This window comes from Eulemur rufifrons, chromosome 1 (genome assembly GCF_041146395.1).
Source record: "Eulemur rufifrons isolate Redbay chromosome 1, OSU_ERuf_1, whole genome shotgun sequence".
Taxonomy (NCBI): Eukaryota; Metazoa; Chordata; class Mammalia; order Primates; family Lemuridae; genus Eulemur; species Eulemur rufifrons.
In genome coordinates this window covers 63,926,026-63,998,114 of record NC_090983.1, presented here as the reverse complement: position 1 = coordinate 63,998,114, position 72,089 = coordinate 63,926,026, and the positions used below count along the sequence as shown (strand labels likewise).

Sequence of the window (72,089 nt, the reverse complement as noted above, 5' to 3'; positions counted from 1 at the left end):
CACACAACATTTGTGTGCCTAACCATCGATTTATGCTAGGCTTTTAATGTTATGCAAGACTTTTTCCTTCCTTTACTCACCACTGAGTGATTGTGCTGATTCAACATTTTATAGACGCATCAATTTTCCTTTAGAAGCTGTGCCGAGAGTGTGTGACTCCCTGGGCCAGTTTCTTATTGAAATCAGATGATGCAGAAAGTAGCTCACATTTCAGTGATAGGCTGCCCCCTAGTGAAAATTCTCAACTACACATTCAATCTGTAAGTTTATTGTTGCAAATACCACAGAGCTTTCTTGACACAAAGGAGAAATGTCCTTCAGTTGCAGAGGATGTGATAGAATAGTGTCATTTAATCCCCAGCCTATTTTCTGCCCATTTTAGTGTTCTGTAAAATTTTTTTGATAAAGATTTCTCTGTTGTTAAAATACTGTCCTGCACTGCATTATATATGACCTTTTGGTCACTGATGGACCACATATACCACATTAGTCCCATAAGATTCTAATGGAGCTGAAAAATTCCTATCACCTAGTGATGTCAGAGCCCCCGTAAGGTCAAAACACAATGCATTACTCACTTGTTTGTGTTGATGCTGGTGTAAACAAACCTACTATGCGGTCAGTCGCATAAACGTATATACAGTACAGAGCCCGGCATGGTGGCATGCACGTGAAGTCCCAGCTACTAGGGACGCTAAGGCAGGAGGATCACTTGAGCCCGGGAGTTCAAGGCTGCAGGGAGCTGTGTTCAGGCCACTGCCTTCCAACCTGGGCAACAGAGTGAAACCCTATCTCTAGAACAAAACAATACAGTACATAATGCTTGATATGACTATGTTACTGGTTTACATATTTACTATACTATATTTTAATTGTTATTTTAGAGCATACTCCTGTAAAACAACCTCAAGCAGGTCCCTCAGGAGGTATTCCAGAAGGCGGCATTGTTATCACAGGAGATGACAGCTCCATGCCTGTTTTTCCCCCCGAAGACCTTCAACTGGGGACAAGATGTGGAAGACAGTGATATTGATGATCTCTGTGTAGGCCTAGGCAAATGTGTGGATTTGTGTCTTGGTTCATAACAAAAAAGTTTAAAAAGTAAAAAAATAAAAAATTTTAAAATAGAAAAATTCTCATGGACTAAAGATAAAGAAAAAATATTTTTGTACAGCTGTACAAAAATGGGTTTGTGTTTTAAGCTAAGCATTATTACAAAGAGTCAAAAAGTCAAAAAAAATCAAAAAGTTTATAAAGTAAGAGTTACAGTAAGCTAAGGTTAATTTATTATTGAAGAAAGAAAAATATTTTCTTATAAATTTAGTATAGCCTACATATTCTGTACAGTGTTTATAAAGTTCACAGTAGTGTGCAGTAATGTCCTAAGCCTTCACATTCACTCACCACTCACTCACTGACTCACCCAGAGCAACTTCCAGTCCTGCAAGTTACATTCGTGGTTAAGAGCCCTATACAGGGGCACCATTTTTAATCTTTCATAGCATATTTTTACTGCACATTTTCTATGTTTAGATACACAAATACTTATCATCGTGTTACTATTGCCTGCAGTATTCAGCACAGTAACATGTTGTACAGGGATGTAGCCCAGGAGCAATAGGCTATACCATACCACTTAGGTGTGTCATAGCTGTACCATCTAGGTTTGTGTAAGTACACTCTATGATGTTCACATAGAGTGCGAACTAAATCCCCTAAGGACACAACTCTCAGAATGCATCTTGGTTGTTAAGCAATGCATGACTGTATACACACAAAATCACACAAAATGTATTCTTTCCGAAGCCAATAGAAATATCTTCATGGAACTAAGTGAAAGATTCTGATGACCAGTGCCCTTCCCTAGTGAGCTGTGTGTGTCTTTCCATTTCCACTTACTTTATTTTATTTCCATTTATTTTATGTATTTCATGGTATTTTTTCTTATCTAGGATAACTGCACAAAGTGAATTATTTTGCCATATCAGCATTCTAAATACTTCAGTGTTCAATGCCTCCTAGTTTTTCTTAAGAGGGAGGGTCTCATTCTGTTACCCAAGCTGGAGTGCAGTAGCATGATCATAGCTCACTGTAAGCTCAGCTCATTGGCTCAAGCAATCCTCCCTGAGTAGCTAGGACTACAGGCACATGCCAACATACCCGACTAATTTTTTAATTTTTTGTAGGACAGGGTCTCACTATATTGCCCAGGGTTGTCTTGAACTCCTGGCCTCAAGCAATTCTCCTGCCTCCGCCTCCCAAAGTTCTGGTATTACTGGCCAATGCCTCTATTTTCAGTTGAATATTTGTCCTCACATAGGTCTATAAGATAACTTATATGAAACATTTTTCATGTAAAGGAGGACTTAGAAATAGTCATTGCTACTATTATTATAGTAGACAAAACTTATTTTGAATGTTAAATAAGAATATAGTCAGCGTTTGGTATCTAGGTTACTTCTACATTGTTGTACAGAAGTGAGATGGTTTTCATGACAGAGTAAAACATAGTCTTTCCATTAAAAGTTAATATTTAGAAACTTGAAAACAGTGGAAAATTTGTCCATCTTTGTTATTTTATTTCTCCATCCCACATCCTTCTCATCCATCTAACATCAGTAGAAGGGATAGAATATTGTCTGAATTAGCCTTTTCAAAACTTATAGGATTTAAGGGTGAAAAACCAATGACAGTGAACAGTTGTTATAACATCCGAGTGCTTGGAAACTCGTTCCTCTTTGCTTCTCTATTCAATTTTGCACAGATGCCATCCAAGAATAGGATCAAAGAGCACTCTATACTTTGTTTTGGTGGTTCTTCCATGGATTTTAAGCTCTCTGGAGTCAAAAGTTCTCTTAGTGTCTCCTACTCAGGTACACTAATGAATACCTTTCATTCTGTAAGTAGCTAAGGGCTCCTTTGTGTGAAACTCACAATGCTGTGAGATAGGCATTAGTATATTCACTTTACAGAGAATGAGACTTGGCTCAGAGAAGTCTTGTCACTTTCCCAAGGATACACAGCTCATTAATGGCCATGAGAATTCAAACCTTGGCCAACTGAGGCCAAGTCCCATGCTCTTTCTCATCAAGGTTGCTCTATATCTTGCCCTTGGCTTATTTAGTAGATTGTACAGATAAAGGCTGTGTTGTCCCCATTTCAAGAGAGAATATTACATCAAGAAAGAATAAAAAGCCAGGAAGTACATATAAAGGTCAGTATTTCACCACTAAGTATAACTGTTGACTTGGATGTTGTATATTAAGGAAAGCTACTTTTACTGATCCTTGGGAAGATGAATGAGAGCTGTCCCTAAGGAAGTGAGAAGGGGTGGCAATGCCTCCCTTCAGCGATTCTCGCCAAGGTTGGATCCTCCTTCCCAGCCATGAATAAGATATGAAGGTAAAATTTTTCTACTTACACAGAGACATTGTTATCATGGAAAAAGAAGGAGGATTCAGATAGACACAGAATTATCAAAAACAACAAATAAACAAACTGCTCTATGTGGGATTACTGTATCATGGGAGTTTAAGAAAGTTACTTGAATGACAACATCCATAAATTGTGATTCAGCATTCGGCTTGGAATTTCATAGCTGAGGGAGTATCAGTAATATTTTTACCTTTAGTTATCAAGGTGGGTGAGCTTTTGTCGGGGGCAGGGGGTTGTTTGTTTGTTTTTTGGGTTGTATTGGTTTTGTTTTGTTTTTTGGTCCATTATCTACACTCTTAGGATGAATAACAATAAAGAGTCCTGGCCTCTGGAAGTTTTGATTACACATTACTAGAATGTGTAATCTGCCTTTTTAAAAACCATGGCAAGGGGATCTGTAATTATTTTTCTGTTTTGAAAAATCTGAATTCACTTATAAAAAGCAGCAGTTTACAGCCAATTAGGTAATGTTCAGCAAATATTTGTTTGTTCTCCATGGGAGGAATATATTTCCCTTCCCCCTTCCCCCTTGTTGTTTAAGCTTGGCCATGTGGTTTCCTGTGGTCAATGTAAGGTGGGTGGAAGTAAAAGTGTCCCAGCTCCACGCCTAAGCCTTAAGACAAATCATGTGTCTCTGCTCACCCCTCTTGTACTCTTGCCTTTGCCTCAAATAGCTATTGGTCCAATAAGACGTGTTATGGCAGTCCTGTATTCAAACCACAGTTTTGAGCCAAGCTCAACCAAACACAGATTAGCAAAACTCTAGCCGACCAGCAGACAAAGAGAAATAAATGCTTATTGTTGCATGTCACTTAGTTTTGGGGTGGTTTTTTATGTAGCCTTATTTTGGCAAGAGTTGACTAATACAAGCCTAGTAACACCGAATAAAATTTACATCCTAGTGAATTCTACATTGTGTAAACAATACATTTACCTCTCAAGTACCAGGGAATCATATAACTATTCAGCTTGGTCACCAAGACCACAGCGAAGAATAGGAGGAAAGCAAAGCTGGTCTTACGGAAAGAGACTCTCAGTGGTCTGTGTACCGACACCTGCATACGTTATTCAGGGGAGAGACTCTCACTGAGAGTGCGTCTACTATTACTCTAACAGGCTTTGTTATCTAATTTTCCAGCCACTTTACAGTAGGCAGGAAGAAATTGCTAGAAGCAAACTTGCTGTAAAAGGGGAAAAAATAACTGCATCAGTGAAGAAAGAGACAGAAAAGCCACAAAAAAAGGCAACACAAGAATTCAAAATCATAGGAATGTAGGATAAATTAATAGGAAAACAATTTCCCTAAATGTATCAGTTTCCCAATTAATAGCAAATAGAATAAGGAAGTTAATGATCAATTGCCAAAAATTACTTCAAGAATTGCTTAAAACCGTAGTTCTTAATGTTTGGGGATCCTGGTCCATTTTTAAAAAACTTGTAAAAATTATGGATTCTCTCTTCAGAAAAATGCATGTGAGAAAAACCCCACAAAATCTTCCATATAATTTTAGGCAGTTCAGAAACTCCCTAGAACTAATTTGTAAACCCTGGGTTATAAAGCATTATTTTAAAATAAAAAATAGTCTTAGTTTCAGGAGGCATATAATTTAATTATCTGAAATTTTTTATTTCCGTGAAATAGGCTTATTCCTGTGAAACATGATTCCAGATAAATGAGGTGTCCTGGAATTCATAAAGCTGTAAGAGGCCTTCCCCAATCACCACCCCATTACTGGCTAACCTGGCCCTGGAGAGAGTAATAACCTTTACATCTCAAAGACACCATGACACCCCTTGGTGGTACATTTCCACATCTCTCAACTTCGTTTTTATGAACTTCAAGTTTATGAGAGCTTAGTAATTAGATCATTCTTCTACACTCTTGTAATCTCAGCTTCCATGTCACTGGTTCATTGCTTGTGGGAAAAATGAAAGCCATTGGTGCCATTTTCTTCTTTTTGCTGATATATTAAGGGATTTTTTTTTTTTTTGCGATATCTGCTCCTTTAACTTTAATTCCCTCTGTGAAATATGAGGTACCTATCCTGCTTTTGCTTATACTGACCCCCTAATATATGAGTAGTTATTAAGGTTTTCATCTCAGATTCCTGAACATTTATTTCTATAACTCCTTATTCTCTCATCCAAAAAGAAAAAATAGAGTCCCAAACTGACAGTTATTCTTATATAATAGATATCACAACAGCCCAGTGTTCTACAGCTACACTTGGTAGACCTTAGGATCAAATTTACAGATTTTAAAGACCAGGATGAAAGTATGCAAATCATTCTTAATAAAATTATTGATATCATGGTGCTATTACCACCAATGATAACACCTTATTAATGTTACATTTTCAAAACACATTTATACTTTAAAAGAAATTATGAGCAATTATGACACTTTCCAAAAAGGGAAGAGAAATAACATTTGTTATATGTCTACTGTGTACCTGGTATTGAATTTGATTCCCTAAAATGATTATTTCATTAAATCCTCATAGCATCTTATGAGATAAAAATTATTATTCTCATTTTAGAGATGATGTATCTGAAATGAAGTGACTTGCCCAAGGTCACACTTCATAAGTGACTGTGTAAAAACTTAAGCTGAAGTCTGTGTCATTCCCATTATATCTTCTTCTTTTTTTTTTTTTTTTTGAGAATAGAAATGACAGGGAGATTTTTGATAGCCTTTTAGAAAAAATTAAAAGGACAGTTTTTGAAAAGGGATTAGAATTGTCCAAAAGGTGCTATTATATCAGTGTGTGAATATAATCGGAAGCAGATTTGGGCTCAAATATTAGAATGTTGAGGAGTATCTCGGAGACAGGAAACACCCAGCAAGTTATGAAATCGATGAAAACAAACCCGCTCACGCACAAAGCTGGGGTCTGAGCGAGGCTAGGACTGCCATATGATGAATGAGTACCTCCTCAGAGTCCGTGCACCCCAGCAGCAACAGAAGGGGTGACAGAGATTGCACCATGCCGCTGGGCAGAAGAGCCGAGGCAGTCGTATAGATTCCTAGTGCCCCCGTAAAGACATGAGGAACAAATCAGTGCTTGTCTCCAAGGCCAAGTGTTTGAACACAGCTAAGAGAGGGCTGGAAGGACTACAGGAGCCGCACAGTTAGAATGAAGAGAGCTCTGTGTGTGTGTGTCTAGGCCAGCAGTAATCAGTGTGGTTCATAGACTCCCAGGGGTAACAGAGACCCTTTCGGGGCATCCACAAGGTTAAGACTATTCTCATATTAATACTAAGATGTTGTTTGCCCTTTTCATGATGCTGATATATGCACCAATGATACAAAAGCAATAGTGGGTTAAACTGCTGGTGCCTTAGTATGAGTCAAGTGGCAACAAATTGTACTAGTCGTCGTATCCTTTATCACCCGACACGTTAAAAACAATGCCTGTTTGACTTAAGAATGACTTTGATGATACAGTACAAATTAAAATTTTATTAAATCTCTTGAGCGTATTTTCAATATTCCATGTGATGAAATGGATAGTATACATAAAGCACATCTGCTGCACTTCAAATGCAACGGTTGCATCAAGGAATAGCAGGCATGCAACTGAGTTGTAAGCTGAATGAGCTGCCTTTTTCACAGACATCATTTTTATGCCCATAAGAGACTAAAAGACAGATTATGGTTATTAGACTTGAGTATTGGCAGACTTGATATTTTTAAGTATTTTCTCAAAAATGAGCCAAGTGGGCCTAGCACATCAAAGAGAACAAGTGACAGAATTTGTTGCTGATAACTCAATTCTTGCTTTCAAGTAACAATTAGGATTTTGAAAACTTACATCCACCACTGTGAACTTGACAGCTTTCAAGAACTTAAAGACTTTTCTCATGAAATAGATGATGATAGAAATGAATGTGAGTTTTGATGTTATATAATGAAATGTGTCAACACTTAGAAGATCTGCTTAACTGAGTGAACCAATTTTCCAAATGACCAATGCATGTTGTTATGAAATCATGCATGAGTAAAATATCCATCCAAAGTAAAAGATACACCAGTGGATTTTCACATAACAGAATATGAAATGTTTATTGCTATGGTTTTAGATTCACATTGCGACTAACCTTTAAGTTAACTTGTCAAGTTTTGGTATAATATTAAAGAAGAATCTGAACAGCATCTGAAAAAGCTGCTAAATATTCCTCTCTTTTCCAACCACATAACTGTATCAGGCCAGATTGTTTTTATATGCTTCAACCAAAACAGCATATCACAACAGATTGAAGGCAGAAAGAGATATGAGAATCCAGCTGTTTTCTATGAAGCCAGATAGTAAAGAGAGTTCAGAAATGTTTCGTAAAAAGCTACTCTTAACATTAATTTTTCATTTTGCAAAATATAGTCATTTTTGTAAACAATATTTATGCTAAAATACAGTTTTTAATTTTTGAATAAAGTAATAAATATTTCAAAATTCTCTGTTTTTATTTCTGACATGGTAAGTGTTGATAAACATAACATACAAAAACAGATTATTAGGGTCTCAATAATGTTTAAGAATGTAAACAGCTCCTGAGACCAAAAAGTTTAAGAACTGCTGGTCTAGGCTAATCTGAGATAAATAGGAACTTGAGCCTCAAAGTGGGTACCAACATGAAAGGGAGATATACCCAGAAATCAGACAGGACTGTGTGTCACAGTGGGTGCCAACACATGGCATTTCTCCATCACCAGACACTTCCCAGAAGCCTGATGTTGCACAAGCATGTCAGCCTTCAAGTCTACCCCCCGAGAGATGCATTTGGCTGAAATGGCTGAGTTTAAAACCTGAAATGACTGAGAAACGTGGACTTGACTAGATTCATTTTTTGGCCACTAGATAGAATGGGGACATAAGAAAGACATTTCTGCTTTATTATTGAGAAACAAAGTTATTAATATATTGTTAGCAGGCCTCACTGGATAGCTTTGAAACATCTTTCCCACTAGATTCACCAGCAGCCCCCGAGCAGAAGGCAAATGACTGCTGGGTAGGAGTGAAGTAGGGGCTGCCTGGGGGAAACGTAACACCTCAAGTACTCAAAGTCCTTTCCCAAATCTTCACAATTCTATCTATTCTCTTACTTGATGTCACCAAAACCCTACCAAAAAGATGAGACAGGTATGATTATTCCCATAGAAAGAGAGAGTGAGCACAAGACCCAGGAGGCACAAACGTGCCAGAGATAGCCAAGGCAGCAGATCCACTAAAGTCCCCATTAATTAAACAGAGAATGTGTGATCAGCTGGGGAGTGCAAAGCCTGTGAAATAATTAAATTCCCTCTCACTTCAGCTGAACAAATGTTCACTCCATCCCTATCAAGAACAGAGAGAATATTAAGATAAACCAAGACAGTTTCCACCCTCTAGAGACTGTCAGTTCAGGTTGAATGGAGGGTATGCACGACTAAAAGTAGAATAATGTGCTATAGGAACACAGAACAAAGAGAAATTAATTTTGACATTAAGAGTCCCACATAAGCTCTCCGCAGTCAAGGCCAACTCACAGTTCTGAGTCAAATAGAAACATGCAATCACTGCTCCCTAAGCCTCCTCCGCAAGCCTCCTCCCCATGGTGAGGCTGCCCACTGAGTTGGTTGTAAGATTCACACCAGGTCTCATGGAACTTAGCAGAACACAGATCTCTCTACTCTGTGTCCCTGGGGGGCCCTCCACAGAACTTCACTGCAACCCATCATTCACAGCCTGCGATGACATCGGGGCCCAAAGTAATTGGTACAAGTGGTTATTTTTCTTTACATGCTCATGAGACTTGGCAGGGAGGCAATGTATTTTGCATGGGAAAATAACAGTTTGTTAGACCAAATTGCCCCAGCAGTACGTCTATTTTCTAGGAGGACTCCGGGCTTTGTGACCTTGGCTGCTGAGCGAAGTGCATTCTTTTCCTGGATGAGTTACTGTTTCCCAAGTCGATCTCTACACTCACCCAGGGTAACCAGCTGCTTTGTATTCTGAAAATATGCCTCCCAGCTGCTTGTCCCACCCAAAGATTGCTACTCTGCTGCTTTCCCAAATGCAATTAATATTAAAGCTGTGAGTGCCGTAGATGACTGATTGTATTACGCTTTATGTTTGGGTGCTGAACACAGTAAATAAATCACAAATTTTTCTTTCATTCACTAAGGCATAATTTGTTTTAGGAACTTTAGTTAGGCATATGAAAAAATATATTTATTTTGGAAAAGCTTTTATATTTTGTATGTGGATTCACCCCACCTACCCACTCATAGCGCTACCCCTTTCCTTTGTGGACGAAGGGGCACAAAACACACTTGTGTATTGGTAACATAGTGAAATAAAAAAACATATGTCATGGTTAATAGTATACCAAAAAAGCACTATGTACATTTGAAAAGAAAAGAAAAAAACTCCACGTACCCACATACCTTAGTATTTATCTTCAAATGAATATTGGATTCCCCAAAGGTGTGAACTCGGGTTTAGTAAAGGGAAAAAAAGAACTTCTGAAAATGGTGCCCTCTTTCTTCAGATGTGTAAGAATCTAAATGGTTTATTTATACAGAGTGCTATGTATTGATTACATTATATTGAACATTATGTAATGCCATAAAGCCATTAAAGACATTCTGATTTCTTTGGGTTCTGTGTGGTGCCAAAAATAACCTCTAATTTTGCAGATTGTGATGAAGCAATGCTATCAAAATTGAATTATCTAGTTGATCTATGATTGAATATTTTGTTCCAATCCAGAGAGAAGTAATCCAAAAACACTGTGTAATAAATGACAATTCTGTGAGTGATAACACCCTCATCCTATGGATGGACTATAAGAAAACTTTGGGGTCTTCGTCCTCTGGGCCGAGGTGCCACCACACTAACCCCTTCTCAGAGCACCAATGAGCAAAATGTCAGAGGTGCAGAACTCCCATGGGAGGATCTGGAAGTACTAATTCACTTAGGGAGAATGAGAGCTCTACGAAGGTGGACATCACATTTATATTGTTCATCACTTTATCTCTAATGCCTAACATAATTGATTGTAGGAGTTGCCCAATAATTATCATTGAGTGAATGAATGAAAGGAACAATTTAAGTGATAAGTCAACAAATCAGAGCAGATCATTGGCTCTGATGGTCCCAGAAAAGCAAGAGGTAAGGCAGGCAGGGTGCTGCTGAGCTCTGACCCACAGAGGCATGCTGGCAGTGAGCTGATGTTGGCTCTCATTGACGCTCAAGAGCCAAATATGTACATCTTTTCCCAATTCTGCTTTCAGTGTCTTTAACCTGGTAGCTTGAAATGGGCCATGGTGGGAGTATTTACACCATGGAAATTGGCAAACACCATAAATCAGGCTTTTTGTTTGTCTGAGAGCCAGTTTTTTGTTTGTTTGTTTTTGTTTTTAAGAGAGCCACACAACAAACATCGCTACCAAACTTGTGTTAGTTCCCATCAGAAAGTCCTCAAAACCCTGACCAAAACAAGGACAGGGGTGGGCCAGAAAGGATGAGGAAGGGGTTTTCCACCCTCCTTACGAGATAGTGAAAGAGTTTCTGATTTATAACTGAGAAAGTTAGATTAATCTGAGGAGGTACCAAATACCTTCAGGAATTCTGTTTTTCTCTTCTTTCTTGCCCATGGGAACTCATAATTTCAAATGTTGAATATGAACCCTAGATACCCTTCCAGCCTAAATTCAATGACTTGTTCATTAATTGACAAACATTTATTGAGTATGCACCATGCACTAGGGATAAAAAGCTATGCTAGATCAGTTGCAAAGTCCCCCCCTTCCCTATAGCTACATCCATTGTAATGTGACACTCTAGCTTCCCCATCAAAGGATAACATTTATTTTCCCACCCCTTGAATCTCAGCTAGTCTTACAATTTGCTCTGACCAAGAGAATGGAGAAAAAGTGAGTGAGCCACTCCTGTGTTTAGGTCTCCAAAGGCCCTGCTCTCTTAACTTCTGCTTCTGCCTTACAAATAAGCCCAGGTGGCCTGATGGAGGGTGAGAGACCACATGGAGCAGAGCCAAGTCATCTCAGCCAAAATAATCTCAGATCTTCCAACCCCAGTCGACCCCACAGCTAACTGCAGACACATGAGCGAGCCCATCTGAGGTCAGTGAGTCTCACCCAGATGAACAGAACTGAGTCTGGCCAACTGTGTAGATTCTTATGAAATCATCAATAGCTAATTAAAAATAAAAATGATTTACTGAGGTAAAATGAACTATCTTAAAGTGAACAATTCAGTGGCATTTAGTGCATTCACAATGTTGTGCAACCGTCACCTCTAGCTCCGAAATGTTTCCATTGTGCCCAAAGAAAACCCTGTACCCATGAAGCAATTTCTCCCCATTTCCCAATCCCCTCAGCCGCTGACAACCACCAATCTGTGCTCTGTCTCTAAAGGTCTATCTATTTTATTAATAGATATTTCATCTAAATGGAATCATAAAATACGTAACCTGTTGTATCTGGCTTCTTTCACTTAGCAAAATGTTTTTGAGGTTCATGCATATTGCAGCATATATCAGTACCTTATTCCTCTTTATGGCTTAGTAATAGTTCATTGTGTGTATACAAGTATATCTCATTTTATTGCACTTCACTTTATTTACACTTCACAGATACTGTATTTTTTTACAAACTGAAGGTTTGTGGCAACCCTATGTTGAGCAAGTCCATCAGCACTGTTTTTCCAACAACATGTGCTCACTTCATGCCTCTGTGGCACATTTTGGTAATTCTCTCAATATTTCAAACTTTTTCATGATTATTATATCTGTTATGGTGATCTGTGATCAGTAATCTTTGATGTTACTATTGTAATTGTTTTGGGGCACCAAAATTGCACCCATATATGACTGCAAACTTAATTGATACATGTATGTATTATGGTGGCTCCACCTCCATCTTTCCCTCTCTTCAAGCCTCCTCATTCTCTGAGACACAGAATATTGACATTGGGTCACTTAATAACCTTACAATGTCTTCTAAGTGTTCAAGTGGAAGGAAGAGTCCCCTGTCTCTCATTTTAAATCAAAAGCTAGAAATGACTACGTTTAGTGAGGAAGGCACCAATTAGCAAAGTTGTGAGTGCAAAAGAAATTAAAAGTGCTACTCCAGCGAACGCATGAATAATAAGAAAGCAAAACAGCTGTATTTCTTATAGGGATAGTTTTAGTGGAAGCTAGTGGAGGTCGGTTCATGATATTGAAGGAAAGAAAGCATTTCCATAACATGACAGTGCAAGGAGAAGTAGCAAGTGCTAATGTAGAAGCTGCAGTAAGTTCCCCAGAAGATCTAGCTAAGATCAAAGATGAAGGTGGCTACACTAAACAACAGATTTTCTATGTAGATTAGACAACCTTATATTGGAAGATGATGCCATCTAGGACTTTCATAGCTAGAGATAAGTCAATGCCTGACTTCAAATCTTCAAAGAACAGGCTAACTCTCTTGTTAGGAGCTAATGCAGCTGGTGACATTCATTTGAAGCCAATGTGCATTTCCCATTCCAAAAATCCTCGGACTCTTAAGAATTATGCAAAAACTACTCTGCCTGTGCTCTAGAAATGGAACAACAAAGCCTAGATAATAGCACATCTGCTTATAGCATGGTTACTGAATATTTTAAGCCCATTTTTGAGACTTATTGCTCAGAAAAAAAAAGATTTCTTTCAAAATATTACTGCTCATTGACAATGCACCTAGTTACCTAAGAGTTCTGATGGAGATGATCAAGGAAATTAATGTTGCTTTTATGCCTGCTAACACAACAGCCATTCTGCAGCTCATGGATCAAGGAGCAATTTAGAGTTTCAAGTCTTATTAAGAAATACATTTTGTAAGGCTATGTCTGCTCTAGATGGCAATTCCTCTGATGGATCTGGGCAAAGTAAATTGAAAACCTTCTAGAAAGGACTGACCACTCTACATGCCATTAAGAACATTTATGATTAATGAACAGAGGTCAAAATATCAACACTAACAGGAGTTTGGAAGAAGCTGACTCCAACCCTCATAGATGACTTTGAGGAGTTCAAGACTTCAGTAGAAGAAGTCACCGCAGATGTGATAGAAATAGAGAACTAGAGAACTAGAACCAGAAGTGTAGCCTAAAGATGTGACTGAATTGTTGCAATCTCATGATAAAACTTGAACAAATGAGGACTTGCTTCTTAAGGATGAGCAAAGAGGTTTCTTGAGATGGAGTCTACTCCTGGTGAAGATGCTGTGAATGTTGTTGAAATTACAACAAAGTGTTTAGAATATTGTTTAAACTTAGTTGATAAAGCAGCAGCAGGGTTTGAGAGCACTGACCCCAATTTTAAAACAAGTTGTATTGTGGGTAAAATGCTATCAAACAGCATCACATGCTACAGAGAAATCTTTCATGAAAGGAAGAGTCAATTGATACAGCAAACTTCATTGTTGCCTTGTTTTAAGAAATTGTCACAGTCACCCCAACCTTTAGCAACCACCACCCTGATCATTCCGCAGCCATCAACACTGGGGCAAGACCCTCCACCAAAAAAAAGGTTACAACTTGCTGAAGGCTCAAATTATTGTTAGCACTTTTTAGCAATAAAATATTTTTAGTTAAAGTATATACATTGTTTTTTTAGTCATAATGCTATTGCACACTTTATAGTACAGTTTAAACATAACTTTTATATGTACTGGGGAATGAAAAAAATTTGTGTAACTCACTTTCTTGTGGTATTTGTTTTCTTATGGTGGTCTAGAACTAAACCTGCAATATCTCCAAGGTATGCCTATCTGTCACCATTTGTTTATCCATTCATTCATTGATGGATATTTGGGCTCTTTCTACTTTTTGGTTTTTATGAATAATGCTGCTATCGTGTATATATGTACTTGTTTGAGTACCTGTTTTCAATTCCTTTGTGTATATATCTAGGAGTGAAATTGTGGCATCATATAATTCTATGTTTAAATTTTGAGGAAATATCAAACTGTTTTCCAAAGCAGCTGAATTGTTTTATTAATACATTCCCATGACCAATATATGAGAGTTCCAATTTCTCCACATCCTCACCAACACTTATTATTTCTTGTTTTTTTTATTATTATTATTATTATAGCCATCCTAGTGGGTATGAGGTGGTACTTCATTATGGTTTTGATTTGCATCTTACTAATGACTAATGACACTGAGAATCTTTTCATGCAACAATTAATGTTTTAAGTCACTAAATTTTGGACTCATTTATTATGTAGCATTATCTAACTGACAAAAAAGGTGAGCAAAATCAAATGGCCTGGTGGTACTCATGGTGCTAACAGTCTAGTCTGAATGAAAGACTATAACAATTGTACAAATACAAATGAAGTTAAAACTGTGGTCAGTGCTATGAAGGAGAGATCTTCAGTGCTCTGAAAACACATGAGAGACCTGAGATGCAATGTCAGGGAAGGCTCCCCTAAATAAGTGGCCGTGGAACTAAGACCTAAGGATGAGTAGGATGTAACCAGATTAAGAGGAGAGTGAAATGAGCATGTAAAAATGCCAATACTGGGAGGGAAGATGGCAAATAGAAGGATTGAATGAGGTCACAGAGTGTCCTAAAAAAGAGAAACCAAAAGATACAAGTACAAGATGAGGCAGGACATACATGTAAAAGCCAGACCATGTAAGGCCTTGAAGGTCAAGTTAAGAAATTATACCTCTACCCAAAAGCAATGAAATGTCATTAAAGGTTTTTAAGCAATGTGATGACACAAAACAAATTCATGTTTTGAAAAGATCACTCTAATTACAGGGTGGAAAACAGATTGGAGGGGGGAAAGAATATAAGTTGGGAAATCATTCAAGAGATTATTGTAGCAGGGGGAAAGCTTTGATTTGGTAGTAGTGACATAAATATAGACAGATGAGAAAATTCAAAAGTTCTCCATAAAATCAGCTGGTCTTCATGATGGATCAAATAAAAAGCAGAACAAGATATCAAAGATGACACTTGGGTTTCTGCCTTGAGTAAAGGATGCAGATGGCTTTAAACTTTACACTAAGAACAAGGGAATTCATTGAAGGATCGTAAGTAGGGCAGTGGAGTGATCAGATTTGCATTTCAGAAAAATCTGTGCAGTAGCAAGCAAAGCAAGCAGGTCAGAGGAGTTCAGACTCAAGGCAATTTGAACTCCTGGAGCTGTCCAGAGGACAGTGGTTAGAGCCTGAGTAATGGCCACACAGACAGGAAATTACTTGGTTCCCTTCATGAGATTATTGAAAAGCCCATCAGCCATCCACAATGACTGTGTCTTTTTTTCCAGTTTCCACCTAGATTTTAGGGAGAACCAGAGACACGAGTCAGGAATGGTTTCTCTTTGCTGGCAGCTGATTCTAAAGGAACAGAACAGATTTTAAATCCTTCAGATCCTTTGACCCTATGACTCAGTGTCTACCCAGAACAATTCAACCACACATACATATGCTCCATGTTACCAGTGTGAGGATTCTTGGTACATCACACCACAGTGTGTTTCTCTACACACATCTGAACTGTTATCTTCTAATTTATTCAGTTGGAGATAGAACTCAGAGCAACTGAGAGTCATCGCTTGTCACCCAGTACATCCCTGGGTTTAGAGCATCATCCCACACAATGCTGCTTAGATTATGGAGAAGGCTCACACAGGATGGTCTTAAATATGTACAGCATTTACAAAAGCACTTTCTTACACGTTAATTCACTGAACCCTCCAGCAACCCTGTGAGATAGGCAATGGCATCCCATTTTCTAGATAAAGCAACAGAAGCTCAGAGAGAGAAGTAAATTGCCCAAGGTTACAGGCTAGCAAGGGGCCTCCAGGCTAAAATCCTATTTCTTCCATGAAGCCTGTTTTTGAGTCATGATTGTGAGCAAAGACTCTGGAGCCAGATTTCCAAATTTAAAATCTCAGTTTGTCACCAATTAACTAAATACTTTAAGCAAGAGATAACTGTATTTCTCTTGTCTTCAGTTTCCTCACCTGTAAATAGAAATGTTTAAAATAATCTATTTCAGAGGGTTGTTCTGTGGATTAACTGAGTAAATACAAACAGAGAAGGTGACCTGATAATTTATTGTCCAAAACAATATACTTCTGAGAGTGAAGAAAGACACTAAAAATAAGTAAATACATATGATTTTTGAAATATTTATTTACCGACCAACAAAATTTTTCAGTTTACTGGTGGATCAATAAAATAGTTCTATTCAAAAACTACTTTAGAAATAAATTTCCCCCAAAATAAAATAATACATAGTATACATTAAAGCCTAAAAATGTTTTTAACTTTCTGAATATTAAAAAAACAATGTAAGTGGAATATTGGTTTTGGCAGATAATCCCATACCCCAGTCTCTTAGCCATATTTGTCCCCAGAGCTTTTCTTGCAGGCTGTGTCTCGCAGGCCTGGGCACATCTGGCTGGTGCACCAAGTGGCCAACAGGGACAGCACTGCGGAATGTTTCCCTGCCACCACCCAACCAGGAAGGAGTTAGCTGTCCCTAGCTGCTCCTTCCTAGGAGCACTTCAGCAGGGAACGTCCTCAATGGAGACTATGAAAACTTAAATGTTAACTTATATTGTATCTGGAAGAAGCTGGAAAAAAGAGATCGGTCATCCATGGTTTATTTTATCACAGGTTAGCCGAAGCAATGACAGACACTCATTCTGACTTATTTTACTGCAACTGTTAATACAATTGCTGCTAAAAAGTGAAAAATCCAGGGTAAATGCTAATTTACACAGGAAACACGAGGGCTTTTCCAGGCAAACTGAATATGTAGTCTATTCACCTTAAGAACAGAGCTCTAGAACAGGATCTGGACTAAGTAAGCACTAGGTAAGGACTAGCTATTTTTATTGGTTTAGACCCTGGTATTATTACCATGGTACCACTTTTGTGCATTTCTTATAAGCAATGCACTGGGCTTTATAAACATCATCTCATTTAATTTTGCCCCAATGCCCCACCAGCTGCATTCATTTACTCCTACCTGCATGGCCCTTAAAGGCCTTTGCATTGGTAATCCCTGAATCTAGTCTGGAGCCTGAATCACTACACTCTACTTTCTCTTCCTATTCTCTATTTGTGCAGTATTTTTTGTATAAAGCACAACCTATCGGATATAATCTGACATGCTATCTTATGTATCCCAGATGTTTCATGTGTGTTGGTCACCTCCACCCCAGGATGATAAATCCCTTGGGGGCATGGGCCAATGTATCAATCACAGTTCTCAGATGCAAGCAACAACCAACTTGGGGTGTTTAAAGCAGAAAAGAATTTATTAAGAGGTATTACATAATCCACAGGATCTCCAGGAGGGCTGGGGAACTAGGCTTAGAGACTGTGCAGCCCAGAACAAGGTCCCGGATCACGCCATGGTGCTGGTCAGTCCTGGGAAGACAAACTAGCAACATCACTGGACACAGCCCTCCCAACCAGTACCTCCCAAAACCCTGGACACTGGACACTGGACACTGCAAATAAAACTTGTCACAGCCACTTCAGAAACCTCTAGGTAGCTGCTGCTGTGACCGCCACCCTCCTTAGGATAAAATTCAAGTGGTCTGCGCTTCTGTGTTCCATCAGCTTCCACAAAAGGGCTGAGTGCGTCGGTTGGTAGAACCCAGTCACATGCCCGCGCTCTGGCTGCAAGGAAGGCAGGAAAGCAAGTATTTGCATTTTCAGCTTCTTTGTTGATGGGAAACTGTGCCTCATATGAATAAAATTACCACAAACCCAGGCAGGGTGTTCAAATACTGGGCAGTCAAAAATCATGACCAATGTCTAGCATGACTTGCATTTCTTTAGTATCCTGCTCAGAACCGAGCAGCATTGAATCCTGAAGACTTGAGCCCCACTGACACCACAAATTATCAAAGTGCTGCTGTGGAGAATAATTTAAAAAGCAGGACTTCAGACAACTGTGTAAAATGAGAATGTAGCTCTTAGGATCACAGAGCTCTTTCTATTCAAGTTCTCTTTGACAATACAGGGGTTCAAATTAGTCCATAAATTCACTGATAAACTGATTTTAAAAAGGAGATGACTATAGCTACTATAAATTGCTTTGGTCTCTTAACTTTAAGGCAATGTAGGATAAAATAATAAAAAAAGGGAAAAGATGTCTCTGTATCCATTAATTAAGTGGCAGCTGCCTAGTTGCCCACTTGACTCCTTAAAGTGAGGCTCTCAAGTAAGTGTCATAGCCAGAATTAGAATCTAGGTTTTCTGACTTCAAAACCTGTGCAATCCCTCTATAGTCACGAGACACTTAAGGGAAAGAAATGTTTCCCACCTTTTCTTGTGGCCTAGATGCCATATATGTCCTTATATCCCAAATATGGAGAAAGGCCATTTGATCCTGTCACTTGGTGTGGCAGTGAGGTGTGTGTTGGGAGGAGGATGATCAAGGGGACACAGAGTTCTAAGGGGCTGCCCTGGTATCTGCAGAGATGGATGTTTAGCTTTGCTGAGATGTGCCCAGGCCCACGGTCCGCAGAGAGGCCCTCAGGACATAGGTCGCCAGGGACGGTTGAGAAAAGGCCAAAGATCACCAATATCTGAATCAGGACACTGAGCCTCTGAAGGGAGAATTGAAAATTCAATCCAAAGTTGAGCCAGTTTGGCTGTCGCTCTGTCTGAGCAGGTGTGGCCTCAGGTGTCAGGTTCAGGATGTCCTCAGATGGCACCTAAGGACACAGTGCAGGGCAAGCTTGGCAGCAGCATGGAAAAGGGTGAGAACGCCACACACCTTGTTTATAGCCAAGAAATTAGGGCCCCAGGAGCCTAATTGGGCTTTGAAATTAGCACTTCGTAAAGGGGAGATTGATTCTTCCTTGGTTCTGTCTCCCCTGCTCTGGCAGCAGGCTCCATTTAGCAATTAGCCGTGTGGTCTGTGAGCTTTACAGTTCTGTCGCCACAGCCACGTCTTGCAGGCAGCCTGATCAGCATGACAATCAGCTTTTTTCACATTTTACAGAATAAATTAAAACATGAGAGATTTGCATTAGATAACAAGTTACTTTCCTAATGGGGAATTTGAACACTAAAATATTAGCATGATATGTCTCTGAACTCATTTAAAATTAAGGTTGATAATAACGTTTCATGTGCAATGAAATCAGATCATAGAACAAATAGAAACTCTCGTTTTTGGCTTAGATATTATTAATGTGTCACACTTTTATATGCATGCCACTGTGTGGGAGGTATTATTATACCCATTTTCCAAGTGAGGAAATAATGACTTTCTCAAATTTATACGTTTAGAATAGTCAAAATTCTACCGAGACCTGTCACATATCAAATTTCTTGATTTTTCCAATAGAACAATATTATCCAAAAAGAGCCATATTATCATTCCATCATAGGCCTCTGATTGCACAATTCCATTCTTAAATCCCCTTGTCTAGCACCATTTGACCTTTTATTCTTTGATAGTAAACTAGTTGCTTCAAGAAGGACTGCCTTTTTGAAAAATATTAGAGATCCTAAAATATCTTGGGAAATTGAAACACTTTAGAAAAACCAAAAAGGAAAGAACTGCCCAAATAAAATCTTTAGTCCTGTGGCCCGACAAGGGTGACAGGCCATGGGGAAGTCGGCTGAAAGCTGTGTCAGCCCCAGATCCTGGGTCAGTTTGGGGAGAGTGGGATAGAAATGAGGAGCTGAGCAGGGATACCAAAAGTCCTGACAGATTGATAGTAGTCCCCAATTCTACACACGAGTTTGAATGGTGACAAAGTCTCAAAAATCCTATCTTGTCAACAGAAATCTTGAGAGATGAGAAGCCAAGTTCACATAAGCTAGTACAGAGGTTCCCCAGTCTGCTGGTCCTACCGTGGCTCTCTTGAGCACTAGGATTTGAAATAGACAGGTCAGTTTGAGAAGGTTTCAAGCTCATGTTTGCAAAACATGATTTACTTATGTCACCTCAAAACAAAGGTAGTCTTCAGAAAGTGTGGTAACCTAGCATTTGAGATCTCTGTAAAAAGATTGGCCCCCACTGTCTGCTTACTCCCCTTCCCCCCACCCTGTCCCTGACTGGTCCAGAGATGGTTGGCAGATGGGGTTCTCTCCAGGCCAAATCTGTAGCCACATGCTGCTCCCCCCTGCCCTTTGCCTATGGCTCATATCATATAATTGATTGTAGTACTCTTTCCTCTTGAAGCCAGATGCATCCTCAGAATCCTTCTCAACACAGTTTCAGACAACAACTACCAGTCATTTTGAGTTGGCATTCAAAAGGAGATCTGTGTTGCCAAATTACCCTAGGGACTGTTGAATAGTGAACTTCCCTTGTCAGATGTTTTTTGTGCCCATTCTCCCAGAAACAGCCATTATTTAGAGAAACATCCAAAAGAAGATGAAAGAAGAGCTTTGCTCATTACTACCTTTAAAAAGGCCTGGAAATGAATACAGATATCAATCCTTTTTTTTTTTTTTTTTTTTTTGGTCTCCCCCGGGTAGAGTGCAGTGGCATCTTCATGGCTCATTGCAACCTCAAACTCTTGGGCTTAAGCGATCCTCCTGCCTCAGCCTCCCAAGTAGCTGGGACTACAGGTGTGCACCACAACGACCTGAGCTCAAGCGATCCTCCCACTTTGGTCTCCCAAAGCACTAGGATTATAGGTATGCCACTGCACTAGGCCAAAGTTATCAATATTTAAAGTGCATAGAATCACCTGGGAATTTGTTAAAATACAGATTTTTGTTTACTAGGTCTGAAATTTATTCCCTCTTAACTTTTCTGCCGTTAGTTTCTATCCCTTTGTGCTTCATTTTGACAAATTTAGGGAGTTGTTATTATAATGCAGTGGTTAAATGCAAGCACTCTCTTTGGATTCAAGACTAGTTGCATGAATTTTGGCAAATTACTTATCCTCTCTTTGCCTTAATTTCTTAATCAACAAAATGAGGATGAAAAGAGAACCTACTTTATTTAATTCTTACAAGGATTAAATGAGATTATACATATTAAATGCATAGAATAATGGCAAGTAGTAAGAACTCAATAGATACTAGATAATATTAATATTTCTTCAGCTCAATTTTATGATTCACTAATTCACTCTTCAGTTATACCTAGTTCATTATGCTGATGCTTGTTATTTCAACAACCTTAGTTTTCATTTCCATTATTTCTAATTGGTTCTCTTCCATAACAGCCCATTTTTTATTCATAACATCATATTTTTATATATCTATGTCTATCTACCTAGATCTTTATATATAGGTACTTCTCTTTCATATCTGAGGTTATTAAATATATTTACATTTTTATCATATAAAATTACCCCATTTTCTTTGCTTCCTCAGAAGTAAGTATTTTTGTATTTTTTTAAGTTGTGTTTTCCCTACCTACCTGGAGGTTTTTAGCTATGAACTTATTATGGTCAGGACATTTTTCAAGGCTCTCTGCTGAACTATGATTTCCACCTGCAGACTTTGAGCAGGGCATAGTGCCAGTACAGAGGCCTTGCTCCGGTAGCTGCGTAGAGAACTGCAGACGATGCTCTCCCTCTACCAGAGGGTGCAGTTCCAGACCCTGTTCTTGCAGCCAAAACACAACTCTAGCCCTTGGGTTTATACAGGTGTCACTGCTGTGACTCTGGGCCTTATGCTGGCTGTGCAGCTCCAACTTCACGTAGCTCCATTTACAGACTGGCAGGGCAGTTCCACTCATGGCTCTTCTCTGGCCTCATGAAGACCTACCTTCTTGGAGCCTTTTCTTATACCTTCCAGGTCCAGCCATTTTTTTCAACAGCTCTGGGCCCTGTATGGCACTTTTTCTTTCTGCATTATCGTCAGGCTCCTCCCATGAGCTTTATCTCTTCCCACCCTCACTTGTTCCATGTATTCCCCTTAACTCTACCCCCAACGCTACAATTACATTTAATGGGACATGATATTCTTCATCAGAGACACTTAGAGATAAATTTTTCTTCTCTTCCCTACCTCTATAGCCCCAAGTTGCAGAAGCTTTCAAACCTGTCATGCCACAGTCTTTTAGAAACACACACTCTCTCCAAACCTCCCATTTTCTCCACATTCTTCCAAGAGACACCAGTACCAGAAGCTATTTATTTGGGTCTTGGCAACACCAATCACTTGGCATGACAAGAAGTCTTGAATCCAGGAGAGAGGGGCACTAAAAGTGCCAGGAAGTGGAGGAGATTACCATATTCATACAGATCTCAGCTCTCTACACCCCTCCCTGGCTCTCTCTTTACGGTGCCTACAGAATTCCCCTACAAGATATAGCTTAGATACGTAGCACATCGGAACACATTAACTATCACGACAACCTCGGGGTAGACACTTTCTTCCTCTCTCATATGGTACGAACTGGACTTTTCTCCTTCCAGTCATGTATATATGAAAAAAGTTAGCTTGTGTATATACACACATACATGCACGTGCATACACACATTTCTCAAGATGAAAAATCTCATGTGGTAAGACTTGCTGCCTTCTTCCATGATTCAGTTCCCCCTTTTCCATATGCTCTCTGCCTACATAAATACCTTTAGCCTGTTCATTAATTCCCTGGTAAATATATTCAATTCTTCCCTCTGTTCCTTTTTTCCAACACTCCAGTTGCTTTTTAGAAGTTTTAGCTCTAACCTTATGCTCTCTGTCTCTCTAACCCTGCAGTGATTGTCACTATCTTTCTGTGTTTCTCTTTCCTCAAAGTCTTGTAAAATATAACATACTGCAAAGCAGTGGTGTTCCTGGGATTTAGCATTTGGGGTGGCAGATGGGGTGGTAACAAATCTGCTTGTGGGGGCTGGGTACATCCCCCAGCACTCACAGCCCACTGCATACATTTTGAATTAAAAATATGAAAGATGATGGAATTAAAAGCTTATTAATATTACGTTTAATCTATTTAGGAGAAGTCGAGAAGACAAACTCTGTAATAACACTTAATCTAACACAATTAACATATAGCTAAACATAATCCCTTTGATTAGCAAACATGTGTGAAAGATTTCACTTTTGTGGTCTCCCTACAACTTAGCCATTGGTGACGAAGGTACCGGCAAAGGGGTGGCTCTAGTACAGGAAATTGAGGTTGGCAGCCAAACATGTTTCGCTTAGACTCTCTTGAACTCTGGTTATCACACGTTCTTTTAACTCAGACTATATACACACTCATTGTTAAATAAGACCAGGACAGCTGTTACTTAATCTTGGTCTTATAATTATTCTTTTTGATGTTCCCATCTGGATCGTACACTCTCTTGAGGATAAGGACTGTGTGAATCTGATGTCAGTGTGCATAGAAGGAGGCAAGCGACTTTTGTTGATACAGCATCTTCTATCTATGAGCAACATACACTGTGCAGGTATTTCACTTTTATATTCTCTTGTAATCATCACAACAACCTATGTCCACAGATGTCAACCTGGAAGTTCATGAAGGTGAAGTAATTTTACTGAGTTCACAAAGCTAGTAAGAGAGCCTCCCAATGCTGAATGAATGCATGATGAGGAATGAATGAATGAATCAGTCAAGCCTGGACCCAAAGCACTTAAGTTCTATCAACTGAATTCTCTGATGGCAAAATAAGGGGTGGCCACTTAAATAGTGGATATGAAAAATAAGAATGTTCTGTAAAAAGCATGACAGTGAGCTTTAAATTAAGATTTTCAACACTTATATATGTAAAAAACTGACAATGATGACTCTCCTTACAACACTAGAAGCTATATCAGTTTTATTATCCCATCTGACAATTGATTGAATGGAAACAGAGAGAAAGGCCTGCATCAATGTCACGTGGGTTATCGTCAATCTAGAATTAGGACCAAGAGCCTTTGAAAGCTGCATCCTCTGCTCAGAAATCCATGATTTTTTAAGTGCTAATGTACAATTCTTCATCCCAAGCACTAAGGGAAACCGTGCACCAGGAGGAAACCCTTATTATCAATTAACCAGTATTGAAAACCTATTCAGGATAGACACTGCATGGGTGCTGTTGTGTTTTCTAGAGTCAAGAAAACAGACTTCAGCTCCAGCCTCTTTGTGAGGTAACTATAGAGAGAAGCTAGAGAGTTACATCAAGCACTGCAGATAGTATAGAATATCTGAATTACAATTCCAAATTGCACTAAATGCTTTCTGAAAGAGAAAAAACCTCGGATAAATGAATTTGAAAGACATATAAAATTGCAGTCATGAAAAGATAAATCTTTCATTAGCAACTCTTTCCATTTTGCCTGACCACTTCTAAGTGAGTTTTAGATCACTAAGGAGACACACACATACACACAATTTTCTATGGCTTATGAAAAAAAGAAAAAGCATTTCCATTATGTCCTGTCTCTTTTGAAGAATTCCCTGAGGAATTCTTCTAAAGTTGAGGCAAATCAGCATACACAAATACATCCATTACAATCTCCCTGGAAACTAGACTTGCTGGCCAATTCAGGCACCAAGCAGCAAAATGTTTTCTCCAGGTTTTCTTGAAAAGAAAAAAATATTGTGAAAAATTCAAAGGAAGGTATACGCTGAGTTTCAGGGTTTGATGCGCTAGACTCTAGGGGCCTGTGTTTCTACGCACCAAACAGATTGCTGTTTTATGCCAAGATTGCATGCTGGACCATCAAAATGAGATAAGCCAAAGAAAAATGACAGTAAAAATGGCTACCATGTATAGAGCACTTAGCAGGTGCAGGCACTACGCTAAGCACTGTGCTTACATTAGCTCATAGAATTCTCACAATCACTGAAGGAAGTAGGTATTAGTTTCTTCATTTTACAAAATACAAAATGGAGTCTCAGAGAAGTGAAGGTCACACAGCTAATAAATGATGAGACTTCGTAGAGCTGCCTGTCCTCTGAACACAATGGTACATACCCATAGGCACAATGGTGTTGTCAACAAGACCACCTTGCTTTTCCCTCCCCAGTTCAATGCCATAGCTAATGCCAAGGTTCAGATGGGATTTTTCCATTGAAAATGCTTAATTGGACCCACAGATTTTCAGCAATGACATAGAACTGCTAAAATAAAGGCACAGGAACTGTTCCCACGGATTATATGGCCATTTATTTACCTATTCGTCATGACTGTCTTCTGTTCAAATCTATACTGAAATGAAAAATCCACAACGAGAAAAGTGAATTATTTGTGCTCTACCTCTAGATGGACAAAAAGATGAAGAGGCATACTGACACACTCACGCACACACAAATGGAAAACACAGATTTGTTTTGACAACCTATTATACTACAAAAATATTTATGAATGTAAGCTGCAGTAAAGTGCATCCATCTTCCAAAAGCACGCACACCCCGCCAAAGGCTGCTTAGATTTGGGGAAGGTGAGAATACCCTCACCAAATTAACTGCCCTCGGACTGAAGGGGTGCGTAAGAGGGAAGCCTCCAGTTTTCTATTATCAGGATTTCTCATAATGTCGTTCTTTTCACAGCACACTCTTATTTTTCACATCCACTGTTAAGTGACCACCCTTTATTTTGCAATCAGAGAGTCGAGCTGGCAGAACTGAAGTGCCTTGGCAGCTGCAGAGATGAAACTCAACTGAACAAACAGATTCTTAAGTGATGCTTAGATGGAAGAACTTGGACATGGTTCAGATTTTTTTAAATTCATTTAAATGTGTGATTGAATCCTGCTCATTACCCTCTCGGCAGTATATTATATATTCAGCTCTTTATTGTATAATAATATTGAAAGTGGAAAATAAGAAAGGTACAATATTACCAACTCTTCTTATTATAGAAGAAGAGCAGCTTTGTTTATGTCATAAACAATAGTCAATAAATGCATATAACAAGTTAATTTTTCACAAGCAATCTATACCCAGAACTTGAAATATGCTATTTTGTTCTTTGGTCCAAATTTCTTGAGACAAATAAATCCTTCTGTACAGTAATCATACCAAAATCTTGGAGTAAACAGTGAATAAGAGCATGTAGGCCCAATTTTAGAATGTTGTTCAATCCAGACTGATGACAGATGTCTTAACTATGGCACCGCCCACCACCTCTCTGACCTCATTCCCAGACATTCTTCTCCCCTTGCTCATTCTCCTCCAGCCATTTGAACTCACTTATATTCCATGAATGTCCCAAGCATGCTCCCTCCTCAGAGTCATTGCATGTGCTATTTCCTCTGCCTAAAACACTCTTACCCCAGAGAGCCAGATGGCTTAAACCCGAGATCCTTTCAAATGTTACCTTACATCTTCACCCATCACTCTCTATCCTTCTAACCTGCTTAGTTTCCTCATATTTGCATAATCTGATAAATATTTGGTTGATTCTTGACTGTCTTCTCCCACTTGAAGGTAAGCTCCATGAGCAGAGGGACTTTGTTCACAGCAGTAACCCTGGCACAGAGCAAGTGCTTATGAATGAATAAATGAATGGATATCACCAGAGCCAGTTTGGGGCTGGGGGGGGACAGTGGGGTGGCTGTCTAAGATGTCAATCTATAAAAGGGGGCTCAAACATCACTGGAAAGGTAATGAGATGGAGAATATTTATTTCAGAACTCCACTCAAGAAAAGTGTTGCAAATGTTTAGAAGGAATACTTTGATAAACCACATGAGGCTGGGGGAGGATGAGCCCCCACCCCTGTGGAGGTGTTGGCTAAACTGCCGTTTAAGGAGGGCACATACAATTAGCTATAGGGATTTTCTTTCACGGAGTGGAGTTTGCAAGTTTGGATCGGAGCAGAATTACTTGGGTCTAACTAAGAGAGGCCAAAAACAGCCACCAGTGGCTCTCCTTTTTTCTCTTCCCTGTGTCCCTCTCAGCCTCTCCTCTACGTAAGTGTTGCATGACTAGTTAAATAATATCGATTTGAAGATATGTCATATCATCAACCTGTCCTGTGTACCAATATACCTCTCCTGTGTTCAAGAACCTACAATGCTTCTCAATTACTTTTTCTATCACATTTAAACTCCTCAAGTTGGCACTCAATCTCTGGAATCTGAGAATATGTTGTCTTACATGGCAAAAGAGACTTCGCAAATGAAAGGTTATGAACCTTAAAATAGGGACATTGGAGATTATTCTGGATTATCCAGCTGAGCCCAATGTAAGCACAATCACCCTTAAAAAAGTGGAAGAGAAAGACAGAAGAATCAGTGTGATACAGCAAAAGACTGAGGCACAGGAGTATTTGAAACATGAGAAGAATTCAAAAGCCATTGTTGGCTTTGAAGATGGAGGAAGGGGTCCATGAGCAAAGAACGCAGGTGGCCTCCAAAAAACAACCACCATCCAACAGCCTACAAGAAAAGAGAGACCTCAGTCCTATAACCACATGGAAGTCAATTCTGCCAACAACCTGAATGAGCCTATAAGCAGATTCTCCTCCAGAGTTCAGCTGCACCAATACTTTAACCTTAGTTTTATGAGTTCAAAGCAGAGAAAACAATTGAGCTTGCTGGATTTCTGACTTACAGAACTGTAAGAGAATAAATTTGTGTTGTTTTAAAATACTACATTTGTGATAATTTGTTATGGCATCAATAGATAACTAATACAAGACCTTTAGCAATCGGGATCCAACTTATGTATCTAAAACATCCCACTACTCTGACGGTGAATCACTGTACAGGCCAATCTGGTCCTTGCAGTCCATAAACAAGCTCATTTCTTACTAATCCCACACGGCCCCTCCACTCCAGCCATTTCTCCTGCCCCACTGATGCAAATCTGGTGCTCCAAGGCTGAGTCAGACCCAAGTTCTACCGTTCTCACTTTTTAACCTGGTTGCCCAACAGGACTTTCCACTTAGGGACTTCCAAGTGTCACAGTATGCTTCAAAAAAATTATATATTTTTGTCAAGCTTCTTTATAATTTTCTATCCTGACGAAATTTTATGCCCTTTATGAACTGAAAGCATGTCTCCTTTATGTCCGGCAAAGCACAAAACCATGAATCCACAGTAAACATGCCTTAGGAACTTGCTCACTTCACTTTAAAATGCCTACTTGGAGATTTTTACATGTATTTTCTAATTTTCTAAAATGACAGAATTTGCCATTTTTTTTTCAGCATACTTAATTTCAGCTTGTATCACAGATCAGCTGTGCAGAGTCCTAACAGATGTGATCCAGTGACAGAAAACACTTAATGTCATTTATATCCATCAAATGGGTATTCCTTGCAGGGACAGAGTTCTCACCTGGTGCCTACTTCTCCACTTCATCCTGTTTCTGAGGACTTCAGTGCTCACAACATCAAAGTCATAATTATACCATGTGGGGACAGCTCGCTAACCTTAGTGACAGCAGTATTGTGTCTCATTGCCTAAATAACATCTCCAACTTTCATTGCAGTAGATAGACTGGATAAACAATGACACCTGCAATCTTCTCAAGAATAAGCTCCTACTTTCCATCATAAAGAGAATTTGAAGTTTCCATCCTGACACTAAGAAGCTTTTATTTATTTTTTCAAGGTACAAAAATAATGACATTAAAACAATGACATAGATTTGAGGAGGGCTATTGAAAACTGACATATTATATAATCCCAACAGAGACCAAAAAGATCCCTTGCTTTACCCTTGGGCAACCAAGAACAGTTCAAGTCTATTTTATATCCCCAAAATAAAAAAGAGACTTGCTGGAAATAACAGCGCTCAGTGCTTACAACCCAAGCTAGTTTATACTCTCATTAAATCAGTCTAAATTCTCAAGGCTACAAAAATTCATTTGTTAGAGCAAAGAAAATAAAAAATCCACTTCAGGACAAAGTTATTCAAGATAAAAGGAAGGTGTATTTTTAGTGAGAGAACTGCCTGCTGTGAGATGATTTCTTACTAATGTGTTTAAAGATTTTGGACTTCTCAACTTGCCTGGCTTTCCAGTGGCTGAATCCACCACCACCTCCTCTCTTTTCACGCTTGCCTTCATTGCTGTTCATGTTCAGATCAACAAAGGAGACACCTTGAAACCAAATGACAGAGCGACTTGAGGCAAATGTAAAGATCTATTTCAGAGAATGAGAATCATGTGCTCGTAGGTATGACTTACATGCTTCCTGGGCTGACTGATGAAGAAAGTAGTTCTTTTCAATCAATTTTTCAAGCTGAGACTGAATGTCAGAAATTTTAGACCAGGAAAAGTCAAATTCACTTAATGGAACCTTGGATTGCTTCAAGGAAGGAAGGAAACCCAATTCTTCTGGGCACAAAATGAACAAGGCATATTCTCTTCCATTTAGGCCTCTGGCTATTCTGCCCACACAGTGAATATATTCCTAGGGTCCTCTGGAGGCTCATACTGAACAATCCAGCCCCCTTCAGGGATATCCAGCCCTCTCCCTGCCTGTCTAGACCCAACAATATCCCTGAATCTGCATTGGAGAACTGGAAGAATGTGGTTGTATGCTTACATTGTTTCTGCAAATGAATGGCCAATGTAGGCAAATCAGTATAGTTCAACACTCAGTGGTATTTCACAGACTTACAAGATGAAAAGAAGACCATCAGTTTTTCTTTCAGTTCTTCTTAAGGAATGTGAACAGCAGAAGGAATATGTTTTCAGAGGGACAAATAAGACCATCCACTGCTCTGCTTAAGACCATCCACTGTTGCGTTAGCTTCATCTTCATCAATACCAACATGCAATGGCTCCTTTTTCAGAGAAATTCTTGCCAGGTATTAAACTTTTTGAGTTTGTGTGGCAGAAAAGAGCATGGTCTATCTATGTGTTCGTAGAAGTTTAATAATTTGCTTTCATTTCTTTTCAAACCCAGCGTCCAAGATGTCATTAGCCTCATCAATAACCAGACACTGTAGGTTTTTATACATAAACCATGGGGTAGTCTGTCTATGGTCCAAAAAATGGCCTGGTGTGGCCACAATGGTGTTGGTCCCATTTGCAAGTTTCTGTGTTTCAGCAGATCTTTTACTGCCACAATGCTGTTGACCCCATTATCGATCCTTGTGTGTGAACGTGGTGAGTCATTAGCCCCTTAAGCACACCAAGAGTCTGCATGGCCAGTTCTCTAGTAAGTGAGAGAATAAGGACTCCTGTTCCATTCCTGGGTGTGTAGCTTTGGGATCTAAAATTGTGTCTGACATACAGTGGAGTCTCAACAAATAACTTTTGAAAGGAAAAGTTTTAAGTATAGTGATTGTGAACTCCTCAAGTCACTCTCAAGAAGTCAAGACATCGGTACAAATATTAAACATCAGTATAAGATGTATCACAGGCTGGGCTGGGTGTATTAGTTTCCTAGAGCTGCTGTACAAATGACCACAATGTGGTGGCTTGAAACAGAAATGTATTCTCTCACAATTCTGGAGGCCAGAAGGCCACGCTTTCTCCAAGGGCTCTAGGGTAGAATTCTTCCCATTACCTCCCCCCTACCTTCTGATGGCAGCTGGCAATCCTGGTGTTCCTTGGTTTGTAGCCACATATTCCAATCTCTTTCTCTGCCTTCACATTGCCTTCTGTGTGTCTGTCTTATAAAGATATGTATCATAGAATTTAGTGCCCACTCAGATAATTCCAGATAAACTCCTCCTCTCAGGATCCTTAATTTAATCACATCTTTTGCCATATAAAGTAATATTCCCTCTTTTACCATGTAGGGTAACATTCACAGGTTCCAGGGATTAGGATGTGGACATATGTTTTCAGGGCCACTATTTGATCCGCTATGGTAGGTGTAAGTTGGTGGGGTATCCAAGACAAGTCATGGGAACTCAGACGGAGGAGAGTCCACTAAGCTGGAGTGATGGCTGCATGGTCTCAACACTTTAAGTGTTCAGGTAATTTGTAGTTATCACCATGGCTCCTGTGAGGTAGCCCAGTGATGCCAATTCCCTTGAAGAAGAAAGCTAAGGAATGGAAAGGATGTGTGCATATTACCGAAAGGCTAGCAATGAGGACAAGATCAGGATTTAACTGTCTTCTCTTCAAGCCTTGACTTATTACCTATACTCTTTCATCACCCAAAACGAGTTTAAGAAAAATTAAATAATAGACACATCACAGAGCTTCCAACCATTATTTAAATGACTGGTTTTCAGTTTCTTCTTTCATTCCTACTGAAGTGCTCAAAGTGGATTTGCTAATGCAATACACCGGACAAAAGGAATGCAGTATAAAAGCTAGGGGCTTCCCATAGTTAACAAATATTGACTCAGCATCTGTCCTTAGCAAAATATTGTGAGGAATATGAAGATGAATTAGACATGCACTCATACTCAGGGAGCTACCATCTCATAGAACACATGAGATCAAGTAACAAGCACAAGGCAGCATGTCTCACAGTAGCTCAGATAGACTGCCCTGGGAGGTCAGAGCAAAGAGATCACTCCTGACTGCAGTCATCAGGAAAGTCTTCAGGGAGCAGATGTCATCTGAATGTTAGGTAGATAGCAAGGGATTCTGGGTCTCCTGGGATGAAAGTGGATGCTGCTGCTCCAATTCCTCCCACCCTCCAAAGGGGTTTTCAGAGAGGCTCATGGGAGATCTGCATGCACAATAAGACTCAGGTCATGCAACTCCCAACTGTCCAATCAAAGTGGTTCCATGTTGACATCTGAGCCACACGGAGGTCCCAGTCCGGGCACTATAAAACAAGACACAGACCATAACCGGGCCCTTTTGTACCCTTCCTTTTGCTCTCCCTTTGCTGTGACAGTGGGTCTGGTTGTCATCTGTGGCATACGTATCACACTCTGTAAACCTGTATCTTGCTCTTGCCCTATAATCCTATCTTTCTCTCCTCAATGAACCTCATTTTCATGCTTGCCTTACTTTGGTGTGTCTAGTCATTCTTCGACCATGAGCACGCCAAGAACCCACATTTCAGACTAAAACCTGACATGAACAGGGCATTGAAAAGAAAGCACTTGAATAAGTAGAATTGGAGGTGAAGAAGAGGGGGGAGTGGGCTAGGGCAACTTAAGCAGAAAGGAGAATATATTTTTTAAAACTGTGGAGGTAAAAGACTAGAAAGTGTGTTGGGAAACAATGAGACATTCAGGGTATATGCAGGAGAACAACCAGATAAAAATGCAAAGAAAAATTTTTATATGTGGTCCTTGACTGTCAAGCAAATGATATGGACTTTATTAAATAGGCATGTATCTGTCATTAAAGATATTTTGAATAAGGAAAAGACATAATCAGATATAATCAGAGTTGTTTGAGAAGATCACTTTGGCATGGTGTGAGGATGTATTAGAAGCCGGGGGAGGTTAGATGCTGGGAGATTAGTACAGACAGGAGTTAAATAAGAGTCTTGATTAGGGAGGCGGCCACGGGAAAGGCATGTGAAAGGAGCAGAAGTGAGAGCAATTTCAAAGAAAACTCAATAGGATATAATGACTTATTGGGTATATGGGATTGGAGATACAGGAGCCATCAGAGATGAGTTTGAAATTCAAATATGAAAATGCAAGATAGCAATGCCATTGACTGAATTTAGAAAGTCAGGAGGAGGAACAAGTTTAATAGCAAAAAGGATTAAATTAGTTTACAAACGTTAAGTTTCAAGAACCAGCAGGACGTAGAGATGCTAAGAAGAAAGGACGTGATTACAGTATAAATGCAAGAGTCATTCCCATGGAGAAAATAATCGAAATCATAGAAATTTATAACATGACAAAGGGGAGAGAGAACTCCTAAAGCTTAAGGATTGTCCATAATTAATGAATGGCAGAAGAGCAAAAGCTAGCCAAGAAAATCAAGATCAAGAAGAAATGATTTGACCGAAGAAGTAACAAGAATCCAAATGCTAAAGTGAACAGAATTTAAGGGAGAGGAGAATTTCAAGGAAAGGTCATCAATATCGTGTACTTCAAATTTTTTTTTTTTTTTTTTTGAGACAGAGTCTCACTCTGTTGCCCAGGCTAGAGTGAGTGCCGTGGCGTCAGCCTAGCTCACAGCAACCTCAAACTCCTGAGCTCAAAGGATCCTCCTGTCTCAGCCTCCCGAGTAGCTGGGACTACAGGCATGTGCCACCATGCCCGGCTAACTTTTTCTATATATATATTTTTTAGCTGTCCATATAATTTCTTTCTATTTTTAGTAGAGATGGGGTCTCGCTCTTGCTCAGGCTGGTCTCGAACTCCTGAGCTCAAACGATCCGCCCACCCCGGCCTCCCAGAGTGCTAGGATTACAGGCGTGAGCCACCGCGCCTGGCCTGTGTACTTCAAATTTTAAAACTGTGTTTTCAAGGGGGAGCCGATCGTGACCCTGAAAGGCACAGTGCTGAATGCTGTCATCCTGAATGTTGAAATCCTGAAAGATAAGCCCCACTAAAGTCTAAAATATAATTTTTGAAATAATTTTTTAAATTCTTTAAAAGATGTTTATTTGCATTTTTAAAAAGAGATTTATTTGGGAAACATACAAAAACATGACAGAACACTTCATAGGCCACTTTGCACAATAAAATAGGCAATAATAATAAACATATTTTTGCAAGCATAAACACTCTGGTGTAGTAACAACAGTCACACAGGAATAACAGTTAGGAGCAAACAAACCATATTCATAAAGAAATGGGTCAAAAAGGGAAATGTATAAACGCATATCACTATGATTGGTAATTGTATGCACCCAGCTTTGTAAACTGCAGTCATCTGAAATACCATCACTGACAACCATATTTCCTGGATAGAGCTTGAGCTTATCCTACGAAGTGAGGTATCACAAGAATGGAAGAATAGGCACCACACGTACTCGCCATCAAGCTGGCACTGACTGATCAACACTAAGGTGCTCGTAGTAATATTCTTTGGAGGTAGGGGGGTTACGGGTGGGTAAACTCACAACTAATGGATGCGGTGAGCTTTGTAGGGGGCGAAAGGGCACATCTCAAATCATGGCTGGGATGTGGCAAAGTCATAACATGTAACCAAAATGTTTGTACCCCCATAATTTCCTGAAATAAAAAAAATAAATAAATAAAAAACTTTGATGGGTCACCACTGCATATGCAGTTACCAGAGCCAGGATCTCAAACAGATTTTATCTTTCACAAATGCAGATGTCCAAGAAGGACATCCCTTCATTTGTTGAGGAAGTTTCAATGTTTTTACATATACACCTAATGCTTACACACAAAGTCAAGTTGTGATAATGTGCTTTTTGCAGAGTCAGATTTTCAAAAAATGCATAAAAGTAATTAGACTCTCTAAAAGTCTCTGCATAATTTACACCTCCAGTATTGGAAATGATGGCAAGATGAAATACATGGCATAGCGAATTGTAAAAAATAACACTGACAATTTAAAAGTGAAGAACTAAAAAAAGAAAAAAAACCCAAAAAACTAAAAAGAAAATTCACCATATGAAAAAGTGCATTACAGGGGTAGATTATGGGCAACTGCACAGAGATGGTCTGTAAGAGTTGCCCTAACATAATGCAACTACCCTGTGATTTTGCTTTTCAGGATTTTAGACATTAGGAATTTTGGACTTCAGGGATTTTGATCTTTAGGTAGTTCAACATTTCAGGATTATGGCATTCAGGATGTGTTTTTCAGGATTATGGTCCAAACCTTCACAAAGGCACAGACGTGGCATTTGTGTTTAGGAGGTTGGTGTTTTGTTTTGTTTTGTTTTGATGGGCAGAGGCCAAATTACAAGGGGATAAAGACTAAGTGGTAATGAATACGGAATGTAGATTAATTTTCAAGAAGTTTGAGGATAAAATATCAGAGGAGAAAGTAGGGTCAAAAGAAAGTTGACATGTTTAGGTATTTGTTGCTGTTTTCTTTTTAGAATAAATGGTTAAATTCCAATCAGCATTTATTTAGTGCCTATATTGTGCCATTGCACTAGTTGGCAAGATCCAGAGAAGATTAGAACTTGATCCTGACTCTCAAGCAGTAAACAATTTAATAGAGAAAACAGAAATGTAAATACATTGCTCCACACGTGGTAAAGACTGCTGTCAGGTAAACGAGGCCAAGGGAGCTCTGAGGGCGTGCACAGGCCTGGTGGCCTGGTCTGGGGGAAGGGAGGGGACAGGGCTGAAGGGCCTCCTGAATGATGCCTACTGCGCCTTAAAGGAGGACTGGAGGGGAGGCTGGCCTATTTACACAAAGGAGTCAGAGAGAGAAGTACTGCTTACGTTTTCCACAAAGACAAAGAATCTTACAGGAGGGAAAAACTGAAGTGGACGAGAAAGGGAGCAAATAATGGCAGCTTGGTTCTGAGTGAGGTGGGAGAGGATGAGCTGAGGTGGCCAGTAAAGGAATTAGCCCTTCCCAGGAGGAGACAAGAGGGAAGGAGACAAAAACTGATGAAGGAACAGGGCCCTGTTCAAGGAGCAAAGCGCGTGGCTGAGGGGACCAGGTGTTGTGCCTTGTTCCTTTTTATACAATGGAAGGTCGACCGTCTGCCAAGAGCAGAGTCAGGGCTGGGAAGGGCAGAGAAGTGGTGATTAATACATTAATAGTCTTTCATTCTTTTAAAGTAAAGACATGTCTTTAAATCAAAGGTGGTCTGGAGCTCAGTCTCTTCCTAAAGCGCCCAGTGTGAAGAAGCAGGAGGTGCAGGGCTTGGGCTCTGGCGACAAACTGCCTGTGTTGGTCTTGTTTTTTCCACATATTAAGGACGTAACACAAGTGGTTTTATGATGTAAATCGGCTCTGTGCCTGTGTCTGCTCATCCATAAATCAGACAAATAATAGCACCTAGCTCAGAGGTTTGCGGTGAGGAGTAGGAGAATCCAAACATGTCAAGTGCTAGAACAGTTCCTGGCACATAACAGGTACTCAAAAATGTTAGTCCTTATCATTGCTAGCCCAGTGCTATCCACTAGAATTTTCTGAGATGATAGACATACCACTGTGTTGTCTAATACAGCAGTCACTAGCCACACATGGCTACTGAGCGCTGGAACTGTGGCTAGAGTGACTGAACATTCAATTTTTATTCATTTAAACTTAAAAAGCCATATGCGGCTAAGCAGAAGACTGAGCAACCATTTTAAACGGGATTTTATTGGCACAAGAAAAGGCACTGAGTTCCCATCCCCCAAGGACCCTGGGCCTGAAATACTGTAGAATAGGCCAATTAAAGATGTATATGGTTGGAGCTCTTAGGACATTGCTTTGTTTTGTTGGTGTTGCTGATCAAAGACAGCATGGAGAAAAGATGTACTCACAATCCTTGTGCCTCCAGAGGAGGTTTCAGTTGCCAGTAGGATATTTATTAGATAAACAAGAGGCAAGTGGCATCTCCCCAAGAGAATAGAACACAGGTTCAACCAGCTTTCTGCGGAAGTGGGTCAGTTGAAAGCCATTAAGAAGGACGGCTGGAGGTCTCAGCAAAACAGAGAGCTGCCACACAGATGTTTTCTTGAGTCCTGTTAATGTCTGCTGACAATGGTGTAATTTCACATCAGAGCCACCAAAACAGCCGATATCACAGCCTGTGCAACAACGTGAGATTCAGATAGTCTACGGTAGTGATAAAATGCAAAGGGAGAGGGGAGAAAGGTTGTCCATGAATAATGCATTTCCGTTTGTGGAAGCAGGAGGAGAAGAAACAAATGGACCATTAATGGGCTTAATGCGATTAGGGTGCACGGTGGAAGGCGGCCCAGCACCGGTGCCTGCCAGCAAGGCCACCAGCAGGGGAGGCTGCCGCAAAGTGGAAGGGGAGGGCAGGAGTTGATGGCAGCATTAGTTTGGAGGTGCTGTTTTTCCTTTCCAGGATTTCAAAGCCTCTTCTTGAATGCAAGATTAGTTGTGTTATCTCTCTTTTCTAGCACAAAATAGCCTACTGGTGAAAACATCATATTTCTGAGAATTTATGAAAAGGTATTATCATATTTGAAAAGCTTAATAATTAAGATGACAGTGTGGGGAAAGGAAGGATAAAACAACCCAAACAAAAGGACAGGAAGTAATTAATTGAAGAAAAAGACATTCTTGAACATTGCCAAGAAAACAGAGACACAAAAGTTGCAACTTGTGGCTTGCTTTACACAATAAAGCACTTTGCTGTAAAGTAGCATATCTTGATCTTTGCAAAATCAAATGTTTGAAATCCACTAGTAGAGTTATTTCACTATTTAGGGGACTTCTGTGTGTTTAATGTGTGTGTACATGAAAAAAATCCTTTATGATGTAAATAATCATACCTAATCACCATCCCATCGCAGGGATTTCTCTTCCTGATCTGCAGAGTAGTTGCAGGCTCTGGGGTCCAGCAGACCTGGGTTCAAACCAAGCTCTGCTTCCTGTTGATTATGTGACTTGCATGAGTTTCTTTACCTCAGTGAGCCTCAGTTTCCCCCACAGTAACATAGCAGTGGTAATACACACTCCCAGAATGTCACAGAATCCAATACCATGAGGTCCCTATAGAAAACTCCTAAGAGTGCCTGGATCATAGTAAGGGCATAATAAATGCTAGTTGGTCCTTCAGGGAGGGGTCAGGTTGTGCATTCTCCCGAGAGGACTCAGACTCCACAGAAGCTCAACATGCCGAGGGCTGATTTGACTCTAGTTCAGACACAGAGGCTCTAGGATTCCTTCTCCCGGAGAACCACGCTTGGGCTCGGGGTTCTTGTAGGTCTTCATAATAAATCAGCAAAGACCTGGGTGACTAGAAATAAAGGAGCAGCTGATGTCTCAGGCTCCAGATAAAACCCTAACTGCAAGGCATTCTCCCTGAGCTGTTGTGACCCTGGCTCCAGCGGGCTCTTCAGCCTTAAACTGTGACCCACCCTGACTCCAACTACCACCCAACCTCCGGCGTCAGCTACTGCAGCTTGCCTTGCATTCTCAACCGGCCAGCTAAGCTTATTGCTCCCCTGCAGAAAGAGGAGCACTGCCTAGACCATCAGATCTGAGGTTTTGATTTTCAAATATCATCTTTCCTAACACTGAACAGTGTATGGTTGTACTATAGCAAAAGAAATAGAAGCATGTTTTAGGGAAGCGAACTGCTAACCTTGCCTGAAGCAGGCAATGGGGATAGACATGGTCAAGGCTGGTGATGGGTGGCACGGGGCTTTGGTGTAGATCAGAGAATTGGACACAGCTGGAACAAGGAGTTGCCCTGGAGTTAGTCAAGCTGCCTTAGAATGGCCGAACTCCAGAGCAGACAAAGGACGGAGGATCAGACACTGGCCCACCAGGCAGGGAGAGCTCCAGGCAGAAACAGTCTGGTTCATCGTGCCCTAGGTTTTTGTTAGAGAAGTTTACCCTGAAGCTTGAAGCTTGTAACTCTAGACTTCTAAACTCAGAGCCTCAAGATTACTTCATTAGCTCAGATTGCTCTTGGAACTCTCTTGATCTTGGAAGAATCACAGTCTTTGTATTCCAGATCTGGTTCCTATGAAGTTGGAAAGCATCCTCATGCCCCTCTCAGTCTCTGGTTCCATTCAGTAGGAAGAACAATTGTCTAGCCTAACTGAAGCCTCCAAAGATAAACTGTATCTTCATAAAGGCATATCCTCATCACCCTTAGAAAACGTATGAGAATTCAAATTTTACCCAGCTTCCTCTCTTCCTGAGGTGAGGACTTAGCATCAGGCTAGAATCCTAAAATATTTATTAAACAGATGTTGGAAGAATGCTAAAAAGTGGCTTACTGGTACAAAGAAATTGTCGGATTAAATAGGGGAAATGTTTGGAAAATACACAGAAATCAGAGCCTTCTTGAACAAATGAGTCCTCTCTAACTTTGTCATCAACATGCATCTGTGGCCATGATGCTCTAACACAAAGGCATGTCCTGATTTCAGGATCTGGCCTTAACAAACAAGTGCAACATCAGTGGTACGGATCCAGGGGGAGAAATTGCACTGATATTGATCCTTGAGGATGAAACCTAGTGTTCTCATAAGCCCATTAAGGATAGCTCTATTGTAGAACATAATTCACTTACAGGCCTTGGAATTCACTTAGAGAAAAAAAGATATATTTACAATCATCTAGGAGCTGTATTCCATTTCTACCCAGTATTCTTCATATTCATCCAAGAGCATCATTACCTCCTGCACAAAATGAATGAACAAGACACTAAACAGTCTAAGCCTTCTTTCACATTCCTTTTGGAAAATGCACATAATGTCATAGGTGGCTTACCAACCTCGTAAACAAGACCTGAGAATTTCTTAAAACCCTTGAGTTCCTTGTAAGAAAACCCACATTCCTGTGAAATACAAATAGCTACAGAGAAATGCCCTGAACCAAAACTTCTTTCCATTTCAAGGAAACTGGAACAAAAAGTCACTTTGAAATGTAGGAATAAGATAAGAAAAAGAAGTAGCAACCTAGATGTTCTACATCTCTCTCAGTTGTGAATGCTTACAGTGAGTCTTACTAGTCCTGGGTGCAGGTGAGGCTTAATGACAATAATGGGAAACACCTGTTGACTCAAACTCTGGCCCCAGGTGGGCCTTTATCACAAAGCACTGGCTCTTCCCTTTTGCTAATAGAATCGCATCATGAACAGATGTGGTCAGAGTAATCTCCAAGAAAGGATTAAAATTAAAGCCTCTAGACTATTCCGAGGGTGTCTCTCTGTCATCCCACCTTCTCTGTGACCTAACAAATTCTCCTTTCCACTTCTCCCAGTGCTTATCTCTTCTTTTCCCTTATTTTGGTCTAGGAATTAAAGTGAGACTTGGGGTGGAGGAGAAGTCACAGCTCATATTTCATATTTCAAGGACCTGAAGCTGGAAGAAGACACCAAGTGCTTCCCACCCACTTTTCTCAACAGAAACCATCTCTTTCCATCTACATCTCAATCCTTATTTATTGTATTTATTATCTGTGAGGCACTTCACACACTATATGTAGCAGAGTTCCCTAAGAATGATCCCTTTAATTCATTGTTTTAATAACACATTTACTAGGAACTTATTATGACAAATCAATATATTAAAATGTTTCTCTTCACATGTGGTTTCATAGAACATACACACATATGCAAGACCCACTGTCTGAATGTTACTCATCTCTGACCGGTAAGGACTCTAAACAGCCCGGAGGGCAATCAACAATCCCTTGTTCACAGCTCACCTGCAAAATCTTTTTGTTTTAGAAATGAAGCAGGGTAATCTATCCAGCTGATTATCTCTAAAGTGAATCACGTGCTTTTTACCAAAATTTGGCCCAATATCCCCCTTCTTGGCTTTGGTTGGTTTTTTTGGTTTTTGTAAGTTCTTTGTAGGCTTTGTTTTGTGTTGTTTTGTTTACCAGTTTACCATTTTCCTTTCTTCTTGAAGATTATAGACATGGTAATTCACTTGTGGTGCACTGAGAATCTTCATCTGGTACCAGCATTACTGGTAAATTGCTTCCATTTAGCAGGAGATAGGGCAGCCTGCACTTGCTGCAATGGATAAAACAGCCATTTTCGTGCACATTCACAATGACAAGTTGAAGCTCACTTTTTTTTAACATAACATCCATGTCTTCTCAGAATGACAAATGAAAACATGACGGCTGATTTTGGAGGTAGAAGAAAGAGAATCCCAACAAACCACTGTAGGAAAGCATCCCAGTTAGCTTGGATACTTGTGAGGAGTTGGGGGGAGAGGAGTGCCGAAGAGCAATAACTACCTGTTTATTATCTCTCTATCAAATTATAACAGTTCACGAACTGACTCTGAGAACCCCTGAATTCCAATTGACCTCAGATGCTGGGCAATGAAAGACGACCGGGACTGCTAAACTTCGTGTCAGAATATATCATAATTTGTTGTATTCATTCTCTTTTTCCTGTTTCTTAATTTTTTAGTAAGAATGCCTCTGGTTGATTAACTTGTTCCAGGCCACTTAATGTTCTCATTGAGGGGGCTTGGCTGTTGCAATGTTCCTTTATCAATTGGAGATTGATTGTAAAAGCCAGCCACAGAAGTCTGGACCCCCTGGTCCTGCACCAGTGTGCCAAGCGGCACTACACAAGCCTAGTCTCTCTTTCATTTAGAACAAACTTCCAGAGCTGAACAAAGGATAAGCCTCCTGTCAGCCGAGCTACACAATCTTTAACAGCTGTGCCAATACAAAAGAAAATATTTTTTTGCATTATCTGCCTAATGTAAGGGCCTGTGCAACGTCTGAGCACAGGGCCCATTGCTAGCATGCATTTTTAGCAAGGCAGCCAGAATTTTAGACAGGAATATGCTATTCAACTGGCAAATTCAGCATAGCTCTATGTCATCCTAAATTTTTCTGAGAAGCTGATATGTTCAAATGTGTAAGAGATATACCTTCAACCTTTTCTGCTTGTCATTTTTGCTGTTCTGATTCTGGCTACCAAATCCACAGTTAGATCACCAAAATAGGAATTAGGCTATCGCTGTGATCTCCCTTCATTTTGGCTTGCCTGTTCTCAGCATTACTAACTCTAACTTGCCAGATAGAGAACCACTGGCTTTCCCTCTGGGATAGGCAATGGCCTAACATGCAATCACTGGCCCCCCTTATTCCCACATTCAGTGTTTACTGCTGGCCTAGCGGCCTATCCCCAAACTGCCTGCGCTGTTTGCCTATTCTGAAAATCGTTGAGTATCTTCACATTTCCAAGAGAAACGCCCCCTCTTGTGGTGGCTGCTGGATACTGCAGTCTTAGCTTCCAGCAGGAGAGCTGCAAAGACCCCCGACTTCCTAGGCGTAGACCTGGAAGGTTGCTAGGAGCTCCAGTCTGCCCAGTGTTGAAAGCGTTGAGCTTTTTGCTGTGAGAGCTGAATCCTCTCTAGCTGCGTCAGGCTTTCAGATATAGATTGAACCGGGTGAAAGAGCTGAGAGTCAGCCATTTTTGACCTATAAAACAGTAATTTTATACAGTTCAACGTAATGCATAAAGATAAGCCAGGCAAGGAACACTCCTTAGCTAAACTCTGTGACTGCCAGCCAAGAATGGAAATCTTTCCTATTCTGGGAACTACAGTAAGGAGTTTTAATCATAATAAATAAATATTTTTCAAGCCCTAAATGCTAGAGACTTTGCCAAGCTCTGAACACAATAACCTTTTCAGGTTTCTTGGTCACTTGGCAGTTGATTCTAAAAATCAGGCTTAGAATGTTAGACTTCCTTAGATTTGTCACTTACTTATTTAAGAGCTTTAGGCAATTAAATGACAAAACTACCTCTACCCCAGCACAGGCAGCTGGTGCTCTGAACAGGATTATTTGTCTGAAGGAAAGCCAATAGAATAAGATTAAATGGGGTAATTCTTCTCATAGATGTAATTATTTTGTAAGTGTCCTATTTATTTATTGATAATATGAGAAATTAAATACCATGTGATAAATTATGTGAAGTAATCTTTTTCAGCAATGTTAATTCATCATGCTAGCAAAATTTAAAAATAAAATTTTGTTTAATTAATATTTAAAGTCATTGATGTCAAATGGGAATGAACATCAATAACCTCTTTTGAGAGACTCTTTATAATAAATAAAGAGCTCCTAGAAATCAATAAAAGATCAGTAACTCAGTATTGCAAAGGATGTAATCAAATGCTTCACACATTTAAAAATGGTTTTAAACACACGAAAGATGCTTGGCTTCACTTAAAATTAGAGCTACGAAAATTTAACCTATATTGAGATATCATTTTCACCTTTCAGACTAGCAAAAGGTAAAAACCTTGTTGACATACGCTTGACGTTATGAAGAAATAAGCACTCATAACATTTCTTTTTTAAGAATAAATTGGTATATTTCCTAGAAAGTGCAATTTAACAAAACCATCCACATCTCAAATACATTTTGCTGAGGCTATTCTAGGCCTCAGCAAATTTATGTCTTGTAATATATCCTACAGATATGCTTATACACATATATGATGTATGCAAAATGTTATTAATCGCAGAATTACTAGTAACAGCACAAAATTGCAAACAACCTGAAAGTCAGTCCATAAGTATACAGTTAAATAAAGTACATCCATATAATGGACTATTATCCAGCTCTTAAGGAAAGAAAAACATATAGGAAGCTCTCCATGTACCAATATAGAGCCTCTCCAAGATAAATTATTTGGGAGAAAAGAGGTATGGAACAGTATGTATAATATGCCATTTTATAGTTACAGTAGGAGAGAGAATAACATCTCTTCATTTTTGCTTTATAAACATAAAGAAATTTTAGAGAAATACCCAAGAAAGTAATAACATTGGTCAGTGGAAATAGTTGGACCAAGCAGACTGTGGAAAGAAAACATTTCACTGTATTCTTATTAGGGGGAGAAGGAATATGTAGAAGTATCACCTATGCAAAAATTAAATGTAATAGAATCATTTGTGTAAGTAGGTTAAAAAAAAAAGTCTCCTCTTCTCTCTTCAATAAATTTAATGAATTGTGTGTTGATGTGTAGGAAGAGTGTAAGTGAAACTGTTTAAAGGCTTCATAATACTTATTCCTTAATGATAAAACCCTGGTCTGGCCCCAAACAAACTAAGGATGCCGTTTCTCAGCAAACTAACAGTAACAGAATTTGAGACCCAGTAGAGCAGCTGACCCCAAAATATTAATAAGAGCTCTGCTGAGTGTCCAACTTTTCTTCAAGACCTCAGGCCACTTATAGCATAAGAGCAGATGTCTGACAGCCGGCAAATGAGTCAATGTTGCTAGTTTCTGTGTGAAATGAGATTCACTAATAATTAAATAATTTAAAAGACAAACAGTTCTCAGTCCTTCTGAGCCCCCTTCTTCCTGCTACTTCCAGTATTCATGCATTAATTCATAATTATGAGCACCTATGACATTTTCAGTACTATTCCAGCACCCAGGTGGACAGCTCGGAGCACCCCAAATACACAGCAGCTTGAGTGACACACATCCCAGGGTCCAGACTTAGCCCCAGGGCTGGTTCACTCCTTGTTGTTGACCTCCAAAAAGTTGGGATTTAGTTATTTGTAGCTTAAGGGTGAAATGAGAGCATAAATAAGCCCACCTACAAACCCAGAAAGAAATGAAGCCAAAGGGGAGGACATAATGGGATTGTCAAGCTTGGTAAAGTAATAAATGGTTCTTGTGCCTTTTGTTCCTAAAAACGGGGAATTATTTTCTAAGTATACACATGCATATACATGACTGACTAGCTGTGTGACTGAGGCATCATTTCACTCTCTGACTTTCCTCATCTGTTCCCTAAAAAATGAGGGAGCCTGAGTTACATCAGTGTTTCACAACTTTTTCTCAATATCACCCCCCAAGGAGCCTTTTTAGACTCTTTCTTCTCATATCACCCCCCCATCAAAAAATGTTAATGCCACACTTTATACTGCATATCTGGGTATGTACTGTGTATATATATATATATATGTGTGTGTGTGTGTGTGTGTGTGTGTGTACTTTATGCACAAAGAGTATTATTTTGCCCCCAAGAACCAATTTTGCCTCCATTGAGTATGCGTGAATTTTATCCACAAGGATTCATAAGATTCCTTCTCATTTTAAAACCAAAGGGAGGGTGCAGTACTCTGGGGAATAAATTCATGAACTTGAGTGCCAGATGGGTTTAAATCCAAATCCTGATTCTACCACTTGCTTATCACATGACCTTGAATAAGCTATTTAGCTTATCTGATCCTAAGTATTCTCACTTGTAAAACAGGTGTAATGATACCTCTCACAGGGTATCACCAACTGAGGCGAAGCAGGTAAAGCCCCTGGCACTGGACCTGGTACCCTGTAAACCTTCGGTCCCCAACCCCCAGGCCATGGACAAGTACCAGTCTACGGTCTGTTAGGAACCAGGCTGCACAGCAGGAGGTGAGTGGTGGGTGAATGACTGAAGCTTCGTCTGTATTTACAGCTACTCCCCATCACTCACATCACCACATACTCTCCGCCTCCTGTCAGATCAGTGGCAGCATTAGATTCTCACAGAAGCTCGAACTCTGCTGTAAACTGTGCATGCAGGGGATCTAGGCTGTGAGCTCCTTGCGAGAATCTAATGCCTAATGATCTCAGGTGGAGCTGAGGCAGTGATGCTAGCACTGGGGAGCGGCTGCACATACAGATTATCATTAGCAGAGAGGTTTGACTGCACAATAAATGTAATGTGCTTGAATCATCCGGAAACCATCCTCCCCACCCCCAGTCCATGGAAAAATTGTCTTCCATGAAACTGGTCCCTGGTGCCAAAATGGTTGGGGACCACTGATGTAAACAATCAGTAATTGGTACTTCTTCATTTGCTTAATTTAAAACAAATCTATACCTTACTTCTGTATGTCTAAAAAATGAAACAGTAATCACAATATATGCTGTAATTATAATCAATAACCCAAATTTTAATGTACTTTTTATTTGTGCCTGTAATGTAGCCCCAAATGCCAACTTCTATCATGACTTCAAAATTCTATCCAACTTTCAAAACCAAGATCAAATGTCACCTGCTTTAAGGCAACTTTTCTCAGTTTCACCAATTGTGAATCTTCCCATCCTTTCAACTCCCATAGCGTACTCTGTTTATGCCATTAGGATATCAAACATATTCTGCATTATAATTTATATGGATTTTAAATACCTTAAGGATAAGAACTCTGTTTTATTCCTCAATGCTACACACACACACACACACACACACACACAAACACACACACTCAACATAATATATTTTTAATAAATATTTGTTGGATCAATGAATTAATACTGCAAAATTGGATCCCAAAGATCAAATGTAACATTAACACATAAAAACAAAGGGAAAAAAGGAGTCTTAAATTAACATCTATGTTAACTTAACATAATGACCTAGAAGAGTAGTTAAAACATAGGCAAAATCTTGTTTTTATCATTCTTTATCCCTAAAATCCTAAACATAAATCTTGAGTAAAAGCTCATCTTCCCATATTGTAGAGATTGATGAAAAATCCTTCTAGTAATAGACAATTTATGAGACACATGAATTTTTTAAAAGAGGATATTCCAGGGAAGGTTAGGTTACCTCCTAAAACACATCTAACTTGAGTTCTAGTAAAAGTGTACAGAGTCTCTGTGTAACAGGCAGAGCAGTTTCCTGGGTCTCCTACTTTATTACCATTATCAGTGGTCGTTCTTTGTCATGCTCTTGCCTCAGCTGGGGAAATTCTATGATAAAAGAAACACATACGTCAAATGTAATAGCAGAAAGCAAAGAGAAGCCAGAAAGTGAGAGTGACTATGTGAAGCATTTGTTTTTTAGACCCTATGATGTTTTAAGCATATACCTAATGCTTTTTACACATGCTGAATAACCAGGCTAATTAAAAAGCCCATACAGCTCTTGTTAAAATCTGTTCAAATTTTTTGGAGCACCTGTTATAACAGAATGCCCAGAGACTCGATAGTTTAGAGCCAAGACACCTGCTACCTTATGTCTCACAGTATGTTCAGTTTTATACTGTTAGCAAAAAAATAAACACTTTTTGACATTTAGCAATCTTATACAGGAGATATGAAATTATCAGGAAGGAGTGATAGTTTAACCCTTCCTGCGCTGCTCTGAGAAACCACACCCTTTCTTCTCTAGAAGGAAGTGGATTTCTAATTTTGCCCCATGAAGTTACTATAGCTTCTTTAATCATCCCTAATCATGCAAAGTTTTCTAAAGAGTCCAGATATCTTTTTAGAAATTTAGAGCAGGGACTTTTCTAGTTTAAAGTTCTCAGTGAGCTTACTGGATATACACATTTAAGTGATGGCCAATTTACAAATTAGCCTTTCCGTAAGCCCTTTAACAGAGCACCTAACAGTTTCAACTTTGTCAATTGTGTAAAACTCCAAGACAGGTTTGATGATTATTCCTGATGATATTTTTATCAGAACTTTACTTGAAAATGCATTTACTTTTGAAGGAGAAATATCTAATAACTTTCTATAGTTAAGGCATTTCAGAGTCCAGATATATACATAGGAAATTTGAATATCTCTTTTAGATTCTATTTTATGATTGACAAACAAATTTTATAAGGATGATGTTAAAGTGGTTTTCAAGATACATACTTTCTAAACAGCTGTCATTTTATCTATAGCGTATCAGTTCCTTGAGGTCTAAAGCCATATCTCATCTGTCTGTGTTAGCTCAAAGTTGGACAATTGGGTGAACAAATATTTCACCTAAATTTTAAAAAAAAGTCTTCAATTTTATGCCGTCACACAGTTTAAATTGTAATTGATGCTAATGACATTCCTATTAAGAAAAACTCCCTTTGATCTAGCCATTCCACTCCTAGCATTATTCCAACAGGAAAGTCACACTTTATAAAATGTGTATATAGAAATACTTAATATAAGAATATAATTTCCAGGATTGTCTGTATAGCAAAAGACTTGAAACAGCATAAATGTCCCTTGATAAGGAACTGGGTAAATAAATGACAATTGGTCAATACAATAGAATACTATGTAGTTGTTAAGTGAATAAAGAATTCTGTAGATAGTAATATGAAATAATCTCCAATATACATTGTTAAATGAAAAACACAAAATGTAAGAGCAAACAAATAACCAAACACACACACACACACCCCCCTGAAAATTCATAGAAATATAGACTATCTTTGGAAGGAAACACAATAAATTAATAACAGTGGATATCTCTGACGGGATAAATTCAAGGATCAGGGAACAGGGATAGAAGGAATACTTATTTTTCATTAAAAATTCCTTTTGTACCTTAAGCTATTTGTATTATATATACATATTACCTATTCAAAATATCTTAAGATGCAAATTAAAATATTGCATTAAATTTGGGAGGAAAGAAGAAAATATGATATATTATAGCCATACTTTAATATTTTTATTTTATTTTAATATTTAATATAATATAATATCCTAAAGTAATCCTAAATTTCCAGACTGTTACTTGGTTAGCTATAAATCAGTATTTAACAATATAAATCACAATTTAATGTCTAATCATGATGAAAACAGCTTCTGAATGTTGAATGTGTATAGCTGTGTTCAAATACAAGCTGTTTTGACTTTTAACCAACATAGCAGAACTAGGAGTGATTTTATTGCATAATTAGAAAACAACCTAGAATATATTTGTCTAAGCTATTTTAAAGATAATGGAAGCATTTTTAAATGTTCAAGAGAAATGATGTTTTAATTTCTGTATGTCTGTCAGAAGAGAAATTCTATTTGTATTGGGCACCAGAGAATCTATAGTCCAGCATGTACCGGTCATTTTGTGCTGGAAGCATCCCAAACCTGGGACTTCTAAGGCCTATTTCCTAAAATGGACAAGAATAGATTGTGTAGCTCCTCCAAGGCTTGCAATAGCATTGTGCATAGCCCTATAAATCCTCATAGCTGTGGGCAGGATCTACCCTGGGAAATGTATTGAAGAGATAACTTACTTTCAGACATTCTTTCTCTCATTCATGGGAGAAGATTCTAGTCTTTCAAAAACAACTTTTCCATCCTTGAGAGCCCCACATCAACCAGCTCCCCAAAACCATCAGACAAACACATTAAAATTATACTACACTTAATGTTTATTTGCATTTTAAGAGTGAACACAAAATTATGACTAGAATAAGCATAAGGAGTAAATTCTGATGAAGGAATAACAGGCTTTAGTAGTTGATTGGGCAGGGTGAATGAGGGACACTGAGGCTGAGACAGACTGAGACCAACAGTCACACCAATCAGCTCCCCAGCCTTCTTGGTTAATGCCGGATTGACTTCAAGAGTTCATTACCACTTCATGCAAATAGCAATGGCATGCTAGTCATTAGTAATACTCACTAAGTACTTCTAGTTCTCCCCTTTCTGGCCTGTGGTAGGATTTTATTTCCTGGCTTCCTCGTGGGGTGGGGCCATGTGTGTTGTGAGAAGAGGGGATAGATGACATTTCCGGGCCAGACCATTTCCTTATTTTAGGCCAGTCTGAAACCCTATAGAGCTCTCTTTCCTCTGCCATGGAGACCTGTAAGCATCCATAGCAGATGCTCTGTCAACTGGGTCCTGGAGGAGGAAATAAATGTATGTGAGCAAGAAATAAACCTTTATTGTTTTAAGCTACCAACACTGGGGAGTTATTTGTTATCACACTATAACCCAACCTGTCCTTACTGGTACATATGGGAGGCACAGTAAACATACACAAATGACTCAGAATATCTTCACATTTACAAAGCTAGTAATGACTTCTAGGTTATCACAACTGTAAGTATGGCCTTTTGTTTTCTTTATAATTCTATAAAACGTTTTTCCCTTGTTCATTAAGGTCTTTTCCGAAACACAAATTTTGACTACATCCCTGGAAGGTGGTAGAATTACACAATTTGGAGACTGAGGAAATAAGACGCAATGTCTGTCTGTCTCTCTCTCTCTCTTTCTTTTTCTTTCTCTTTCCCTCCTGCCTTCTTTTCTCACTAAGAAAAGAAAAAATCCAAGAAGTGGATATCTAAACAATTTAGCACAAGGTATTTTATTAAAGTGCTATTCAGAAAATTGTCTATTCATGGGAAAAAGTTGTGTAATTCTATGGCACTCTGAATTCCTCAGCTTGCCACACTGACCCCATGAAGGAGGTCACACATCCCTGGATTAAATTGTCATAGTCAGAGAAAGTCTTGGAAAAAGTAGAATTTGATTCTAAGAATATCACCTTCCCACATTTGTGTAGCACCTTCCAATTCAAAGAGGACTTTCTTCAATATGACCTTTCCCAGGCTCTTTCTTTATCCTGCATGGGGATCCCCTTTATATGTAGATGTCCACACAACAACACTGTCCATTTTCTGGGACAAGTTCTCTTAATTCCATATTATTGGCATAAAAGTGAAGCTCAGTGAGTCTAAGTGATTAACTAACCCAAGATCTCATAGGCAGTAAGTAATAAAGTCAAGATTCAAAACCAGATTTTCTGACTAAGTCCAGGGAATTCACTCACTGTTCTACTCTGCTCCATGGAAATAGAGACAATGGAACGAAAAGGCCCAGAGAGGGATCAGCCTATGGTCAGGGAAAGCTTCCTGGAAAAAGCGACACCTGTGCACATGCCTGTCCCTGCATCGCCAGCTGTCTGTCTTCCTACTAGTCAGTGATTATCTCTGCAGCTTCAGCATGGTGCTTAATGTTTGTTGAATGAATGAGAAAATGTATTGGATGAGTGAAGATATTATTTTTAGATATACAGCCATCCCTCAGTATCCATGAGGGATTCCAGGACTATCCCCTCATACCAAAATCCAGGGATGCTCAAGGCCCTTATATAAAATGGCGTAGTATTTTCACATAACCTGCGCACATCCTCCTGTATACTTTAAATCATCTCTAGATTACCTGTGACTAATACAATGTAAATGCTATGTAAATAGTTGTTATACTATATTGTTTTTTATTTGTAGTATTTTTATTGTTGTATTTTTATTTTCTGTTATTTTCTGTGTATGTGTGTATTACTGATCTGTGGTTGGTTGAATGCACAGATGCAGAACCCACAGATATAGAGGACCAACTGTGTATGGAACTTTCCTTCCCAGGAGAATGCACTTTTAATTCCTGAACTCACAGTCCCAGGCCTTGACCCCAGGCTCAGCGCTCACATTTGCAGGACCCAGGGCAATGGTATAAATGGGAGCTCATGTATGATATGTCCAATGTCCAATTGTTTTAAAAGTAGAAAGCCAACTAACAAGGAGTTAGATGAAATACGTTCTATTCTCCTACCTTGACAAATACATCTTCATAATGATAAAAAAAATTTAAGGTATGTGAAAAGCTATGATTTTTGTATACAGCAATTGAAATTAGGCAAAATGCCAAAAAAAGAATGAATTTAATTTTTATCACGCATGTCTGTTCATAGGTCAGTGATGTTTGGATGATAAAATATAGGCATATATAATTCATAAATTATCATGTATTTATTCTATAAAATTTTACTTTCTGGCTTTAATTTCAATAAAATCACTAATAATGTTATAATCAAGATTTTCATATTATTTGTGATTTATTGATAGTAATGCCACATTAGACAAACTTTCTTGAATCATTGTTTTTAAGTAGATTTTTATTAATTTCAGTTTGAAGAAACTTTGCTTTGCTAAGGCAATAGGGATAGGAACTGCCAAATTAGTGACACAATAGTTAGATTTAGAAACAAGTAAGATATACATATCTTGTTCAAACATTATATTACAAAATATTTTTAGTTTCACTGTGTGCATAGCTATCACTTATAACTGTTTATCATCTCTGAAAGCAATATATAGATTCATGCAATAATGTAAAGAATCAATATTCTTTATATGCTTTATAAATTTTAAGCTTGGACCTCCAAATATACAAATTTGAGTAATACAAGTTATTTAATAATACAGAATTTCTACAGCCTTGTGCAACTGTTTCAAATATTGCACTAGTTTATGAGTGTCTCTGGAACCATGAATTGGAACAAGAAGTGAAGCAAGTTCTACTGGGATACTTCCTAACAAGAATCTATTTCATTCATGCTAATTAAGAGGAAGAATTCAACAAGTTAAACATTTATATTTTCACTTACCTGTTTCCACTGCTTAAATTACCCCTTGGATTCTACGCCGTGTGTATCTCCAATATCAACAGCGATTCAACCCATACACCTTCATGCTATTTGAACAGTTGACTTTTGTTTTGAGGCCATTGAGCAGATTTGGAGAAGGATTCCTCCGAGGCCTGAGTGATGTTAGTCGTGAGAATAAATATTTAAGGTTAGCAAGTGACAGAGGCACCACGTGTTCTTTAATGACTTTATTTTATGCATGATACATGGGGCCCTCTACAGTGTGGGATCTGGACAGAGATTCCTCTTGCCTGGGCTAAGAGTTGTACCCATTGCAGGGATGCTGAGGGACATTCCAAAAGCGATTAAGTCACTTATGTAAATTCTTCAGAAAGACTTTGTGCCCCCTTTTCACTTTAACTGTTTATCATCAATTATCCACGGTTGAGGAAGGGTAAGAAAAACAAAATAGCCATAGTATTATTTAGCACATATATTCTTAAGCATTTATAAAAGCATTTTACATGCATTATCATATTTTATCCTGGTAACAGCCAATGAGATAAATAATCTTATTATTTCCTCTCTTGTAAATGAGAAAACTGAGACACACAAAAGTTAAGCAAGCTGTCTCAGGCCACAGAGCTGGGAATCCACGGAACTGGTAGGACTGAAACTACCCAGGATCCTTTCATTTCACAACTTCCTCCTTCTTCCGGTCTTGCCTTTGATTTGCTTTTCGATTGCTTAAAGATTTTCCAAAATAGTACACATAGAGAAGCAGCAGAGCACTGGGTTTAAACTGCTTGGATTCCAATCCTGGCTCCACCACTTACCAGCTGGGTGACCTTGGAAATCACACTTTGCAAAGCAGACAAAGTCATAGTACCGACCTCATAAGGTTGATGTGAGGAATAAATGAGTTAATAACGTAAAACACTTAGTACCAAGTGCCACGTCAATGTTTGTTTTTGCTCTTGTTGTTGTTACATGTGGTTTATTTTCTGAGCTGCCCAATAAAGATAAAAATAGTGCCTTCCTCCGAGCTTTGTTGAGTAGTAGAGTTAAAATATGAAAGACACTTAGAACAATGCCTGACATAAAGTAAATGTTGTATTTGCTAATTACATTGTTGTCATCATCATCATTGTCTATTATCATTATTTTTATTAATATGAGTGGTGTATTTTCAGAGCCTCCCTACACATGAAAAAAAACTTTCATTTAGTTCACTCATGAATGAAAATTCAGGTCAATATAAATATTAATAGCTGGGAGCCGGGCACAGTGGCTCACACCTGAAATTCTAGCACTCTGGGAGGCTGAGGTGGGAGGATTGCTTGAGCTCAGGAGTTGGAGACCAGCTCTGAGCAAGAGCAAGACTCTGTCTCTACCAAAAAATAGAAAAAAATTAGCTGGGTGTGATGGTGCCTGTAGTCCCAGCTACTCTGGAGGCTGAGGCAGGAGAATCGCTTGAGCCCAGGAGTTTAAGGCTACAGTGAGCTATGATGATGCCACTGCACTCTAGCCTGGGTAACAGAGTGAGACGCTGTCTCAAATAAATAGTAAGTAAATAAATAAATAAAATATTAATAGTTGGGTCACTTCAGGTCACATCACTGCTTTTTGTTCCCCAAAACTTTGTATATCAGTGGGGCTCATCCCAACTTTTTTTCCCTTTGCCCTAGCATGCTGAGGCAGGGGCACACTCCCAGAAATAGCAGGGGCTATTGCGATATTTTGAAACTATTTAAATGGTGAGCAGAAGGAACAAATAAGCAGAGAGAGAGTAAAGAGACAGTTAAACATGAGCGAGAATGAAAGAACTATGAAAAGCATGAGGCCTTGGAAGAACTGAGGAACGGGATTTCAAGGGGTCATGAAGCAACTAAGCTCAGGAATAGGAGCCTATCTTCCTGGGCAACAGGAGGTGACAATGAAAACATGGTGAGAATACAGAGAGGATTACAGATTTGTTGGCAGAATTTGGGGGAATTTCTCTCTGGTGACCTCAATTTTCCCTTTAAAATAGGAAGTGCAGTCACCATAGGTAGTGAGGGTGGACATGGTGAGATCCACATTTTGAAGAAGAGAATAGAGGAAGTCTGAAATAGTAGTTGTAGAGAAGGGGGCGATGGTGGGACAGCGCTGAGGCCCTAAATGACTTTACTGTGGTTCGGCACACGTGACATGGCTGTGTGGTTTCCTTCAGCAGTGCTCAGAAATGCTGTCTGAGTGCAGGGAAGACAGACAACGGGGTTTGGGTTTTGCATGGCTGGTGCAATAGAAGGAAATAGAAGTTTGAAGATATTGACAAGACACAGGATGAAGTGATAAACCATAACGACTCAGTTGAGGAGGAAGAAGACCGGGGAATTAGAAGGGAGGAAGTGGGGTTTATCTGGGGATATGGGTGAGATTAAAGAGCAGACAGGATGGGAGTAGCCTAACGTGAAGGTCACACAGCAGCGTAAATATGGTCAGAGATTAGTCAACAGTACAGATTTGAATGTAATATTTCAGAAGTTAGCAGTTCTCAATTATGACGGTTCTCGGTTATGACAACATCAGGGTGCTGCCCTGGGAGGATGGGCTGAAGAGGAACAAAAGTGAAGGTCCCTGGCGAAGAGAAAATGAAGAATCTGGGAGTCCAGACAATTGGATGGTGTATGAGTTTGCTAGGGCTCCCACAGCACCACAGACTGGGTGGCTTAAACAACAGAAATTTGATTCCTCTTGTTGGAAGCCAGGACTCCAGAGATCAAGGTGTCAGCAGGGTTGGTTTCTTCTGAGGCCTCTCCCCTTGGCTTGTAGATGGCTGTATTCCTCCTGTGCATTCCCATGGTCTTTCGTCTGCGTGTGTCTGTGAACTAACCTCCTCTTACAAGGACACTCACCAGTCATATTGCATTAGGGTCAAATTCCAATGACCTCATTTAACCTAATTATCCTTTTGAAGGCCCTTTCTTCAAATATAGTCACATTCTGAGGCATCAGAGGTTAGGACTTCAACATGTGAATCCAGGAGAAAGAAGGGACATAATTCAGCCCACAACACACGGGTCATCCATGAGGAGGTGGAAGGCACCAAAATGATGGTAGAATGCCAGGTAGAGAGGAAGAGGTTAATTAAGGTACCAAATTCGTCAGTGACTAAGGTAACTAACCAGTTTGTCGTTGTTTCGTAGAAGCCATGTCTTGCTGTATATTATTTAAGATTCCAAATCATTTTCTTCTTGCAGTATTTTTTTTCATAGACCTACAACCCATGTCTGTTTTTTTGTGTAATGTTAGCTTTTGTCTCTTACCAACCCCATCCATTTGGGCATTGGTGTGGGCTCCTCACTGATGTGCAGCTGGATATCTGGCTGATGTGAAGAGTTCCTGGCCATGCCTCAATATCCGACAGACATTCACCTCATGTGACCTGCAGCACTGAGGGAGAACCCACTCTCCCGCCACGGCCACATTCTCTGACACACTGAACACAGCAAGGGCACAAGACAAAGGTATAATCTATAGCGCACACACACACACTGCCAGAACTGTTGGAACTTTCCCATTTTATGCCTTTCTTTGTCATAATAAAAATAATGTCAGCCACTTATTGAACAAAGCATTGTACCAGGCACTGTGCTTTGTGCTCTATACTCATCGTCTCATTTAATACTAACAGCAACCCTAGAGGAGGAAGTTGAGTAAAGAAAGGTTAATGAACCTCCTCAGAGCCACCCAGCCGGCAAGTGGCCAGTCTGTCTGACTCCCAAGTACTGCACTCAACTGCAGTGCTCTATTTGTGGGGACCAAATCTCCCCAAATGCAGTGGTCTACCACCAATCCCATTTCCTGCCAGGGTGTTTATGAATTGATGTAGAAACTGGGAGTGAGGGAAAATAGGATACCTCCAAAAGTACTCCTGCTGTCCACTTTTCCCCCAATTGTTCTAAATCCTGGACCAATTCAGCAGGGGTCAGTGGAGAAACACAGGACATGTTACCTTCTTTCAGCTTAGCTGGCCTATTCTATTTCAGGAGGCAAAGATCAGTTAGGCTAAAAAATTTTTTTTCTCAATCTACTTCTATTTGGTTTGTAGAAATGGGTAAATTCCTTTTAGGTTTTAGCAATAGATTATCTGTCAATTTTAGTTTCCAACAGGATGGAATGTGAGATTTTGTCTTTTGTTAATGTTCCATAGACATTTTAGTGGGAGATTGAGAGAAGCGGAATCAGTGTCTGCTGATTCCACGCCATTTTATCATAGGATTTTCACCTTTTATGTTTTTTATACATACCTCTTTATTATACTCTCTACCATCTTAAAAATTATTGGACTAATTGACAATTTGGTGTTTGAAGTTGCTGAGCTAATGCTGGGAGGAACGTTAATGTCAAGTCATAGTGAGAATCCACCTACCCATTTATTAAGTAGTTTTTTTCTTTTCATAAACACTTTCAGCTTTGGAGGTTGGGGATAGAAGGATTAAGGCAGAATACAGTGGATAATTTCTTGCTATGAAAATTGGCCTTTGTAACACGCACTCTGCTCAGTCTGAGTTCAGATTAATAATCAAACACATGAGACACAAAACTCCAAACTCATGAGACTTTACCCAACTCCAAATTTACTTTATTTTAAGAAAGAATCATAACAAGCAACAGCACGGTATGCAAAATAACAGTAGAGGTTTCACGACTCCTAGGCACAGTTCCCAGTGTCCAGCTCCCTGGGACACGCATGGTCATAGCAACAGATTAAGCTGTCTGAGACACAGACCCTCTCAGCTCAAGAAAGCCAGAAGTCTCGATCCATTTTCTGCTGCTATAATCTAATACCACAGACTGGGTAAATTATAAAGAATAGAAGTTTATTTTATTCACAGTTCTGATAGCTAGGAAGTCAAAGATCAAGGCACTGCATCTGGTGAGGGTCTTCTTGCTGCATTAGCACACGGCAGAAGGTGAGAGCTCAAAAAACAGAAAGAAAAGGGAGGCAGAATTCCTGAAATAGCTAAACCCACTCTTGCACTATCTAACCCACTCTTGCAATAATGACATTAATCCATTCATGAAGGCAGAGCTCTCACAACCTAGTCACCTCTGGAAGGTCCCACCTCTTAATACCATCACAATGGCAATTAAATTTCAACATGAGTTTTGGAGAGGATATTCAAACCATAGCACCATTAGTTCTGGAGTACCGTCAGCTTTTATAGCTAGCTAGCCGTGCAGTCCCCATAGGGGTTCAAGACTCACACCCATTCTCTGGTGTGGCTGCATGTCACCAATACTGGTTACTCATTTCTTGATAAACAATACCAACAGTGAGGTACAGATGCTAGGCTTGGCATGCAGTGACAGTTGCATTTATTTTAGATCTGGTAAAGGGAAATTCCTAACAGTTCCTTGAGTTGTGTTGTAAGGAGGATAAGACTAAGGGTCAAGTCTTCAGGCATCCTGAAGCAAAAGGGCCAGACAGATGTTAATCCTTTCTTTCAGCCTGCAAAGCTAACTATAAAAACAAGCTTCAGATACCCGAAAGTTCATTTAATTTTCCAAAAGACAAACACATCGTTTAAAAAACAGGGGGAATTTCAATTCCTGAAATTCTGTTTTTCTTTTATATACGATAAATAAATATTGCTCTCTAACCCAAAACACTGTTTTACTTTACCTAGTATTCTATCAGATGAACTTCTAGAAATGTAGTAATTGGAATAACATTTGAGGGAATCTAATTGATCAGGAAAATCTATCAAAACTAAGACACAGCACTCACTTCTGCTGTTTTGCTAATATTATACAAAGGAACATATTGCCCGTGATGTGGATACTTTTATTTCCATGTGCATGTTCTATATGTGAGTATGTGTGATATACATTATATTGTTTAATCTATAAAGTATATAATAGCTTTCTTTTATATTCTCTTATCCCCAACCATCTGTTATGGTTATTTATCCTGAAAAACATAATTTAAAATGTATGCACATATATAAATAAATTAAGTCTATAATCTACATTTTTTTAAAAAAATTCTTTGGGAAAACTTTATCATGCCTTTAAAATCCGTAGTATTTTGACACATTTCACTACTAAAATAAAACTGTTTTAATTTAAGCTAAGAAAACTAATTGGTATCAGATACTAAAAGTTCTTGTAAGTTGTTGAAAGTGTTAGTTTGGGGAATAGCATTTTTATATTTTTCATATTGATTTGCCTTTGAGACACACTGCAACAAGAAAGCAGGTGATAAGCCTTTGTTAATGCCTTTGGGAGAAAATGCCTGTAGCTACAGACTATTGTTGATAAACAGATTTTGAATTAATTAGTTCTACATAATTATGTGAGCCATCAAGTGCTCACATATGCAATTGGTCTTATATTGCTGTATATGTTACATAAAGAAGAAAAGGAAAAATTCTGTTTTAAAATTTACCTCTTTTAAAGTATAGGTTTAATTTTTTTAAAGCAAATATTGAAATTTTTAAATGGCATATGTTCAAGGCATATTAAATATTTATTCTTAGATTTATAAAATAAGATGAGATTTGCTTTTTATAAATTGTTACCATTACTGACAGAACTGGGACTCAGAGTGTGCTACAATTCTTGCCTCATAGTTTGTGGATTTTGTTACCAGAAAATGCCAAGGTGAACATCTTCAGAAAAATAGCCTTACACTAAAAGGACAGGGCTTTCAATAATATGCTTTTAAGAATCTTGGCTATACATTTACAATAGCAACAACAACAAAAAAAAATTTAAAGAAAAACAGAAAAAATGCTGAAAAAGGAATAGGAAAAAACTATAAATATTTCTAAGAGACATAAAAGAAGCCTTAATAAATGGAGAAATGGAGGGTGGTAAACCCACAACTAATGGAAGCAGAGTGCACTGTATGGGGGAAGGATATGCTTGTAGCCCTGGCTTTGGTGAGGCAAATGCATTACATGTAACTGAAATGTTTGTACCCCCATCATTTCCTGAATTAAAAAAATAAATAAATGGAGAAATATATGAGGAAACAGCATAAGAAGATTCAATATTGCAGAGATGTTAATTATTACCAAGCCAATATAGATATTTAAAATCACTTAATCAAAAGTTTAATTAGATTTTTTTGGAGTTTGGGCCAATTTTTAAAGAAATTATCTAGAAGAATAAGCATGAGAATAAGAAAATTATTCAAAAGAAAATTTGTGTGTAGCAACTTGCCCTATTAGAAATTAACATATATTATAAAGCTACAGTAATTATCAAAAAGTGATACTAACTAATGTTAGAATAAGCAGAAAGATCAATGAAACAGAACAGATGGCCCAAAGACAGACAAGTATAAATTAAAATTTACCCTAAGGATATAATATAAGCTTTGCACTCAGAAATATTTGTTTTAATATTTCCTTGTAATAAAAATCTTAAGAAACCCATGAGATGGTCAACCAAGGAGACTGAGTATAAACAATGATAGCACCTCTATTATTAAAAAATTTAAAAACAATAGATGTTGGCATGGCTGTGGTGAAAAGGGAACACTTACACACTTGGTGAGAATGTGAATTTGTACAACCACTATGGAAAGCAGTATGGAGATTCTTCAAAGAACTAAAAGTAGACCTACCATTCAATCCAGCAATCCCAATACTGGTTATCTACCAAAAGGAAAAGAAGCCATCTTATCAAACAGATTCCTTCCCAGAATGTTTATTGCAGCACAACTCACAATTGTAAAAATATGGACTCAACCTAAGTGCCCATGAACTGATGAGGAGATAAAGAAAATGTGGTGTATATATACCATGGAGTACTACTCAGCCATAAAAAAGGATGAAATAATGCCTTTTGCAGCCACTTGGATGGGACTGGAGACCATTATGTAAGTGAAGTATCCCAGGAATGGAAAAACAGGTACCACATGTTCTCACTTATAAGTTGGAGATAAATAAAGGATATATATGGTCATAAAGAGCTGTAATGGACACTGGAAATTAAGAAGGGGGAGACTGGGAGGGGAGTGAGGGATACAAATTTACCTATTGAGTACAATGTACACTATCCTGGTGATGGGTACACTAAAAGCCCTGCCTTTAGCATGATACAAAACACTTGTACCCCTAAATTTTTGAAATAAATAATAAATAAAAGTAAAACTCCCTGCAAAAACAAACAAACAAAAAACAATGGTGGCACATCTATCCAGATGATGGAGTATTATATAACCATTTAAAAGCATCATTTTGAAAACTAATTACATGGAAAAGTGCTCATGAAAAAATATTAAGTGAAAGATACCTGATTCAAGACTATCTATATACTTATATATTTTACATCTTTATATTTTTATGTATTTTTAAAAGATTTAAAGGAAATGCAAAGTATTTATATGTGTATAATAGAACTATGTGTTACATTTTAATTTATTTTTTACATTTGTTTATATTTTTCAATTTTCCTACAATTGTTGGTGTATAAGAGATTTTATGTCTACGAATACCTCAGTATAAGAGATAAATAAAAAATTTTAAAGCTTATTTATGTTATTTTATTTTTATAGTTAATTTAGAGGTTATTCAACTCTGTTGATAGCAACTTCAGCAACTTAAAATGTAAAGTCAGTTTTCTCTGTTGCTTCAAATTCCAAAAATCAAATGTCATATTTTCCTTTGGATATGGTATGAGCCACCAAACATCCAACAAGAGCATGTAAGTAAGGTATATGCCAGTGTAAGGTATTAGGTCATTAAATACGAAATGTCCGATTTCGACTCAAAAGTTTAGTTTGTTATATCTCAAACAAGAAGCAGTAGAATTAATCAAAGTATGCACCTAAATTATTCGCACAGTTTTGCCATCTTAACAGTTGCTTATTTATGCCAGCAGCAAAGAAGCCTGGAGAGTGAGTGGCAATGCAATCGAGAAAGGCCTTTTCCACAGCTTGTTGAGAATTGAATATTGTTCCTTGCAAGAAGCTGTCCAAAGCCTGGAAGAAGTGGTAGTCAGTTAGTTCAAGGTCTGGTGAATACAGACAGAGAGTTTCCAAGTCCAGCTTCTGTAGTTTGAGCAGCCTTGTTTGTGCAACATATGGTTGAGCATTGTCTTGCAAGATGATTGGCCTGTCTCTATTAAACAATCTTGGCTGCTTAATCACAAGCATCCTCATCATTTCATTCAATTGGTTATAGTAGACATCCACTGTAATTGACCAGGTTTCATGAAGTTCTAGTGGACAATACCAGCGCCGGACCTCCAGGCAGACACCACTAGCTTTTTTTGATGAATATTCAGTTTGGGATTGTGTTCTGGCACTTCATCTTTATCCAACCCTTGTGCTGAATGCTTGCAATTGTCAAAAAGAATCCATTTTTCCTCACATGTACCAATATGGTGTAGAAACAGTTCACCTTTATGTTGTGACAGCAAAAAAAGGCAAGCTTCGAGATGATTTCTCTTCTAATGCTCATTTAATTCATTTGGTAACTATCTGGTTTCTTTATCTTACTGATTTGTTTCAAATGGTCCAATGTTGGAACAGTAACATCAAACTTGGTGCTAATTCATGTGTAGGTTGAGATAGATTCACTTCCACTTCAGTTCATCACCACCTTAGTTTCAGGTCGCCCACATGGCTCATTTTCAAGATTAAAATCACCAGAAAGGAACCTCTCAAAACATCGAGGTACTGTGCATTCATTAGCCACATCCTTCACAAACACTTCGTTGATATTTCAAGCTGTCTACACTGCATTGCTTCCATGATGGAACTCATATTTGAAAATTACATGAATTTTTGACTTATCCTTGGTTTCTCAAAAATTACTCTAAAAAAATTTTGAAAGATAATCACACACCAAAATGTGAATTGGAAAGACTAAGGATGTATCTTCACAATAAAAATAAAACAAGAAGTGTCAAAGTCAAGTGTCAGAGATATCAACCATCAAACTTAGTACTTAAGGAAATTGGACATTTCATACTTAATAACCTAATAATAATAATTTGCTCTTCCAGCTTTGACTGTTGTACGATTATATTAAGCCTAGTATTATACTTCTCGGTAGAACAGAGCCTATTTTTATATACCACGATAATAATTCTCAGTAGAATAAGGCCTATTTATAACACATCTTTGAATCATTTCATTGGTATTTGGCTGCAATTAAAAGAGATCCCCAACTCAAATTTATTTGAATAATGAGAAAATTTATTACCCTACATAAGAAGTCTGGAGCTTGGGTGGGCTCCAAGTGGTATGATCAATGGCTCAATTATGCCAAAAGGGGCCCCAGTCCTTTCCACCTCACCACTCAGACATTGTTAATGTGTCAGCTTTATTCCCAGGCTGGTTCCCTCCATGGGAACAGGAAGGCTACAGTGGTTTTAGTCATAAAAATGTCAAAAGGAATCAAATGAACCATCTCTTTCTGTGTCTCTTTCTAGAAGCAAGGACACCTTTCACAGAAGCCCCCATCGGACTGCTCATCAAACCTCCCTGGCCAGAACTGGGTCATGTGGCTATTTCTAAACCAATTGCTGGCAAGGGGAAGGGGATCAACATAATTGTCATAGACAAATCAGGCTTGGGGGTACCTTCCCCTGAAACACTTGGAGGATGGATATGTGCACACAATCTGGTTCTGAAAACGCAAGGGGTGGGGGAGGGTGATACACGTGACACGAATGTTGGGTAAGCCATCCTTTTTGTCCCAATCTCCATGTTGTTAACAACATGAGAAGAGGAAGGATTCTTTTTTTTCATTAAAATAGTAACAGACACTGTGGTGGATGCTAATGATATAATAGTGGACAGGACTAAACCTCTCTCCTCCAGCAGCTGACAGTTTCAAGAGAGAAGATGCACGGGTAAACAATCACAGTATAAAGCGTTTCATCCTTGTGCAGGGAAGCTCCTTGAATGGGGCACTTCACCAGCCTTGATTCCCAAAGGAGACAACATAACAAGCGGGGTCCTGGAGTCAGTCCTGTGACAATAGGGAAGATAGTGTATCTGGGGAATTGGCAAGCCTGGAGGCTGGGATGTAAGCAGGACAGACAACATATAGGGCCCTGAAGGCTGTGCTAAGGAGCTTACATTTCATCCTGAAGGTTATGGGATTCCAAGAAAGGGTTATGAACAAGGAAGTAACATAATCTGATTTTCTTTTTAGAGCAGCCATTCTACCTGCAGAGTGGAGAAGGGATTGGAGGGGGTCAAGCCTAAATTTAGAGAGAGCACTTAGATGCTTTTACAGATACCACAAATCAGAGTGTGATTCGGATCTATGACTTAGGTAACTAAATGGATACTGGTACTATAGACAGAGCTTAGAGTGGGACATTGTGAGTTTGAATTGCTTATGGGACATCTAAGTGGATATGTACAGTAAATAGAACTGTTTGATTAGGCTTCTTCTGGTTATTACCAACATTATTAAATTGCTATTAAATATCCTCATGAAAATCTCACCAAACAATATTAGTGATTGCCAGATTATCCAAGCATTTTTTTTTTCTTTCTAGCTCTGACACGATTTGAGTGATACGATGAGAAAAAGTCACAGCAAATGTTTTACATGCTGACAATTTAAACTAATAGATATTTTTAGATGTTGTGTAAGAAAAGAGCTCTGGGCTAAAAATGATGCTGACATTTAAAGGCTCTCTGTAAGCTTCAGAAATGTGTAGTCTTAGACACCAAGGCCAGTAGTTTAGAAATAATGCTTAGCATTTAAACTTAAGGCTTTTCCAACTTTGCTTTCTACCATGGCTTCAGATGTCTCCACCCCCATATACTTCTAAGATATTTACTCTTTTAAAGTGGGCTCCAGGAGGCTCACTCACATTGGGTTCAGGATATTTCTGGCCAGTCTATTCTTTTAACAAGGCCTTTTGTCCCTCTGCTCAAGCTCTCTTAGAGTGCAGAAAGTTTAGCTCTTGGGTTCCATTTGAGACAAATGTTTTCTATCTGAAGAACATGGATATAAATCCTTTTTTGACAGTCCATCCAAAATAGATTTTCAATAATATGTTTGCTTTATATATTTACATTATGTTATATTAAGGTTCATAGTAGAAATTTGGAAAGTGAAATATAAAGAAAGTTGAACATAATGCTACCACTCAGAGATAACAATAGTTAACATTTTCCTACCTTTATAGTCTTCTTTCTGTCTATATATAAAACAAATATGTTGTTTTCTTACAGATTTGGAATTATACCTTATATAATATTTTATAAACCTAATTTTTTGACTGCTGGTTATCATGACCATCTTTTGATATCTTTAAATAGGCTTCAAGAACATGATTTTTAATGGCTAACCTATATTCCATCATATTATATGATGGGAATGGTATTTTACCAATCTCCCTTCCTGTGGCCATTTAGGCAATTTCTAAATTTTTTATAAAATAATATAAATAAATCCTGGCTGAACATCCTTGAACTTTTGTGACCATCTCTTATTATTCCCTTAGAAAAATTTCCAAAAGTTGAATTACTGGATCAAAGGCAGGAACATTTTTAAAGCTTTTGATGTATGCTGTCAAATGCATATTGCTGACAAGTCCATACATCTGTATACTCCCACCATTATACAGTTTATAATACTGTCTCATTCGGTGTAAATGACTTGTGTTTTTCCCTCTCAGAAATACTGTAAGTCTTTTTTTATATTTTCATAGTTCTTAATCAGCTTTCTTAAACTGTGAGATTGACCAGTGAAATGCTCTATACTGTGATTGTCTGTTTTACTTTTACTCTGAAACTACAACCACCTCAAAGGAGGAAAGAGCCTTGGATGTGTTACTAGAGAACCAGATTCTAGCTCTTTTCCAAACTCACAGTATTGATTCTGACAACTTCCCTGGCCCTTGGTTTTCTCTGTCCAAATAACAAGACTATAGTGAAGATCTTTAAAATCCCTTTTGTTAAATAGAATAGTAACAAAAAAATTTTGCAACAAGTCTAATGGTCTCAGTAAATAATGTTGTAAAATCTGATCTAGAAGTGTTATGGCCATCTTTTTCAAAGTTTTTCCTTTTTTTACAAGCTAGCGTCCTTCCCCTGCAAGCAGATGCTGAGGCTTGGACAGGGCTGACACTGGGAGCAGTAGAGTGGTCAGCTATCTAGGTGACCAGATATGGATTGACCTCAAAACCTCCACCCTACCTCATTTATTCTGCCACTACAGCTTTAATCCTTACATCTTGAATGCTAATAATTCTTGCAGAAAAGTCATAATCATGGCCTTTAAGAGATTAGTTCTCTACTGCTGCGGTCCTCAACCCCCAGGCCTCAGACTGGTACCGGTCTGTGATCTGTCAGGAACCAGGCCGCACAGCAGAAGGTGTGTGGCCAGCGGGAGAGCAAGTGAAGCTTCATCTGTATTTACAGCCGCTCCCCATCACTTGCATCACCGCCTGAGCTCTGCCTCCCGTCAGATCAGTGGCCGCAGTAGATTCCCATAGCAGTGTGAACCCTACTGTAAACTGCACATGCGAGGGATCTAGGCTGTGTGTTCCTTATGAGAATCCAATGCCTGGGGAGTGGCTGCAAATACAGATTATCATTAGCAGAGAGGTTTGTACAATAAACGTAATGTGCTTGAATCATCCTGAAACCATCCCCTCCTAACATCCCCCCCCAACCCCCATCCATGGAAAAATTGTCTTTCATGAAACTGGTCCCTGGTGCCAAAAAGGTTGGGGACTGCAGCTCTGCTGGGAGTAGGAATCCTGGGTTCATATAGCCTGGAGTGAGGACCAATGATACAAAAATGCAAGAATCCCTTAGAAATTGTCCCAAGTCTACCAACATTCAAAAGGATTTGACAGTACAACCATAAGTCACTTGATTCCATTTCTTCCCTTTTTCTTCACCATCACCCAGGGACAATCAAAAGTAGTTTTTAGCTGCTTTTCTTCCTGCCAGATTTTCAAAGCCTTTAGTTCATCCTAAGAGGCAGATATCTGTTGAGCAAAATATCTCAGCTATGTTTGGTTGACAGATTTTGTACAAAACATATTTTTCTTCTGGAAAAAGGAAAGTATTAACACACACACACACACAATTCAATGAAGGCCCAAATTATCTTACAGATAATAGGGCACCAAAGGTATCTCTGGTTCCCAAGGACCTCTGCTTTGCCCACTATTTACTCACCATAAGCAAGCAGATATGCAATCGCCAGGTGTCTTATGACTTCCATGACTGAACACAGCATGGCAGCAAGGGCAGGAGGTGAAGGGCAGGCACCTGGCCTAGGCTACCCAGCATGGGCCCCAGAGGGAACCTGATCCTGGGATACTACTATATCTCACACGTACACTACTCAACTCTTAAACCTTGACAGGCCGTTGAACTCTCCAAAATACTAGTACAAAGTTAAAATCATTTTTACTTTTTTACCTTTTTAGAAAAGGTAGGCCAGGCATAGTGGCTCACACCTGTAATCCTAGCACTGTGGAAAGCCGAAGCGGGAGGATTGCTTGAGCTCAGGAGATCGAGATCAGCCTGAGTAAAAGTGAGACCCTGTCTCTACTAAAAATAGAAAAAGGTAGCCAGGAGTGGTGGCACATACCTATAGTCCCAGCTACTCGGGAGGCCAAGGCAGGAGGACAGGCAAGGCAGGAGGACAGGCCAAGGCAGCTTGAGCCCAGGAGATGGAGGTTGCAGTGAGCTGTGATGACGCCATTGCACTCTACCTGAGGCAACAGAGTGAGATCCTGGGATGGATGGATGGAAGGAAGGAGGGAAGGAGGAGTGAATTACAACATTTTTACCTACATAGAGTCAATGAAACTTACAGGCAGTGGTCCTCAGCCTTGCTGTCCATTGGAATCACCTGGAGAGCTATTAAAAATCCCAATGCCTACACTGCATACCTAACCAATTAAATCGGCATTTCTAAGAGTAAGAATCAGACATCAGTATCTTTTAAGGCTCCCGAGGAGATTCCAATATGCAGTCAAGGCTGAGACCCACCAATACAAGATTTAATTCAGGTAATATCCATTTGGGCTTATCGTGCTTATTTGACCAACACAGAGCCAGAAATATGGGAACAATTAATGAAATGACTCCCTCCAGGGAGATACAACCCTTTTGGCTCTTACCTTCTTCATAAGCTATATCAGCCATAGTGTTTGTCATAACCCAACCTGAATCCCCAATTCCCTGCTTGAGTGTCCTGAGTTTATTCCAGGGTTTCTGACATACCTCATAACATCTTGTGTTTTTTCTCAGCCTACTGCCAAACCACTTAGCTCAGAATTCGGACAGGGCCCCAAACCATTGCTTTCCCCTGAGACACTGAAGTCAGCTAAGGTGAATGAATGTAAATTGATGTGAATCTTCTAAGTTTTTTTTTGGTTCTATGAAGATTTTAAGGAAAGTCTAGGGCATGGCAGCATCAAGCTTTGGCAGGGAATGAGGGAGAATCTCGACCTTCCTCAATCTTCATCTCTTCTAATTCCCCTATTCTTTGATATTTATAATTAACGTGTTCTCTGTGTCCTACATATCTTATATAAGGTGCCATAAAAACACAGCTTCTAACACAGTTCTAAAAGATTCTCTTGGCCAAAAGGCAAGTACCCCCTCTAGCCTCCCCACTTAGTGACCTGTACTTTCTCCTTAGGTGTACAGAGGTAGGTGCCACAATATGAAAATGGAGTATTTGAATTATCCTATTAGGAGTTTTTTCAGGACCAACTTAAAAATTCACTATGATTTCTGCAAAATTGGCCTCCCAAATTCAAAGCCAGAATTTTAAAAATGTTGTGGGTTGTTTTTTAACTTTTAATGACTACAGTTACACCTACATATTTAGGAAGTAAATAAATGTTGTTTGTGTGCTGCAATTGTGATGAACATATTGACTACAATGATTGTCAAGCAAAATTTCCATATGCAGTTTCAGACAACAGACTCCAAAATGTGACCATATATAACCACCACTTTTTTACTGAGTTATGACAAAGCAGGTAGTTAAAAATCGTGTTTTAGTTCTGTCTCTTTATCTCAGACAATAGGAATCTTAGCAAAAATCTGTTTTGCTTAAAGAACAACTTCCATTTTCTGAGTGAGTCACTGAACCCAGACTTGTAGTTTGAACTCAGCAGCTTTGTATTCCTGTCTGGTCTTTCATTTTCCCTAGCTTTGTTTACAGGGCCTCCTTACTTCATCTCTTGGTTCTATACATCATATATACACTGAATCATCTAGCAATATAAGACCAAGTTAGTCCTTTTCCTTACAATTTACCCATTACACTTGAATGTTAAATTTCATTATCTTGAGACTGCACGTGCTTCCGTGATTATGACTTGATAAAATTGCAGCTCAGTTCAGATCTCAGCAACACGGAAAGAGGTTTGCAGGGTTTGTTTACAAGTAAGGATGCCATATGCTCCTCTAAGAAAAAAATATGCTAATTACCAAGGAAGAAATGAGATAAGAAAACACGGAATTGCTGCAGACCTACTAAGTAAACAAGCAAGGTACTTTCCACGCTATGGGAATAAATGTGGTGAATCTATCCCCTGGTGTTTTTACGTTCAGCTGAATCTATACAGAAAAGGTTAAAGAGCAAGAAAAAGCCATGTTCTCAAAGTTATGCATAAGATATGGAGATTGACGTATTTCATCTTTTAGGTTCAAACTACCTCAAAGCCTTGGTTTGGTCCTTGCTTATATATAAGGTTATAAAACAGGATATTAAATTTTAATAGCTACGCACAATAAAAACCTGGACTGAATAATTACAATTAACCAAATAAAAGTAGGTTTTTCTGCTTTACTTTATGCTCCTTGAACTTGATGCTCTTTCCAAGGTTTCATCTTCACACTTGCACATGCTGCTGAGGGGAAATATGAAGTTGAGTCAATCATTTGTCTTCAAAATAACTGCTGGTATTTGAATTCAGCTCTTTCCTCCAGCTGGTTTGTGATTATAGATAAAGCTTTGTTTAAGGAAAGAAAAAAATTAAAAAGAAACCATATAGCTTTTTCGCCCACCACCATGTTGGCAGGAAGTGCTGGCAGAGTAAGCAATGCCTCAAGGCAGACTTTGCAGACCAAGACACCTTCCTCCACACCATGCACACTACCCAAGACTCTCCTCTCTTCCAACACAAGCATCTACATGGAATTTCCTCGAAAAGAAAACTCAGGCAATACGTCTAATTACCCACTTATAACTTGGTATCCTCACACATTAGGATCTATACTGCCAGTTTGTAACAAGAGCCAGCTCTCAGCAACGTTGTAAAGTAGACAAATAAGCAAGTAGATTTTGTCTCTGTTTTGCTGACAGAACTAAAATAAGGGAAAGACAAGCTTGCCTTCAGCAAATGGCCCTTTAATGAGGCAAAAACCTCTGGGGGCTACTCTACTTCTAGTCACTTTAGCCTAATGTTACGAGAACTCCAAAGGGGCAAACACTTCCCATTTAGCCATGGGGTTCCCCAGGAGACAGAAAGCTCTCCCAATCTCCTTAGGCCTCAATAATTTATCTACCAAGGAGTCAGGAAGATGTACCACTTTGGAACCACATAGACCCGAGTTCAGATCCCATTAGTTGTGTAGCACAGATACGCTCAGCCTCAGTTTCTTTATCTCCAGAATGGACATGATCACTGTGCAGCAGCAACATGATTATTTGGGGGTTATTTTCCCAGCACTTATTTTCCTTTGCCCAGAGAGAGGGAGGATAGAACGCCCACCAAGCTCTCTCTCTCCAACAAGATGGTGAGTGTTGGAAGGAACAAATATTGTCTTTATGTTGGCAAAGTCAACATGAGCATACAGGCTCTCCTGCACTGAAATTTCAGGTAGGCTCAGTGACACAGTAAGAAATAAAACACAGAAGTAGATAGCTGTGGCAGGGAAAGACTTGGTTTTATATGGGAATAGAGTGGAGACCTAAGGGCTGTCATAAGGCCATCCCTCAGTGTTATCTTAAATTAGGGTAGGGAACACACACCCCTAGACTACTTTGACCTTGTAGCTTCTTTACTCTGCCCAGACTGCAAGATCACCAAACTGTAGGCACACATCTCTTTGCTAGTTAGGTAATAAAACAAAGCAAAGTGACCTTAAGCAAGTCCAATTTACCATTCTTGACAATTCTCAAATCTGACTGGATTTTTTGGTGAAGAGTCACTCTCCATGAAACTAAAAACTCTCTGTCCTAGTGGCCAAAAGAGAACCAAAAATACTATTTTATTTCGAGGTTTTGTAAGTTAAAAATAAAAAGATGCAAAAGTCCTGAAATCTTTCCACTAGCCCATCATTAGTTTGTATATACAAGTCATTACGGAAAATACAGAGCTTTGCCTGGAATCCAGTGGTCACTGCTTAAGTGTCTTTTGCATAGTGGATGTAATTGTCTCCACAAACTCTTCACTCAGCCGACCTGCCTGCTCGGGATGAGTGCCTGGTTTGAAACCACTATGCTGCTAAAGACACCTAAAGATGTAAGGGCACAGATGCCTCACACACTGGCTCTTACTTGTGTGAGACAGTCCCTTTCCAAGCAGCTTTTGTGTTTTACCACTGGGACTAGCAGTGGAAATTTCTTGGTGATGAAATAAATCATCTCCCCCACTGCTTTGCCTTGTCTGCTTTCACTTTGATCTCTTCTCACCTTGGTCCCCAAATCCTTGATTCCATAACCTCAACCTGGACCCAAACTCTAGTCCTCCAGACTTGATATTTACCCTGGCTGTCTGTCCTTGAACTTGACTCACACCAGGCAACCACCTGTGCAGAGAGCTTTCTTTTCCCTTGAGTAATTCACCTAAGTCATGTGATGACACACAGTACAACTTCCTACACTATTGCTCTGAAACATAACAAAAACTTCCATCTGTATGAACCCTATGGCATTAATGTTGTTATTAATGATTAATAGTTTAATATGAATTAGCAGCTTACAGAATGTTTTCATATGTTATCTCCTTTAGCAACCCTGAGAAATAAGCATTATTATTATTATTCTCCCTTAACAGATGAGGAAACTGAGGTTGCAAAACGGTTAGGTCCCAGAATCATGCAACTAGTAGAAGATCGACCTACCAGTGAGGCACTCAGTTGGTTCCTTCTATTTACCATGTAGCTGGTCCTGAAGAATGTCGACTCTCTTCAGCTTTGTGAAGAACACATAATGGCTTCAGTACTGCAAAGCATGGATAGTAAACTCCAACCTCGTGACCTTGCAGCATCTCCAAGGCTTCAAGACACCTAACTAAGATCATCTGATGACAGGCAATATACATTGCTGCGACCATTCCTGAATTTTATTAAAATGGGATTGAGGAGGGGAAGGGAAGATTCTTTGTTACTTTATTTTAGCTCTTTTTATTATGAAGTAATGTATATTTATCATTACAAAAATAAATGTTGTAGAACCTCTCTACTTCAGGTCCCTTTCCGTGTATCCTTCCGGAAAGTGTATTTGCATATACAACCACATATGTAAGAAGTCTGTGCTATATCACTGCCCAAGCCTGCCTAAGTACACCTGCTAGGCTCATCCTTCTTTATTCCCTGGTCTTTGGCCACCAAAGACCCTGCACTACATACATTTCTAGGAGGTGGAAAACCACATGAGGCAATCAGATGGGGCTGCACAAGGTATCAGGTCACAGCAAGGGGTCACTTCTGTTGAACAATCCACAAGCCACGTGCAGGCATCTTTTCATGCAAGATCCCCAAATATAGGAATAGTCACACAGCCTCTCCGCACAGGCTATGGGCGGTGTTCTCTGGATGGCAACAGACCCTCTGCACTGGCTGGGTTCCCAGGGGACTCCCTGCTACCTGTGACAGGCAGTACTCAGCTGTCACAGTGATGACTCTGCTACTCTCCATATGATCCCTGCAAATCCAGTCGCCTCACCTTGGGTTCTACCAACCTATTTCAAAGTCCTTTTCCACCCACTCTTCTCTCAAATCTACCATCCCAGGCGACCCTCAGCTGCTCATGTACATTGCTTGTTTCCTATAGGGTTATTCATCTTTTTCTTATTGATTTGTAAGCATCTTTTGTATATTAAAGAAACTAATTCTCTATTTGGCACATTTATTGAAGTTATTTTTCCCAAGTATTTCTCTCAATTTTTTTAACAGTGTGGTTTTTTCTATTCAGAAATTTTACGTTCTTTCTAGTCAAATATAAAGTCTCTTCCTTCATGA

At 39.1% G+C, this 72,089-nt stretch overlaps 1 pseudogene; it reads right to left on the bottom strand.

The window, feature by feature from the left end:
- Positions 1-29,241: 29,241 nt before the first annotated feature.
- LOC138387402 (ATP-dependent RNA helicase DDX18 pseudogene) lies at positions 29,242-55,284 on the bottom strand (annotated as a pseudogene).
- Positions 55,285-72,089: the final 16,805 nt, after the last annotated feature.